We start from the raw sequence: 72,089 nt of genomic DNA, 5'->3' as shown, positions 1-72,089 counted from the left end.
TCTAAAATAGATATCAATATATTTACAAATATGTATTTTATATGTTCTGACAGAGAAAGGCAAAACTTTACATAAAGCCATTTTCTACCAACAAACAAACAAAAAAGTTGCCAAAGGAAAATACATACTCAGCTTCACAGAAACATATTAGCAATGAAATAATTTGCATAATTAAAAGGAGGAAGACAATGACACAACATCAGTTGTCTGGAAGAATCCAAATCCCTACAGATTTGTGTATGTTTGGGATTACTGACACACTCTGAAACATAGGCAGTTCTGGCCTGGCATTTGGAAGTAATTCTAACGATTCCAAGTACTGTGCTGATGGTGTTTTCTGGGAATTGTGGCTCTACCCATAGGAACTGATGTGAATCAGATTGTCCACTCAATGAATGGTCACAAAAACAATTTTGTGTAATCTCCATGGGGTGAACAAGGCTGTGGCAAAAGGATTCCCAGGGAGTCCTGGCTAAAAAGAAATAAGGTTTCATTCTGTTGAAGCAATCAGATTATTACCTAAACCCTTTCATGTCACTGTTACACTGGAAGGACCAAAAGAGTGGACAGTAAGAAGATAATGATAACTAGAAGCTGGAAGGCCAAATGACATCTCTCAGGCTAGAAGTGAAAGGAACAGTACTAAAAAAAGGCCAAAATAGGAGAATTCAGTTATACAAACAGGTGCAATTATAGAATAAAACATCGTATTTTTTTTCTCTTGGAATGTATTTTGGAAAACCAGGGCATAGCCTTCAAATTCAGAGACTGGAGAAAGATGACTGACCAGAAGGTTTTCATAACACTCTGCTCCCATCTTTTCATTTCAGTGGTATGCATGTCTCAGGAACCTATTTCATTTTCATATTGTACTTATTCTCCTCGTGCAGAGAGAAAAACAACAAAACACAAACCAAGGAGGGCACTGTATTCCTGTCAGAGGGATTTAGTCACTGCTAATGTAGAATTAAAAGAAAAAAAAGTCATTTACAGGATGCAAAAGCCATTATTTATAGATATTTAAACTGATTTCCAGTCCTAATGGAAAACTTCTCATTTCATAAAGTCTATAGTGCCTGCTTTACAAGAGACATTCTTGCAGAATATACAGTTATCATCCTCATTTATACTAATTTTGTACTAATATGGGGTAACAATAAGAGGGTCTTTGATTTTTTTTTCAGTCTTCTGTTGGAAAATTAAACCAAAAGCAAACTTTTACTCTGAAATCATAAGTTTCAGTGTTTTACAGGACACACTTGTAATAAACATTTTAAATTATATACTGAGGTCAGTGATGCTAAAAAAATGTAATAAAAATACATGCTGCTGAGTGTTTGAGAAATTCTGAAACAACTGTTTTCAAGTTTTCATAGTTGTAAAATCCCCCAACGGACTCGATACTTGAGAGGCATTTCTGTGCAGCACAAATCCATTTTTTAATCATTACTTTCAAAAAGAAAAACCTGTAAGTTTTGCCAACTGACCTCCTAGGTAGAGCCTTGCCCATAAATGCAGCGAGGCAGATTGGTGCTAACGATATGTAAAGTTCATCTTTGTACTCCATTCATTCTCACTTCATTACTGGCAAGATTAGTAATAGCCAATTTGCATTGATTTATACCAGCTATTTACAGTCCCCAGGGCACAGAAGTTATTCATCCATGAAAAAAACCCATCATACTCTCCTTTTTTCTAGTCATGCCTCTATCTATGTGGTAATAGAGGGATGGAATTTCTGTCTCTGGTGTGTCCTGCACAGAAATCAATGTCTCTAAAGCCAAATGTAGCAGAAAAAATATGGCTTTGCTAATGGGAGACCTGAAGATTACAATGACGAAAAGGCTGAAGTTCCTAAACCCTTTCTTACACTGATTTACATCTCTGATTTACACAGATTTTACATCTCTGTGTATCAAGCACAATTTGGCAAGGAAAAGGGCAGTGGTGGAGCAATGCAGGGACTCTTTGGTGAAACTGGGCATATTCCAATAGATGGGGCTGGTTCTGCTGTGCCCAGTTCTGGCTCCCCCAATTCAGGAGCAGTGTGGGGAATCAACAGGAGGTTCAGCAGAGGGGTACTGAGATGCTCTGGGTCAAGAACACAAGACCCAAAGGGAGAGACTGAAGGTGCTGGGCTTGCTTAGTCTGGCAAAAAAGAGGCCAGAGACTGATCTCTGCCTGAAGAGCAGTCACAGAGATGACAGCCAAGTTCTTCTGGGTAGGTAGTGTCATAACACAGAACAAGGAGCAATGGCCATAAATCACAGCGTGGGAGGTTCAGTTGAAAGTTAGGAAAAAATGTTACTCATTTTTCAGGCATTCTTTGAAAAACAAAAACAAGAAACCCTCAACAACTACAAAAACAACACCCAAGTAGGAGTACAGTTGAAAAACTTAATAGAAAATAAAAAATTGCCCTCCTCTGGTTTCTTACCGTTTCAGATATTTCCCACCTTCAATATTACACAAGTTACACATTTTATCACATAAGTATGTTACATACATATGCTACCTATTTTTGTTTAAGATCCTTTGCACGCAATTAGTATTTGACAGAATGCCATTTTTTGTGAGGAATGAATTCTTTTTGCACAAGCAAACCCCAGAAGCGTCTAATTTGCAATGGAATATTGACTATCATCTCCCTGAATCAAAAATTAGCTTTTTATAATGAATTTATTAAATTGCTTGAGCACCATTGCATCACTGTGTCCAATGAGATTAAAAAAAAAAAAAGTTGGTAAGACAATCTATTGAAAGGAAACTGCAACAATCCTTTGGCCCAAATGCCATGAGCATGCTAATTAACTAGCAGGAGTTACCTGAATAATCAAGACAGGTTTTTTCTTGTATTTATTACATGCCCTTTCAGGTATTTGTTACATCAGCTGTGGTATTTATCTAAGCATTGGTTTAGAACACCACATAGTTGCCTGCGTGCGAGAGGAAAGGGGTTAATTTTGATCACTTAAACCACAGATATTTAAGGCACTTTGTGATACCAACAAGTTTTCACCTTTCCCTCAGGATTTTAAATCCACTAGCACTTCTCAGATGGCTTACACCAATTTTAGGGCTTCCCAAACACGCTTCCAACCATTCAGCTGCTCAGTACCCACTGAGAAAATTAGTTTCCTTTCCTTTGCAACTTTTCAGTTTCCACAGACCAGTGGTTAATATTTTCAATACAGACTCTCTATTCAAGAAACAAAATGTTTACAACATGGGTGACATTATTATCTCTACAATGTTATAACCCAAGCAATGAACTCGCCTACAGGCAAGCTAAGGCTTTCTGACTACTTGATTGCTGTCTCTACAGAAAATTTGCAATGGTAAAGATAATGTCTGGAGATATATAAATATTGGTTTGTGCTTTATCAGATTTACTAGTGTTTGAAACCTTTTTTTTTTGAAAGCCAGTCCTGAGAGTTCACCCCTGCTGTACTGAATCCATCAGTTTGGATCATACTTAAATTGTCTCTGTGCTTCAACATACTGCTGCAAGGACTCATGAATCCCCACATCCCCACATAAATTTTCTTGATGGGAAAAGCTTTTGTATGAATTTTTTAGAGCAGTTGGCAACAAAATATAAGAAACATCTACCATCCTTCCCTGGATTGGATTAAGAGATGGAAAAGTAGAAGGAGAGCAAACACCACAACACTTTGTAGTCCTGTTTGACAACTAAGGGATAAATTGCATCCTGCCTTCCATTCTTAATAAAAAGCATAAGATGAATTATACTTGTTAATCCAAAGTCCACCTAGACTAATATTCTGCTTCTGACAGCGAGCAATATTGGACATCATGAGAAGAGTATTAAAATGTGTCTTGTGATGCTTTTCCAGCATCTTTATGGCTTAAAGACTTCTGGGATGAGTGGTGGGACTTTGCATTCAAGGATTCTGGTGGAGTCTTTGAATTCATTAAATTTTTCTTCAATGGACCTTCAGTGCACCCTTTTAACATACAACATGTCCTGTGAAAGGGAGTTCCACAGATTAATTACTCATTCTGAAAGACACATCTCCTTGAATCTGCCATCTCCTAATTAGTTATGATGCTCATTACTGTGTTGAACAAGACTGTGAACAATCAGCATTTTTCCACCTTTCCCATGACACTTGCCTGAGATTTTGTTTTTGTTTTTGTTTTTTTTTTTCCAATTTTTAACATATCCCCACACTGCTTCCCCTGACTCCTATTGTAAGGGAAAGAGGAAAAAAGAAAAAAAAAAAAAAAAGAAAAGGGGGAAAATGGGAAAAAAGACAGAAGCACTTAGGAACCTGAACAAAGATGGAGGGAACACAGTGCTCGGGTCGTTTGCAGGATACCTGGGGCAGAGAGTAAGAGCAGGAACATAGGCTGGGACCAAACAGAGAGGAAGGAAATCCCCAAATTACAGGAATAGTTGACAGTTCCAGGCAAGGCCTTCTGTCTTGTTTTGGATGATACAGGTATTGAGATTCAGAAGGAATTTTGGCCACCAGAACTTGGCTGGAAGCTACACACTCACTCTATTCCTTCCTTTCTCCCCTACACGTCAGGTCTGCAATCAAATGAAAAAATCCAATTTTAAATTCCTTAACATCTGGGCGTACACAGGCAGATTTTACCTCCTTTATACTCCCTGCAGTCCCACTGATATTTCAGCCCATGAGAATCTGAGATCATAGTTTGGCTTCAAGGAAATTGAATGTACTAAAGTACAGATATACCATCTTTTCTCACCACTGGAGGGAACATTTTTGCCCTAGCTTGAAAAAGAACTTGGGTGTCATTAAGATAAAATAGATTATGGAGAATTTGATATATGTGTAAATGTCTCCAGATATTTAATCAATGGGGAAGCAGTGGAACAGGTTTGGGCAGCCTACAGGTTGATGACCTGTTCTGATAAAACCTGGCTGGACTATGAAGTCATTCAATATCCATCTGTGCTGCAGTTTCTCATGGCCAGCTACCTACATGAAGTACAGATTCCTGATTTTATTAGACTTTAACTTGCCACCCTCATACAGGTTTTTGCTTTAGGATGTAAGAAAGTAATCTGAAAGGAACATTGAAGTTTTGCCTATCAAAAAACCAAACCAAAACCAAACCAAACCAAACCCAACCCCCCAAAAAACCCTTAAAAAACCTCTCAAGAACAAAACCAAACCATTATATACCCAGATTGGGATGGAGAGGGGAAACTGTGGGAAATATTGGCTATGAGTCCTACTATATGCATAGACATGAATTCTTGGCTGCCCACTGTATGAGCTAAAAGGTTGGATAGTAACAGTGCTCAAGAAAAGATTGAACCCTGGGGCTTACTGCGAGGCAATGATGGATTTAATGAGCTGGGTGTGTCTAGAGGGAATGGAGGAGATTCTTCTCAGGACATGCCCGCACTTGAAACTGTGTGGGGTTTGTGCATCTCTGTTAAATGATTTGAAAAAACTATTGTATGATCAAAGACACACACCTCCTCACAACACTGCCCTGCACTCGAGATAGTCTTGTTTCTGTCATTGCAGTTCCTCGTGCAATAACAACATACTCCTTATGGGCTTAGTTTAGTTTCTCATCCTGTTCAAACTCCTTTCGTGTTTTGTGCTATTTGCCACGTGGTCAGTTGTGAACCATTTCACACCTTTTCAGTTACAAATAGAATCAAACCTGGCAGATTAGTGTGAAACTGAAATAAAAGTGCTCAGTGAAAATGCTAATGCTATGGTTTTGCCTCTGATCAGCAGGCTGCATTAAATAGCACATTTCCATTTATGCAAGAGAAGGTTTTGTTAGTCAATAAATCCATGCAATCTCAGAGGAAAGAATTAATCTTACATAATTGGAGTTTTGTTTCAGGAAATGAATTTATACTAAGAGATTCAATCTCTTAATTAAAAAGATTTAGTGTGTTTGTGTTCCACTTAGCAGTTTTATTTGTTCTTTAATTTGCAGGAGTCCATACTGGGAAATAATTTAACAAAAACGCCAGGAGGAAAGGGATGTGCATACCAGGTTTGTGTGCAGACAAAAAACAGGCTCTCTTCAGCTATGCTACTAGTTTTGACTCCTAAAGACCTTTGAAAATCTCTGAACATGGTAGTTGCTGTGTCTGTAAAATGAAATTCAGCGGTGGGTTGTCCCACGTGGCTGTGAGTGCTGGAATGCATAGAAGGAGCAGTTGGTAAGTGCACTCCTGGTATTACAAATGTAACAAAATCAAAGAAAGCAGGATAAGATTTCATGGATGGGAAACACTGCCTTAACAAGAGCCTTTTTCAAATGTCTTTCTCTGCTGACAAAAGATGAGGAAATTACTCGTAAATGCATTAAATTGTATTACAGGAGGAGGGGGGGGAAAGAGAGCTGCCATCTTTATATTCTGCCAAGAGGAGAAAACCAGCAGTAAGCTGTTGGTACAAAAATGTTTGTATATTGAGAGTGATCCTATATCGAGCTTGTGTCCCAGTGTGGGAATTTTGTTTGCAAAAGAGTTGCCAGGATTGTTCTGCAAAGAGCATCCAACCCTCTGGACCCCCCTGCCTTTCCCAGGAACTCTTGCTGCTTGGCTTACTGCTTCTGACTGTGAAGTCTGAAAAGAGTTCACAGAGGAGCAACAGGATCAGAATTCCTTCTCACCTTTTGTTGCAGAAAAAGAAAAGGGTTTGATCCAGTCCTCTAAAAACTGAACTGGACCACAAACAAACTCATGTTACACTCACAAAACCATCACCTTCCAAACTCCTGGAATTAAAATTTTTAACTTGCTGTTTTCAACCAAATGTAGCCAAATATCTCTCAGACCTAATAAAAAATTATTCTGGAACCAGCATTTGCTATGACTTAGGTAAGTATTCCATAGGTCTGACTTTAGCTTCCATTGAAAACTGATGTAAGGAACCTGCACCAGTGGACACAGGCACATATTTCATCCAACCCACCACTGCCAGTTCCAGGTCATGCTGATTAACGCTTTTCACATAAACACACTTCTTATTTCGAATGTTAATGCCTGTTTAGTGCAAGGTGAAAGTCTATCCAACGATAGAATCCCTTAAGAGTGTTAATTAAACAGGACAATAATAATCCACTGGTGATTTATAGTGAGGTGGATTACTAGAGCATAGTGGTTGGTCTGATAGGCATTTACTGCCTACTTAACCATTTAAGTATAACAAAAAAAAATCATTGTGGGACAAAAGGTGATGAATGTTTCTGCTAAAACAGTCCATTAAGATGATTCATTAACATTACAAAGAGGTCTGCAGCCTGTGTGCCACTTGGAGCCTTTAAAAGTCTGGGAAAGTGAGAGGCATTACCATAGGAAATGCTTCATGCTAAATGCTCGCTGATAGAATCTAAAGTCCACTTTCTGCAGATAACATCACTTTTTACATTTTGCACTACAAGGTCTAAGGATGCTTTGTACTTCTCGGTTCCTAGAGAATGTATCTTCCTAACAGCGCAGTGCGGGAGGAGAGGAGCAATAAAAGTCCCAATGCTCTGGAATACATTCGCGTTCCTCACACTTCCCTTTGAACTGATGGGCCTGGAATGCTGAATCGCTGGTTACACCACTGCGGAATGACATGGGAGTCATGAGTTATAGTCACAACAGCTACAGCTTTATTAAATGCACACCAAATAAAGCTCCCATAATGATCTTTTCAGGTCAAATAACAGCAGATTCCTGCTGTGTAACAGCAAGGCAGTGTACCAGCTACAACTGCTACAGGAATTGTGGGAGGGTTAAATCAGCGTGTAAATGTATCCAAAATAGTAAAATTAAGTTCTCAGTATTTTCCTAACAAATTATTCCCTGAAAAGCGAAATTAATGAAGCTTGATTCTTTATGGGCTTACGCTGCAGCTCTCACACTTCCCTCTTGGAATAACCCCCGTTGTCCTCCACCATACCCCACTGCAATGCCTCCAGCCCCCCTCATCTCTCCAGGCTCTCACCTCCCCCCTGCAAGAACAGGCAGTCTCCCTTATTCCCTGAGGAGTACCACAGCATGCCTTGGCATCTTTCTCCTAGCCATTCCTTGGCTTCTTTTGGTTTGGCAGCCGAAGGAAGCAGTGTTGTCACCAAGGAATATCAGAGCAATGTGCAAATCACTCGAGTGTCTTGCTGCTGTCAAACACAATGAACAATTGCTGAATTCTCCCTTCTTCCTCAATGGGAGCATTAATAAGGATTCCTTTCTCTACTTAGGAGCTAATTCTTGCAAACTGGTAAGGACAACTGGACAGAGTCTCTGAAACATCTACATAACCTGTGACAATGTGTCAGCATATTGGAAACTGGGTCAGACAAATAATAAGATTGTGTAGGTGGTTTCCCTAGGGAACCAGACTAAGAGGTGTGACAGGATCTCCACTGACCAGAAGTCAGTAGAATCTTGTTTATAGTGTGTACAGCACCTGTCCAGACTACCTGGTCTCAAAACAAGCTGGACCAGGTTCTAGGAGCACAGCAAGACACTTGTACCAGAGGTAGCACATTCTGCTTCTCAGTAGGTTATTGCACTGGTTTATTTCCCAGTTGGTGAATTAGCACAATTACACCAAATCCTGGGCTGGAGATGACTTTCATGGCTTTCATTTTCACTTCTAGATACCTCGGTTGTTCAGGAATTAATGTTGGAAGTGAAAAATTACAGATACTGAATCTGTAGAAGGGAATGGAGCTGAGGAACACAAGTGACATCGAACACAACTACCCCAAATGTAACTCCCCCCAGTACTGTTCAATACTTCCCAACTACTCGAGGGATTGGGCAAGCAAGATTTAATGTGCAATGCAAAGTATATTTCCATTTTATTCTTCTAGGAAAACAAGGTACTGACTGCATACACGACCTGTGAGCTTTATTACAAGGCATGCTGGACTGGACTGACTCCATCTGCAGAAATGGCATAACTGTTTCCAAACAAGGCCATTAACCCAGTAATCATCTTTCCAATAACCAGTCTCAGACACGGTAAACATCTTTAAAATTCACTATGCTGATTAATGAATTGAGAGTGCTTAGGCGTGGTGGAGATGTGTGCTGTTGAAACACATGCTCTGCACCTCTACAAAACACCTTTAGATTCCCCTGGGGCACTTGCAAGTCTCAGTTCTTAGTCAATAATGCCCAAGGGTGCCCAGCACCAGGGAAGTGCCTTTGTGGCAGGATCAGGCCTGGTGTAAGGCAGACAGAGGAAGGAAGGAATACAAAATAGTGGGAGGTTGGCAGGAGCACAGGCTAAACCAGAAAGAGAAGCTGAACATGTGTGTCCACTGGGACGTGATGAGATTCAGAGTGGGAACAAGGATGAAAGGACTGGATTGAAAGATCCATGTTTGCAAAGCAAAGGAGAAAGGTTGAAATTTCAACCCAAAAAATTTTCTCATTTTTTTCCCTCTACATACTGAATTTAACCTAATTTCAGTATTAGCTAAGAGAGAGTCATAATATCTTTTTATATTTTACTCTAGATATTCCTTATGAACTTCCCACAAACCTACCCACCAGATTTCCTCATCCCAGACCACACTTCACTTGTGATCTCTTCTTAAACCTACAAAAATACTGAAGGTAAATGCCTTACATTTGTACAATCCAGAGGTAGGTCTCAGCTCAGAAAAGCTGGTTGAGAATCTTTGGACAAAGTGCTTTTTTCCATCAGAAAATGCTAACTTGCCAAAAATAATTTTTTAAAAAAGTAATATGCTGATTTCCATGGAAATACAGTTAGGCAGGTTCAGATATTTCCATGAGAAAAATCTGTTCTGAATGAGAATGAAGTACAAATGTGGATGGTACTTTATTGACTCCCAAAGTCAGAAAAATACCCAAATGTATGCTAGCACCCTACCAAACGCAACAGAGTGACTGTCTATTCTCCATACAGCTACTTAATTTTGTTCCAAAAAATAAAAATAAAATTCCCCAGGCCAAAGAGAGACTGAGTGATGAAACAGCTGGTGACTAAGTCTCACCTACGAAGCACAGGACTCCAAGCAAGCTCTTTTTCAACCCACTACAGAGCCCAAATTTCAGTCTGACAAAAATAATGTTGAAAACATTATGTCAAATGTCTGCTCCAAATCCCATAAAGCACTCCTTGGATAGGGCCCAAGTAAATACCCTAGCCACTGGATGTTGGCTATTCTGGGATGTCTCATTCTTTCTATTCATGTTTTGTTTTTTAAATCATTCTGTGACAAATCTAAAACAAATGTCAAAACCGTTAATTTTTTTACACACTAGATTTTTTCTGTTTCTGGACAACACTAATTCTCAGTGCACCACCCTTAACTCTTCAATTCATTTCTTCTCTTATAAGTTGGTCCAAGTTGCTGGCCTTTAGAAGAGTGAGAGACATTTAGCTCTTGCATAGGGAAAATTAATTTGATTTGTGCATTCTGTATTGTCCTACATCACTGATTTTTAAAATTGTTTCACAAGCATTTGGGGTCTATGAGCTACTTCTACAGGGATCCAAAAAGATAAATAAGACACATTGCTTTGGCATGACATAAAGAATTGGCGGCTGCCAAAGTCTGCAAATCAGAAAATGTTAAAGATCACTGATTTAATACCAATATACTGTGTCCTACTGCTGTTAGTATAGGTTGAAAGCTTGCAATAAGATTTAGTTGCACTGGAATAAATAACTACCGACATTATTAAAAACTAAGAGGATCACAGTATTGTTTGGAAGAGAGTAAGAAGAACACTCTGGCTCAGGAGATGCATGTATAGCCAGATCTATCACTTCCAAGAGAAAGCAATTTTGCACCAGCCAAAGTTAATATGAAGTTCATGTTGTTACTTTTTTCTCATCTTTATCCTAATGTAATCATATGAAAACCAGAGAAAAATATCATTTGACACACTCCTTTTTCACGATTAACTGTTATCACATTTCCAATATGACCTCTAAACATGAGAATTTCTAGTCAAAACATTAAATAAAATCTGCTTTACATGGCATTAAACACAGAAATCCATTTATTAATTTTTTTCTGTTTAATTAATTCCCATAAAGTTATCTAGATAGATTCAGAAAACAGCCTATCCACCTGGACTTCTCAACCAGAAAGTCTCTGAGGCAGCCAATTTTAGTCAGATACAGCTAACTTTTTTTCTAGAAATTTTCAGTAAAAACAATCTTCAAATGTGCATTTTTGAGGAAAGATTTGACAAAATGAACACTGTACCTTCAACACTGTACCACATTTAATTCTGAAAATTACAGCTACAGCACTCTGTATGATGCCTACGTGCATATAAAGTAGAAAAATAGAATTACATTCATTCAAAACATGGGCACGTGTTCATGGACCTTGGCTACACTGCTGTGAAAACATATTTCCACAAAAGGCTTGGTCAAGTCTCAGCTGCTCTTCCTCAGAACTGTCCTTTAACAGGAGCATTTTCTCTATCCCAAGCCCAACACAGTTTACAGTAGAGAGGAATCAGGCCCTACAGTTTATTTCCCTTGATGTCCGAACTGCTCTTCCACACACACCAAATATAGCAAACACTAAATGCTCAGCTTTTGGTCTTGCCTCAAGGCTTAGAAGCAACTTGCAAATCCTCTCAATTCACTTTGTGTCCCCATTCCTTCCATGAGGCTTGCTAACAGTATCTTTCACAAAGATTCTTTTGTTTCCACTGGAAAGGTTTCTTTGACGATTCTCTGTTTCTCTTTCTCTCAGTATCCTGCCACAGGGCGCTGGACCTTCATCCTGGGACTTGCCCAAATCCTTCCTTTTTCCAAGACTGGAGTGAAACCCTTCATCCTACTCTCCTACAAAAGACGAGTGTGGACACTGTTCACAATCAAACCACAAAAGCTTAAAGCTGTGAACTGCTGGGCACTTCCCAGAAATATGAGACTGCCCTCAGACTCCATCACATCATGGAGACTTGAAGGTGTTCTGAATCTTATTTTCTCTCCATGCTTTATCCTTTTACTCAGAATTCTTGTCTTAATGGATGTTCTCTCTTCCCCTTCCACAGTCTCTTCCTATCTGAGTCCAAATAAAGCAGAAGCCCATGCTTTAAGTTAGAAATATCCCTATAAATCCAATAATAGGACACAAACTCCAACTTCTTTCAAAAGAAACTGGCATTTCCATCTGCAAATGTAGCCAGTGTAATTCCCAAATCATCCAAATGATGGTCTTTTGCTGCCCAACTTGTCATCACTTCCCAATTACAGACAGTGAGATGCTCCGTAAACAGGTTTCTGTTGAAGTGGAAGGTCTCCTGTGCTATTTTCCTGGTGTATTCAGGACATGGAAATAGCGACAGGAATAATCAGGAAGTGATTCAAAACCTCCATAGCCCTCAACTGCGTGAGGAGACAGTCTATGCTGCACGTATCCTGCAGTTACTCAGCTGGAAGAACAGGAGTTTGGTCCTTAATGGTCTCAGTTTGCCACTGTGCCTTCAGTTTCTCTAAAAGCTGAACAACTGAAACCTTTCCCCTGCTCGTGTTAAACACATTATTCACAATGATGATATTTACCCCCCAAACAAATGTCAGGATCCTCCCGGAATGTAAAAACCTTAACTTCTCTGGACTTCATATTTTTGTTTTCATGAGTTTAACAGATAACAATGTCGAGAAAAAAATTTAAGCTCTTATATGGAACTCTGTAAGAGTCTGTTTTACAGCTCCTTGATTCAAATAAACAAACAAACAAACATACAAACTGCTTCCTTCTGCTCTTTTCCCGACCATCCAAATACTTAGTACTCTTTATAGGATGCTAACTGTGGAATTCCATGCTTTTAAATTATGCTTTTTGGGTGCCTTGAACAACAAAAACAACAGATTCTCTCTTGCGGTCAGACCACCAAAGCGGAGTAAAGTGCAGTAACTCTGAGAGTTTCTGCCCCATGTTCTGCTCTGCTTGTCCTTTTGAAAGGGGGCTCAATGAAGAGCCTTGTTGAGACCTCCGCTGGTGCCACTGTTTATAGAGGGGGTCATTAGGAACAGTTTAGTCAGAACAAAAGGGGTTTTGTTTCTATTGTCCCGCTTGCAGTTTGACGATGTCTTAACTGAAAAATTATCTTAATAGTCTAACAGTATATATTCGCCTATGGGGCTCAGACAACTGCAGAAAAGGCTTTGGATGAATGCTGAAAAGATGCACTTTACAAAGCAAACTCAGTGCACGCTGAGCACGATTTAGGAAGCACGTTTTTTTCTGACTGAAAACTTAGAAGTCCCAGTCTCGGGAAGATAAACTCCTATAGCATTGCACTTACAACCAAAGCAGCCTCCACAAAAGGATCGGCAGTGACACCAACCACTCCACACACATCCCGGGCAGCCCGGGCTGGCTTCTGGGCAGGTGTAAATACACACACCTCCACCCGCTCACACGGGGCTCCACCAACCCACGCCAGCACAGGAAAGAATCCCTCCAATATTATTTTAAAATCCTCCAGCATAAACGTCTGAATAATGATTTTCTGCTGCTAAAGCTCTGGGAGATTGCTTCATGCAGCCACTTGTAATGTGGCAAACCTCCTCCCTCGGTCAGACCCGGAGCTGGAACGTCCCTCAAACCGTGGAGAACTGGGGCCAAACTGTGCTACTCTGAGAGACTTGGGAAGGGATTTTTGTGGCCAGGGCTTTAGAGAATCAAAGGAATCTCCAACTTCCATCTTGTTTCAGACCGGTTCAGAAACACAGCTATAAATCATGGCAGATATGAAGTTATTTTAGAGGCAGAACCAGAGACCAAAAAATGCACATTGTGTCTCTGCAGCCCCATGCAGCTCAGAATTGGCAGCACAGAACTTCCAATTTGAGTGGCTCTAATATGTATTCAAAATAAACCGTGAAAATAATTGTTCCTATGGAAATGAAATATAAATAAAAATAGAAGCTGAGACCGTATAAGATAATGTTGGACCAAATTCTGATTCCTGCTTATTTAAATGCACAAGATAAGCCTCAACAGGAGAGAGACTGCAGGGTGCAGCTGTTGTATATAATCCTGCTTCCTACAGACCTGTAAAACCAGCAGTCTCCAAAGATCTCTCTGCTCCAGCAACACAAGTTTTATGATTCAGGGGCATGGTACATATGGTTTAGCATACACACCCCAATTTTCCATGCAACCTCCCCTGTTAGGATTACTAATACTTGTGGCATGAGTAGTTTGTACAGCAGCTGTGCAAGGGTTATGCAAGCATTTATGTACACATTGGAATAAAGGCACAAAATAATGGTTCTTTTGAGGTATTACTCTACACCTGCCTGGAGAGAAAAAGTAAAGCCATCCAAATTCATCCCATTGCACTTTACAGGTCAGAATCAGTTATTGCTGTTCCCTTTGACAAAAATGCACAGGTTTTATATGCTTTTTGTACAGCATAAAAATGTCAAACTTCTCCACCTTCAGTGAATGCAAACAGCAGAAAACTAAAAAAGTCATAAAGCATACGTTAATAAGAAGAATCCTGAATGTCTGATGGTGAACTGCAGAAGCAAAGATCACCATTTATTGTAAGCAAATGTAACAACTAAGCAGAATTTCAGAGGCACATTTCCAAGGTGCTGCAGCCTGGCTTAAGTCCGCTCTGAGCAGTGACGTTCGAGCGCGTGCCCAGCATAGCTTTTCACAAATATAAGCCTGAGATTTCAGATGTTCAGATTACAATGTCACCAATGAAGGAAATGCTTGGGTTTGTGCCAAAAAACGTCAACCAAATCGAGTGTGCACGCAATAATTTAATAGTACAAAATTAAATTCAGTTTTGTTTGGGCTGCTTTGGCAATATTCGATTCCACGTTAAACAATACTCATATGGCTGTATCTGTGCTGTAGGAATATATTACTTACATAAAGTTTGAAGACATTACTGAAGTATGCTGGTGTATGCACATTTACAAATGCTCATACCAACATACAAATAAAAATACAAAATACAGCATAGGCCTATATTCAAGCTGTAAACAGATGTACGATAAATGTAATACTACAAATGTTTCAATGACACAAACTCATTTCTAATGTTCTCTGGAGTAAATAGTAATAAAAGAATCCCTGTGGAGATCCAGTTTTGTGGAGATCCAGTTTTATGAAGTCCTTTGAAATGCTGAACTGTGAAGGACTGAACTTTGTCCACCTTACTCAGTTGACAACCATTAAATTCAGTGCTACAGTCCCACTTCATAAATCCAAAGATCATTTTCTATTTTAGCTATTGCTAGTATCTCCAGAAGAAATAATGCCTTTTTCAAACCCTAACCCACAGATTTAATTTCTGACTCTCCTCTGATCAACAGCAATGAGAATCAATACTTAATTTTTATAACATAGTCAGTATTGTCCAACCCAGTACTGTTCAATCCAGATCTGTTCAGATTCCTGGATTAGAGCTAATATAATGGCTTACCCATAATGAGATTAATTTCTTGTTGGTGAATACGTTCTCAGTAATAATGCTGAAGGGATGAATAGAAACTTTTGATAAGAAGGATCCCATATAGCATAATTAAACATGCAAGCTAATTATCCATTCTTATACAAATAATAATGGTATTATTTTTGCTATGTAAGTGTTTTTCATGCTCAGGGCACAGTGAAACAGTTCAAAATTCCCCAAACACATGCTATTTTAGTGGGACTATTTGGAAGGAGAAAAAAAGTTTGCTATAATTTAGGACTTGCACTTTGTTCAAGACAAATGAGAGAAGATGCAAAACAGAATGGAAAAGAAACATGGTTAAAGTTAAAAAGAGGACATCAAAGTAGGAAGACAAGGAACCCGACACTGATTCCGCAGAAAAGAGGAAAAAATGCTTTGTGTCTGATTTTTGAAAAGTCATTAAATGAGTCTGTGAGCAGAACCCACACTTTTTACTGCCCATTTGGTAAAACTGAATGCAAATGCCCAAATTCTGCCACTGGCACACGCCTTGTATGGGGACAGGATGATGACAGCAGCATGTATAAATTCATCTGACACAGACCTGCACAGTTTTGTCCATTTCATGGTTTTAATTTAGACCCTTTATTTATCTCCTAAATAAGTGCCCGCAAATACACCGACTTCCACAAAAATGGCAGTAGTTGGTACAAAAATCAGATAAGACCTTACACACAAAGCTCAAAGAGATCAAAAAGCTACTCAATTGGTAATGTGGCTTGTGCAGAACCTCAGGAACATTGGGAGTTTGTTTTTACAGAAATTATCTGGAGCAGCAAGTGCCAAAAAACAGGGATTACTTCATCACCAGCATTTCGTTTTCCTTCTTAAGAAGAGGAGGATAGACAAAAGAAACAGAGAAGAGTAAGAGGAAAAACTGGTTTCTTAATTGATCCAGGAAGGAGGAGGAAAAAGACAGTGACATGAAGGTGCCAATATTTCAGCACCCTGTGTGGAACTGATCCTACAGGAAGCAGGATGGGGTTTACACAGCAGGTAAGAAAGGAGGGAAGAGAGAGACGTTGTCCATGAGAAAAGGTACAAACTGGATTGCCTTTCTGTTTGAAAGGTATTTGAAATTCAAGCTCAGATCTGAGGGCTGAACCTCTGCAGTTTGAGCAGCATCATCCTTTGTTGTATGCAGCAGAATAAATGCTGCCCTTTGTTGTATCCCAAATGAAGCTGAAGCCAAGAGCTGAGGACTTCACATCAAAAACTTATTCTTTAACAAATTCAGTTTCTCATCACACACTGCTAGAGTGATTTTGTTCTGCTGTTTTAAGAATACTTGCAAGCAGTATCCCCATTTCAAACTATCAAACTATCAAGGATTTATTTAATGCAATACCAGTGCAATACAATCAGCAAAAATACTGTATAAAAGAGAAAACTTTCCCAGTTATTCCTATGAAAGCACAGGATACAGTTGCAGCACTGCCCCTCTTTAAAGAGCACATCCTGCATTAAATCAGGATATAGCTAAATGTGGCCAAACCCAGACCACTTAAACAGACGGAACAAGAAAGAAACAGATTCAAACATCACTTTTTCAAGAAATTTGTCAAATCAAGAGGTTTCAAGGTTTACTTTTTATCCTCTGCTGTTTCTTTAATGACACCTACAGCTCCAACAGCAGCTACCTAAAGTGTTAGCAAGTCAGGAGCCAAAGCTCCCATACTGTCTTTTTCTTTTCTTTCTCTCCAAGCATGTTGCCATTCCAAAGCATAACACTGACCTGAAGTTTAGCCAGTTTCTGAAAGGGAGCTACAAGTAATTCAGGTGTAAGTAATTTAGGCAGCAGAGACACCTGCTCTCCACTCCACTGTTCCAGCCTCACAGATCTTTTCATCTCAAAGTCCATGCCAAAGGCAAGGTTCCTTGTCCTACTGCTGCTTGATGAAAGGCCAACACTCACAGTTCTGGAAAAACAGTCTACAAGGAACAAAAAAGGAAGAGAAATCAAGTTGTCTGCAGCTGAAAGGGAGAGCAGAGTGACACCAAATCATCTGTCAGCCCTTCCTACTGCAGCCTGACCCACACACCCTCTCCTTGCCCCCAGCTGTGCATTCCTGTGGCCTCCTTAGTTCCACCACAATATGTAGTCAGTCAGAACAAGGAGCTGATCCAGCAGAAAATTAATTCAGCAAAAACAAATACATAAATGGTTAAAAAAATACTTTAAAAACAAAATAAGTTTCCTGACTTGTGTGTAAGTATTGGTACCAGCATTGGAGAGAGGTGGGGTTGCACAGCTGAAGGTCCAGGCTAGGGTGGGATGAGAAAAATAAGTTTTTCTCAGGGGGAGCCTGGCTTTAAATCAGCTTAAATTGATCTAGAAACCACACCCTCGGCAAGAAAGAAATTTAGGCAAATACTTGCCTAGTTAAGAGCAGGTTAGTGCTGCTCCTCAGGAAGTACAAAAGATGCTGGAGAGTTTGATCTTAACTGGGCAGCCAAGATGCAGCTGCTCAGGTACTGGTGTTTTCATTAGTGGGGAGCACTGGGACAGCAGCTATAGGGGTGATATTTTGAGCAGCCCCACTGGCACCAGTAAGTTGAGCAAGTGCTCCCATGTTACCTAAGGTGGATATGGCTTCACAACCTCTCTCCCCCCACCATTCTCCCAGAGCTTAAGGCATTCCTAAACATGTGTTAGGATTGAGCCAGGACTTCAATGCTGGTTCCACCACTATTTCAATAGTGCCATGAGTCATTTTGATGTGATGTTTCAGTTTCCCTGTTATTATGAGGTGCACATGCATGTATACAAACACATGAAATCATTCATCATGTTTCCCATGCAGCTTTTTGACTAGCTATCTGCTGTTCACGCAAGGATTTTAAACATAAAGAGCTAAAAGAAGTGCTGAACACTAGTCTCCAGAACAGTTGCAGGATCTGGTGCTGGATACTACTGAATATTGCTCTTCTGAAAATATCCGACAAATTATCTATAAAAAGAAAGCCAAAAAACTGCTGAACTCTTTTATTCCTTGCCCCTCTTCTTTGTCTAAGGAATGAATCTTAATGCCAGCATAAACTTAGTGTGTATGAATATATACATATATTTCTGAAATTACCTCGGGGGGGATTCAGTGACCCAAATAAACTATCCTCCTGCCTTTCCCTTGTTTTCCAAGTAAGATCTGGGAAGCAATAGTCTACATTTGTTATCTGATATTGTTGTTGTTATTATTATTATTTACTGTTGTAGCAGACATGTGGCTGGACTAATCAAGACTGAGGCTCCATTAATGTAGATGTTGCACCCACTGAGTTAAAAAAGCCACTGCTTTAATAAGGTGACAATCCACCTCAGGATTGTCAATCCACAAAGGTGTGTACCAGGGAGCAGGAGGAAAAAGGGAAGGCAAGAGTGGAGGGTACTCTAGTGTCATAAACCACCCGCATGCACAGGTTGATGGTTCCAATTCATCTCACCCCTCGGATTTCTAACGCTTCTCCATAAACTCTCCCCGCTGCCAGCTGGAAAAAGTGACCCGGGGCTCTGTGCACACAGACATACATACGTGTCTACGTGCGTGAATGTATAATCACCACGTTTTAAATAATTTAGTGCTCTTGGTTTTGTCCCGGACAGTCTCTCATCATCTGTACTTCTTAAAAAAAAAAAAAAAAAGAGAGTAGAAGAGGAAAAAGAATGTGTATGCATGTTTGTGCAGACAGACGATGTACTTGCATCTATAAACTCTGTGGGAGTTTGGGCCCCTCCTTATGCATAAACCGCCCTCCCTCCTGGGGAGTCTTCTCCTTAATGACGTTCACGCTAATTTAGACGCTCGGGACCGGCTCAGCCTCTCCCGGAGCCCGCAGCCTCCACAAACATCCTGAAAAGCAACCTGAGCAGACGTCCCTCCTCGAGGCAGATCCAGGGATTTTTCTCTCCCGGGCGGTTTAGGAGCTGGCGAGCGAGCGCTCGCGCTCGGGTTTTCCAGCGCCTGCTCCTCCACCAGAGACACCCTCCCGCCGCTCCCCGCCGGGCGCGCCGCTCACACGGCTCCGCCGCGCCGTGCGGGACGCGGGCACAGCGCGGCCGCTCCCGCCGCCAGAGAAGAGCTCCCGGGGAAGGGTCCATGGGCCGGGGCCGATAGGAGCCCCCCGCCGCCGCCTCGGGCCATGAGCGGGCAGCGGCGCCTCCGCGGGGGCTGAGCGGGGGCCGTGCCGTGCCGGGCCGTGCCGTGCATGCCGGCGGGGCGCGTCCCGCGGCGGGGCCCCGCGCCCCCCGCGCCGCCCCGCAGCCCCCGCCGAGCCGCGATGCCGGCGGCGGGGCGCGGGCAGCCCAGCCCCTGGCTGCTGGTGCTGGGCGCCGCCGCCCCCGCGCTCTGGCTGCGCTGCGTCCTCGCCGACTTCACGGTGGACAACGAGGTGCCACTCCAGCTTCATCCACCGGCGGCTGCGCGGCCCCGAGCGCCGCGAGATGCAGCGGGAGATCCTCTCCATCCTCGGCCTGCCGCACCGCCCGCGGCCCCACCTCCACGGCAAGCACAACTCGGCCCCCATGTTCATGCTGGACCTCTACAATGCCATGTCCGTGGAGGAGGGGGCGGCGGGGGCCGCCGCCGAGGACGGCGAGGGCTTCTCCTACCCCTACAAGCCCATCTTCAGCACCCAGGGGCCGCCCCTGGCCAGCCTGCAGGACAGCAACTTCCTCACCGAGGCTGACATGGTCATGAGCTTCGTCAACTTGGGTGAGTGCCGGGCTCGGCGGAGCCGGGTCCGGGGCAACCGGGCAGGGAACCGCGCCGGGGGGAGGCTGGAGCGGTGCCCTGGCCACCAGCGGGAGGACAAGGGCTGGTGGTGCAGGTGGCCGCGCTTGGGAGCTGTTTCCCAACGGGTCAGGTGGGTGGCAGCCCACCTGGGCAAAGGACAGGTAGCGGCCCTCGGAAAAGCGCCTCCTTTGCCAGGTAGTGGTTAAATGGCACCAGCGTGGAGAGGGCACTGACTCCCCATCACAGCATTTGGACAGCCACAAGCTTTCTCCACGCTCCACCCTGCGCGCCGACACACTGAGGTCTCCCTTTGATAGTTGCTGCACTTCAGAAATTGGATTTGCAGGTAGGAGTTACACAGGACGATTAGCAGGTCTGTTCCACACCCCACACTGCCAAGGAATACACGAAACCCAGACAGGACCACGGGTCCCGGCACAGCTCCCGGTGCCGGGCTGGCTCTCGTGCTGGATGCAGAGCCACCAGGGCTGCCTGGACGGATAGTTCCCTGCGGCATCCCAGCGCCGCGCTCCCGCGGCCGGAGGGGCTGAGCCGCTCGCACATGTTTTCCTAATGGCTTGGGAGGGATTCCACAGTAAATCCTTATTTACTCCTGCAGCTTTTCCTGTTGACCCCAGTTTATGCCGCTAACTCGCCTCTTTTCACAAGCACATGTGGATGGGTTTATGCAAACGATAGAGAGTTGGCACGCTTTGTATGCGCCTCGCTAGGCCTCTCTAATTGGATGCCACGGCCCAATCTGATTTCCATTTGCTCGCTGCAGATTGCACACCCGTGTGGACTGACTTGGCCGGATTTGAGTAAAACATTGTCAGGGTGCGCGTTCTATTTTAAATATGTAATTATAGACCTGGTTCACTCTATCCATTTTTAGACCTCATCATGTGTGGCTCTTAAACCACACATGTACAGACTGGGTGCCTGCAAGTTCAAGGCAGAACCTGAATTGTATTTCCAAAACAAGATCCACTCAGACTTTGTCCCAAACAAAGGGAGACACAAAGCACAAAAGGAGACCACCTCTGTCAGGTAACCTGCTAGGGATTACAGACCCCCATCTCCCATAAATCCATTAACACCCTTATGGATGTCACTGTTCTGGACACTTCCACTGTCTGGAACTTCAGAGGGAACAAAGATTAAATCACCATCTAAATCACCACCTCCGTAATCCCAGCACTTTAACCAACTTGAAAAGATCAGCAGCTGTAAAGGCTCTGTGACACACGTTAATAATTATTAGACACGGTAGCCATCCCGGCACAATTCGTGCATGATAAGGAGACACAGGACGCTGTGGGAGATCTCTAGTTTGCATGAGCTGCACCTCCTTATTAACTGCCATAAGCTTCACAGTGGGAAGCTTGGAATTACATCTGGCCCGGGGGCTGTGCTCTATGAGAGCTGGTGCTTTCCATTTGGAATTACAATGTTTGTCTAATCAGTGCTGGATCCTTAAGCCGATGAGCAATGATACATTTAAAATCAAATATTTGAGCAGTCAAAAGTACCAATGACAGTCAAATATTTGACTTTAGAGATAAGAGAGATCTTGCTAACACTATGCTCTGTGATTCTTGGGTCCTACACCGTGTACAGCCGAGTGCAAGGAGAGTCTCAAACAGAAGACAAAGGATGTTGAAATAACAATAGCAAAATTCACACTTCTCTTTCCATATCGGTAGAGAGGAGAGAACATTTATGAAACATGTAAGTACCTAATGGGAGGGAGTTTAGCCCTGGGGAAGCAGCTCTGCTCCTCAGGTGTAGTTATCTGCTGCATAACCTTCATCAGTGAAATTATCTGCTGCATAACCTTCATCAGTGAAACTGCAACGCTCCTGTCCCATGCTTCCAATGTAAGGAAAAGTCTCCCTGTCAGCCCATGGAAGAGGTTCACTCCTAATGTTCAGGTCACTTATTATTTTGAATTCAAAGGAGTGGAATCGATCCATAAACTGTGAAATAAAACTTAACATTTTGGATATGTCTGTGTCTATGTGAGAACTCTATACAGAGCAGGTTTAACCTGTATAAGCCATAAGAAACCAATAGTCAACAGCCCGATGTGATGGGACGGCTACAGAGGATATTTCATTTGTTTTGACCTGCCAGGTTTTATGGTCAGCTTAGAAACCCAAGAGTGTTCTTGATGCAAAATACTAAACGATCATTTTATTTAGATGCTGTCAGCGTGGTCAGTGAGTAGTAAGAGTGCTGGCAAAATCCAACAGTTTTAAGGACAGGTGGAATTACTACCAGCAAGGCACATTTTGGAGGTTTATCTGTGCTGTTTTGTTCCCTTGTCAACAGTGCATGCCAGGACGAGTTTAAAAAGGACATAGATCTATAATAGCTTTCTTCATCCCTGTGCACACCTTTCATCCCATTATAGTCATCGCTCTTTCATCTTTATAGGACAAAGACAGGCCTGTTTATGGACGTTTTAATGAATTAGACCAGCCAGTCGCTCCGTATATAGTCAAACACAACACCTGCTTTGAGACGTACAGTTTTCTATGACATTCAGGGAAAATTAGAACATCTATTGTAGGACTGAATTTTTTTGGAGACTTTCTACAATGATCCCTTTTAAAGCAGAGCTGAATTCCTAAATGCAGACTGTAGTAAACTGTGTCCTACTTTTGTAAGAGATACTCTGTGAGCATTGCATTTCGCAGGTAGGCTTTTATTACTATACTAGAGCCATCACAATGAGGAAGTGTCACAGTATAATAAAGTTTCATTTCAGAATGGAGGAAGTAAAAGTGAGTAAAGAAATAATACTTTTAAATTTCATTCAATAAAACATGTTAATTCCAGGCTTCCAAGTGCGAATTTATAAAAGCACTTTTTTGCCTTATTCATATTCTTCATTTACCCAGTTTTACAATTTCAGAAGGAAAAATATTAAAAAAAAATTACATTGCAAGATTTACTGGGATATATAGTAAAAAAGCCAACAACAAACCCCACACACATTGATTTCTATGGAGATACTGTGTATATTTATTCTAGAGAATTTATACTGGGTATTGGTAGGGAGGAACCAAAATACAGGTGCTCCGTTTCAGGGAGCTTTTTACTAAGCATGTAATGTTACTGTAAAATCTTGACAATTAATTAGATTTAGATTTATAACCAGTTAATTCACAGGCTACATTTTGTCTTAGCTTACACCTGTGGTAAGATGGATGGGGAATGGATTTTTGTCAAGAATGAAGTTACATGTAAATTAAAAGAGAATTTAGCCACAGTGGTCTGACTAAGTTAGTTAATTACTGGCTAATTTTGTAAAATTTATTACTGTAATTTCAGTATTTAGAATTTCGTTTCTGTCCAAGTACAGTTTACAAACTGAACCATTTTAGGAACTGAAAAAATGCAAAGCATTTTTTGCACAAGTTTAATTTCAAGTTTATAAACAGCAACTAAGGAGTAAACATCCTCTAGATGACTTAGACCTTCTCTTCTAAAAATAATTGAGTTGTCCTTATGCCGGTAATCTTGCCTTGGTAAACAGAGTTGCTTAGAATATTTTTAAAAGAGTCGGCACAAGTGATATGCAATTTGTTAATTTGTCTCGTGGTTGATTATAAAATGAACAACATTGTTTAATCCTGGCAAAAAAGAAGTGGGGGGGGAATTAGTCATTCTTGGAAGGAGCACTTGAAAGTGGCTTTTGTTAATATAAATCAAGAAGCTGAAGAGCCCCCAAGTTTCCTTTTATTTCATACCATCTGGCTATCCTTTTTGTTGACAAGTGTTTGGCATAGAGAACCATCTCTTTGCCCTTTAATAACAGGCTTTAACACTGTAGGGTATTAGAAAAAGATTCTATAACAGTTAAAAAATTTCCTTCGGGGAATACTTTATAAAGTGAGCACGGGCTGCAGGCATTTGCAGCTGTAACCTGGCTTGTGTTAAAATTTGGAAGGGGCTGCCTTGCATTCCAGCTCACTACAGGCCTTCATTGGTGTACAGCCAAAGGTTAATATAGATGTCACACAGTTTTTCTTTGGAGAGCCTCAGATATAAGAGTATGCGTACAGCTGTGTTTTTAGTAACCCTTTCATAATCACTTCTTTTAAACCTCATTTTCCTGCTTATATAAATCAAAGATTTTCAAGGATATTTGACCTGGATTTGAACTTATTTGATCTTCACATATTTCCCACTTGAAACAAAGCAGATTAAAAGTTAGCCCTGGATGCCTGGTCCCGATCACATGGCTTGTCCATACATTAGTCCCAAGCCCTTGGTGTTTTTTTTTCCTCCTCCACCTAACGCTGCTAGAAGCTCTGAAGCCTGAACAGGTACATCCCATAATTGTTTTGGGCAGTGTGGATATGTGCAACACTTGGTGGCAGAACATTAGCTAAGGAAGGCAGAAAGCTTACAGCAAAGTGAAGGTATGCAGGACACTGATGTGCAGCAGGTATTCTTTGAATGTACAGGCATGTTCTAGAGAGAATTCAATTAATTTCTAGTGGCAGAACAGAACAGGAACTATTTACCTCTGCTGTGCTGGTGCACTGGTAGCAGAGAAAGGAGCAGCTGAGGACAGATGTCCTTATGCAAGAAAAAAGGACATGGAAGTTGTCACCGCCCCCCACCCCGCTTGCACACAGTGGATTTGTCCCAGAGCAGGATCTTTCCTCCTTTCCCACCCAGGCTGTTCTGGGGGGGGGGGAAGCCCCCTCTGTGAGCTATAGTTTAAAAGACAAAACACAGCGGCTTGTAAAGTGCTTTTGAAGGAGACAAGCCTTGATGGCCAGGTCTTGTGATGCTGGTAACGGGAGCTGGGCACCAGTGGAGCGTGCGGGACCTGCTCCCACCCGCACGCTCGTGCCCCCGGTTGTGCTGTGCGTGTGCTGTGTGTGTGTGTGGGTGTTGTGGGTGTTTGTGGTGCGTGTTGTGGGTTTTGTGTCTGTGTGTTGTGGGGGGGGGGTTGTGGTGTGTGTGTGTGTGCTGTGTGTGTGTGTTGTGGGGCGTGTGTGTGTTATGTGTATGTGGGGGGGTGTTTGGGGTGTGTGTGTGTGTGTTGTGTGTGGTTGTGTGTGTGCTGTGTGTGTTGTGTTGTGTGGGATGTGTGTGTGGTGGGGGTGTTGAGTGTGTGTGTGTATGTGTGTTATGTGTATGTGGGGGGGTGTTTGGTGTGTGTGTGTGTGTTATGAGTGTGTGTATGTGTGTGTATATGTGTTATATGTGTGTATGTGTGCTGTGTGTGTGGGGGGGGAGGTGTGTGTGTGTGTATGTGTGCTGTGTGTGAGAGGGGTGTGTGTGTGGTGTGTGTATATGGGTTATGTGTGTGCATGTGTGTTGTGTGTGTGAGGGGTGTGTGTGTGTGGTGTGTGTATATGTGTTGTGTGTGTGTCCCTGCAAAGGGGGTTTAATGGCCTCTGGGCAGGCAGCACGAAACCAGGCTCTACGTTCTCTTCTGGAAATAAGCCCGACACACATTTTCGGGTCGTGGGGGGAGAGATGTGTGAGAGAAGGTTACACAAGTGGTTGGAAACATTAATTAAAAAAAAGATTATAACTATTAAAGCCCGGTCAGAGCTGTTGACAGGCTCCTTTTAAATAGGACACTGCGATGTTTTAGTTTAATACATTCTGGCAGTGTCACCGGGGTTAAGGCTAATACTGGGATGTGTGGATTCTGTCATGTTATTGTCAGGAGGAATGCAGGGATTAGGTTTAAAAGTGGCGGTGGGTGAGTGGTGCAGCTGTGTACACTTATTATAAAAGATTTAAGTCCCACTGGTAAAATCAATATATTAAATTGCAAGAGCCCCTGTTTTTAATTAGTTTAAATCAAATATACTGTTAGTGCCATTATGGCTGCTATCCCTTGAATCAAGTGAGGAAATGCTAATATTTATATGGAAACTGTTAATTTGTGGTTAAAATGATAACACATTTAGTTTTATGCTTCTAAATTGTTCTAACTGGACGAATACCAGTGAGAAGTTGCAATGGTGGATGAAGTAATCTGAGCAAGAACACAAGTAAGCAAATTTTGATAATATGCCAGATAAACAGACTACCTGTTGATATATAGCATTAAGAGACCATGGTATTTTAAGCCCTTTCCAATTTTCCTCTCTGGGGCCTGCATCAAAGTACTTATGTGAATTAACCACCCATATATAAAAATGCATATATTATTGTATATAAATAAACTATGCTATTATATATATTTCTTCTCTAAATGGAAGGAACTTATAAAGAAATGAGAGAGCTGTTTAAATTAGTTTCAGGATGAATATTTTCCTTCTGCAACTGTTTGAAGTAAATGGGACTGCTCACGAGGACTAATCATGGATAAAGTTCTGCACACGCTTATGTTTGGAAAAATGGAAACCCAAGAGAAAATTCTTGGCTAGGTCTTCATTGGTGTAAATTGTCAAATTTCTACTGGAGCTGGCCCTGTGGTCTCATTTATACAACTCTACGTCCAAAGTAATTCCCATAAACTCCCTCTTGATTTACACTAGCACCACTGAGAGCAGAATTGGGCCAAAGAAATGCCCCTGTGTTGAAATAATGAGCATGCAGTAGTTTCTGCTAGAGCTTCACACAGTCTTCTCTCCTAATCTTGAAATTGTTTCTGAGGGAAGTTTCCTTTGCTGCAAATAATCAAAACATGAACTAGCTCCTATTAGTCACTGCTTATCATTATTAGCCCAATCCATGTTGTTGAACTACAGCTGAATTCCCATCTTTGCAACAAACAGAATTTAACAAATAATGTTTGACAAAAATGTGAAACTGATATTTCTTAATACAAGACATATTTCATATGGAGAAACTTCAGTGCTGAAAGATTCCTGGTATCAAAATATCTGAATCATAGTACAAATAAACAGCGCCTTGTAAAGACTGCAGGGCCGAATTCCGTGCTGGAGTAAGTCCACTGAAGCCAGTGGAATTGTGCCAGCAGATAAACTGCCATCTAGATTTTCTCGGTGTTGAAGATTTTGTCAGTAAAAATCTTTGCTACGAGAAAGGTTGCAGGTGGCAAAGTTTGGACTGATTCTAATTCAAACAGTCCTTCTGGAAATCCTTATTTTGCTGATAAAAGCTACAAAGATTCCCGAGCCCCCCCCTTTATTTGGGTATGTGTTCTACAATTCCATTATTTATACATAAATACACCTGATTTACAGCAGGTAAAATAAAAGCCACCTTGGGTGTAATCCCTACAACACTGTGCTTTACCCATTTTTTTTAAACATTTGTATCATCTACCTCTCAGAGTCAGTGAAAATCCTTTAGTGATCCAGGCTGAGTGGATTGAATTAATGGCAACTTTGAGACTACAAGTTTTAGTGTAATTGCTTTATTGTCTTGGAACCAAGATGCTTACAATCCAGTTCCTGTGCAAACATGTTTAACGTGTGTTAATGTGTTTCAAAACCAGACCCTCTCCGCAAAATTCTGCTTTTCATTAATTGACATCAGTAGCATGGTACAGTATTTCAAAGCACTGGCCAAATATAAACTGTGTTTCTAATTTCCTTACTTTCCTATGTTTGGAATGCCAATGTTAATTTGTTCCCATGGAAGAGTGAGAGCTGCCAACCACAGTTTTATGTAAATGGCTTTACAGTGCAGGGCTGCCAACATTAAACGATACTTAGGAATTTTCATGACATTTTGTATTTAATGCTTGTGTGTGTGTGAGAGAGAGAGAAATAGAGGGAGATGTATGGATGTTGAACAGCACAAGCACTGATGATCAAGACAAATGTTTGAAGAAGTGTATCCTTTGAGTAACTATTACTTAATGTTTCTTCTCATTTAACATTTTTTAATAATCTATCAGATATTACATAGCATATTCCCTGTGCCTAGAAAAAAGCTGTTTTGCAGGGAACTTTGTTGCTAACTATCCAAACAATTCCCCCCACCTAATAATTTTAGTTATTTATTAATAGATGAGCAGATGGACTTTAGTTTGTGTTGTTCCTCTGATCATTCTGAACTAGACTGTAAGAATGTGATATTACTCAGCATGAGAAAATGTAACAGCAAAAAAAGCTGCCACAACTAAGGAACAGGGGAATTAACTGATTTTGATTAAACTGCCAACAGATAATTTTTCTTTAGAAGAAAGGAGTAGCTAGATAAAATCATTTGCTTTCTTAAAGAAAATCAAGCATAATAGTTTCTTTAGTGGTATGTCTGCCTTTGTACATGAAACAAACGTGAAGTTCCCTTTAAACAAGTTTATTTTAAACTGATGTTGGTAAAAACAAGGTCTGTTTATGTATTTCTCCTTTTATTCCTGGAAGATGTTCAAAATACAAATTGTTCATGTTTCAGTAGATTCCTCTTAATGAGTGCTATGGTTTATCTCTCCATTTCCCTGGTTTATTGGAACAGGTGCAGTGTCTGCCATCTGTGCCAGCCCTGTGCTATACCAACAAACAAAGTGTTGTTTTGGTTCACTGGATTTAAAAGTCTCCTGAGAGTAAAGAAATGAAAGAGAAAGAATTTAGAAAGTGCCTAGTGAGGGAAAGGCACTTCAAGTAATGTGCTTTGTCACTCAAGTCTTCCCGTAAATTACCTTAAGCTATTTCTAAACTGTTTGAAAAATTTTATCCGTCGAGGATTAAGTTTCTGTTGCATCTTGGAGGTCCCACACTATTCTTTATCATCTTTATCCTACTGCAGTAGCTTCCAAGTTAGAGTCTTCTGTTATCAGGTTGAATTAAATTTTACAGGAGTAAAAACTCTTTTTTTTCCTTTTCCTAAAGTGGAAGAAGCACGAATTTTCATTTTTTCAGTGTTTCTGCTTCCACCTCATTTGAGGGATCCTGCAAATAGCCATCCAAGTTTAAACAAGATTATGTTGTAATTAGACAGACAAACTCATAATTATTTAAGGGCTAAACCAACAACAACAACCCTTTCAGGTTCATTTTGACAGTGTTTATCCAGTGTATCTGGAAAGGCTTACAATTAAAGTGCCTGAAGGGTGGGGATGAGATTTTTCAGCATGCAGTCAGTGCTATCGGGTCCACCTGGCCTGGGAAACTATGCAGGCTTTGTAGCAGAGAAAATCCTTTAACTTAGATCTTCATGGCACGCTCTTAAAAGCTGCCTTCCTTTAAAAATAAAAAAAAAAAAACCAAGGAAAAGGAGGGGAGAGGGAAGGCGCTGCTTCCCTCTAAGCAATAATTAAAACGACCAAGTGCCCCTCAGGCTCTGTGTGATGAGGGAGCCCCATCGCTCTGATAATCTCCCGGCGCATCGTTTTTCAAGGTTTTCCCTGTTGTACACAACTGCCTTTGGAATGAGCACAAAGTTTCCCCTCGTCAGGCTGCAGCCTCCCAGCGTGGTGCTGGGCTGAATCACACCTCCACGGACCCCACTGATGTCACCAGGCAATATCCTCAGCTGGAGCAGCCTGGCCCTGGGCCACCCCGGCGGTGAAGTCACCACCCCTGACACCATCCGAGGAGCTGGCACAGTGTCCTGTGCCCAGTCTGGGGGGCTGTAAATCAGGGTGAGATCTGACTCTCTTACTGGAGCCACTGGGCCAAACTCTGCCTTCAGCCACCACGTTTCCCTGGCGTTGGTTGTCAGGGCCGTCTCGTTTTTACCAATTGTTCTTCCCACAGCACAGTGGCAGTAAAACTTTTTAAAAGAGATCAGAAAGAACTCTGGGAGAACTACTAAAAAATGCTCATAAAATAATACAGCGTCAGTAGTTGGGAGTTATAATTCCGATGGAGAGACAAGTTTCTTCCTGAGGATTGGGAATAGGGCTGGTCATATTTCCCTCCCTGTCTACCTGGAACACCCATTGACTTTAATGAGTCTTTTGGCACCCCAAGGGAAAGCAAGTTCTGGTCTACCATTGAAATGGAAGATTAAAAATTACTGTAATTTAGCAATTCCAAATTCTAGTGCTTACAGTTGAGTAGTGTTCAAATTGTTGTGTATCAATATTTCAACAATTTACTTTCATCAGCCAAATATCTATAATGCCATCAGTGATAACCAGTCATCACTAACAGGAATCATTTCCCAATTGTATTTGTTCTGCTCACATGCTCAATGCTAGCTGCTCCTCCCCTGGTTCTCAAGGTTAAAACTTATTGCTTCCATCACTAAAAATATTCTGAACAATTTAATCTTGCTACTTTTATTTGTTTATTACTCTGCAGTCGTTATAATCCCACAGGGACTTTTTAGATGTTAATAAAGAGTACTGCACATCACTTTTCCTGGAGCTTGTGTGGCACTATAAACATCATGCTGAGTTTAAGTTCCCCTTTCTGACCATATCCTTAAAAAAATCCAGCATTTGTTAAGAGAAAGGAGGGGATTTTTTCCTTTCTTTTTAACAAAAAGAAATAAAAGGGAGAAAAAAAAAGAAGTAACTTTAGCCTCACAATCTGCTAGCTACATAAAGCAGTAAATGTTCAGCTGAGGCAGGGAAAAACCAGAACTGCTAGAGACTGGTTGTTTCCTTTTGGAGGAAACAATAAATGTGCCCACTTGTATTTTAACAGCATTACTACTGGGCCCCCTAATTACACAAATATACTTGTAATAAACTGCAGAAAAGAAGAACTGAAAAAGAATCATTCAGCACAGATCTTTCTCCTCAGGTCAAAGAGAAGCTCTTGGGTAACCAATCTAAAATCCTGGCCCAAATCAGAAGATGAAGATATTTCAGCACTATGTGATGAATCATTTGTCTCCTGAGACAGGTGAAAAGGAGAAGCAAATCAGACATGCGGTGTAAAACTTCTCTCACTGGTGTGGACACAACTTTGACCTCTGAATACAACAGTTCCTGCAATCCATGGCATGCATTATAATCAAATTACCAGAATATTAGAGTCCATATCCACGGAAATCTCTGACTGTTACACTACATTAAAACCTAACACAGGGAATACAGAAATACACGAAAGAATCCAGAAAGACGCAGAAACGCATTCGAGCAAATCCCAAATATTTTTTTAGAAAACAGTAACTGTCATTTTGCTCATTAGTCCACAACTGTGAGATGGGAGCTGTTTCACTGAAAATATACAGAGTAGGGGGAAAATCTAAGTCAGTGTGTCTAATACACTGAAAGTCTTTCCTGCCTGTGTTGGCAGTTGTAGTCCAACAAACGAGTAGTGACTGGTAGGCAAGGGACCGAGCTGGAGAAGGATGATCTGTGCTCCTGCTCCTTCAGAGACGCTTTCATAAACCCCATACACTCATTTCTGTGCTATTTTTACCAGTTGCACGCAACAGGACGTGAACTGCGTTCCCTTCATTCATACCAAACCCATGCGAGGACACGAGGGTGTTATTACAACAGCTGATCTTTTACCCCAGAACTGCAGTTGCAAAATTGCTTTTGAAGATACACAAAAACCCAAAACAAAACAGAAAATGCTGTTGTTAGGGGCTGACTCAGGAGGCTGGGATGGCCCAGCCCTAGTGAGAGGCTCAGTGTCAGGAATCCAGCCCTGATCCACAGTGTGGTATGCAGGGCTAGGTGCTGCTGATGTCACTGATGGGCTTATCTCGTACCAAAAAAAAAAAAAATTCCTCTTGTATAATAGGGATCGTGGGTGGCTATTAAACCAAAAATAAATCTTTGCCTCACCATCAGATGCTGTTTTGCCTCAGGCATTGGCCACCAACGTTTACAGTGCAAAGGGGACAGACATGTGCACACACTCTGTACACGTATATGTTTGCCTTCCTGAGGACATCTCTGAAATAATAGTTTAAACCTGCCATCACTGTAAGACACTGGTGTTTTACATCTGCCAACGGAAATATATGTGGATGTCATCAACTCCCAGATCTTTACTATTCATAGTTCTCAGGCCTGTACAGAGTTATTAAAAGAATAAACAGCCTCCTGCCTGTTTCTCAGTGAAACTAAATGTGTAGCACAGCAAACATTCCTAGAAAGCAAAACCATCTCACACATAAGCTACGAGTCCCATCGCAGGCAAAAGGACAGTGGGAGATGTGCAGGGAGGTCCCAGCAGGGAGGATCATTCCAGGCAGTGACCTCCTCTCCTGTGTCCCAAACTCAGTGCCCCACCTGAGCTCGGCTGTCTTGGCAGCACAGAGGAAACATGATGATCTCAGAGAAAAATGTGAACTAGGTCATGAAGTCACACTTGCACAAGCGAGGGCACTCTGCAGTATCTTTTTAAGCAGTAACTGAAGTATGTAATGATTATTCTCCAAAATGTTTCCTCCCATCCCTCCAAATATTGTGTTTCTGTTGAATAATCCTGGTTTATAAACGGTGTTAATATCACTGGACCTCCCACAGAGAGAACACCTGAGAAATGTGCAATAGCTGTAACAGCCCGGGTGCAGGGCAAGCGCTGCTCCAGCAGGGATTTCCCCTCTGGGGCAGCCAGACCTTTCCCCTGAATAGTTTGTTGCCCCCTAATCTCCCAGCACTTGCCTGGCCGAGAGCTGCAGATGTTTGTTAGTGCATAGGAAGCTCGAAAAGCCTGGCTGATCATGGTCTTAGGGCACAGCTCAGTGTATACATTCCAAGTTGAAATAGTGCTGATTACAATCAAAGGCTGAGATTCTTATCTGATGGCTTCGTGCCTGATATCGACTGGTTATTTTGTAATATCCCACAAGCTGCTTTCTCAACAAATCCAGAATCTGGGATTTCAGCTGAGAAATCCAGCAAGTCGTATGGGTTCAAACCTGGGAAACTGGTTCTTGAATTATTTTCCTTTTATCACAGCAAGCCACAAGAAAGGCTGGATTCCCTGTGACTCCTGCCGTGTTCCTCCCAGGGAGCCTGTGCAGGTGTAGACCCACACTCTGCAGTATTTGGGGGGATGCTGGTATTGTTGTGGCAATCCACTATTAAAGGAGGATTAATTAGATTTAGGCTATTTATTTGGGCAGCTGTTCAGTAGATGAAAGGAAGCCTGATGCAATTGAAATGAATAAACCTTAAGAGGCCAATGTCCAGTCACTTCTCACTCGTGTCCCTTAGTACAGTCAGTGCAGAAATGGGCACATTCCTTTGGCAAAAATGAGGCATTTGAAGATTCCATCAGCTGAACTTTCTCTTTCAAGTGTTGCCAGTAGATGCACAATATATACATGTGCTTTTAAAAGACTTTTATTTTGAACTCAAGATGTGAATCTATGGTATTAAGGAAAGCAGAACAATCCTTTATTTTGCTGCACCTGCACCTTAATGCCTAATGAGTTTAGTCTGATGGAATCCAGACCTCAGGAAGGATTATAAATTCTCATTTGATTTCATTTACTTCTAAAATACCTTAAACCAGCTGTACCAGTCCAGAATTCAGTCCTTCTTTCTCTATCAGTTTTGCAAGTGTTGTTGAATCTTTTGCTGTACTAAGTAACTTTATGCTATATAATGATACAGCATTAGTAATAAGAAACAGAGGGCAGCTTGAAAAAAATCATGTAGTGGAAGATAATTAGCATCTTATAAGCTTGGAAAGCATCAGATTATGAGCACAACTTTCCTAAAGTTCTTTTTGCCCTAGAAAAACAAGATTTGGAAAAGCTGAAAGTAGGTTGGTAGGCAATATCCTCTGTGACCTGGCAGTGGGAGGCAGAGGAGCCCGGCCATGTGGGTGAACTCACTCTCCAGGCACCACTGGTACATTTACCCATTTCTGTCTGTTTTGTATAAACACATCAGAGACACTCAGGCAGTGACCTCCCCGGGATTACTGACTCAGGCTGTTTGTTATGAATAGTATCTAATTTATCAAATACATTTGAAGACTTCTTACTTTTCCCCAGTGCAGTTACAGGAACGCAAGAGCATAATTTGATGCTGTTGCATCTCTGCATGGGAGAGTTACTGTGTGATGATTTGTTTTTAATTTGCATGTCCCCTGCACGTGCCTCTTGCAGATCAAGGTGCCTGTGCTGCAGGCTCCCAGCTTCCTGCAGAGATGTTTAGTCCTTCCCTTGGGCAGACACTGGGCAGGGAAGCCCTCCAGGGATGAGCTCCCTTCCAGACTGCCACTCACTGGGGGCTGTCTTCCTTTACCTGAGCTTAGGTTAGAGCTGGCTAAAAACACTTCAGGGAAACTTTCTTGCCTTCTCCCTGCTCTGAAATTTGGTCCAAAGTGAAGAACTGTTTCACACTTGGAGGCTTTCAAGAATGACCCAAATCTTCTTATTCAAAAATTTGCATTTCATGCCAAATAACCCATTTTAGGTTTCCCTTGTAGCAGTCTCTCACTCTGCCTCTTATCTCCCCTGGCTGAATACACTTTGTTTCTGACCAGATTTGTTCAGCTGCTTGTCTCTCCTTGCTTGGGCCTGGGAATGTGTTTCCATTTGCTGAACACTGTGTGTACAAGCAGACAGGCAGGCTGCTGTTTTTTGCATCAGTGATTTTTTGAGAGGCCTCCAGCCTCAGAGCAGGTTGCAGGAAGCACCTTGGGCCCCATTTGTCTGCTGGTTGGACTAGGGGATTATTTTTCTCAGTGAACCATATTGTCACTAACTTTTCTCCCTCTTTGTGCTCTCCAGCCTCCTCACCCTTGAGACACCTACCACCCTGCTTTCTCCTCTAGACCAGTACTGCCCTTCTCTGTGCAGTGGATGCCATCTCAGTCTCCACTGTCCTGATCCTCATCGTGATTCCTCCCCCTCCTCCCCAGGCTGCCACTATCTCCCTGACCCTTGGATGCACTGGCTAAATGTGTGACTTGGAGTTCACACCTAATGCTGGCACAGCTTCCCTGGGAAACTGGGCTCACCAGACACAACTCCCTGATTTCATAGCACCAGGAAAGCAGCCTTGCTGCTCCCTGCATTACAAAAAGAGAGCAAGCAGTGTAATGTAGGAGTCATCTCTGTTCAAATGAAAAAAAGAAAAATGTATTCCTGCATCTTTACATGCCTCCCACAGCTGCATCCAGAGGATTCAGTGTTGAGGGGATGTATTAGACAGCACCATGTCTCTGCTCTCAGGCTGTGTTATTCCACACTGTGCAATACAGTACAGACAGAGAAAAGAAAGCAGGAGCAATGATGAGCTTTTGCCTGTCATTTTGCTCACTGCACAGTTTGGCTACAGGGACATTACTAGAGGGGGTGTAGAGAAGAGCTGAGGTTGCCCTTGATGGGCAGGAGATGCACAGCAGTCCTGATCTGTCCATGCAGTCTGTCGAGGGTAAATGCCAGCACTCTCCCAGTGCCAGCACAAGAGCTTGAGACATTTGTGGTGGCCACAATGCTGGCCAGTTGGGAGGACACAGTAGGAGACACATTTTGCAGCATCACCACAGTCCCCAGCTTGCCTCTAGGTCCCTCTGGAAAAATGCCACCCCCAAGGTGCTGGGAATGGGAGAGCTGCTGGGGCAAATCCCCAAGTCAGTACTGTCCTTCCCCATGAAAGGAGGAAGAGAAACAAGATTTGAGATGCTGGTGTGGGAGGCCCTGCAGGACATTTTCTTACAGTGGATTCCTGGAAGATGAAGGTAGAAATACAGGGAGTCTGTCGAAAGGAACAACTTCATGAACTCCCATTTATTTCTTTCCCCTGTCACCCGCCCATATTCTCCATCCCCTCACACCCCCCAAATCCCACAGCAATCCTCAGTGCATTACAACAGCTGAAGATGGATTGCAGCTCCATATGCTGCTGTGTTTCAAGTGATGAGTCTGTGAATAAGGTATTCTGAAGAAACACAACTCTTCCCTGCTTATTTAACTTTGCTTTCCCCAGATACACATACAGACACAGCAAACAGCATCAGGATTCGCACCACGATCAGTCTGTTTACTATTAGGAGACTTTCGTGTTCACAGAGCAGTCCCACGTGTAAATTTTTCACAATACCTTTCATCTAGTCTGGCTCTGCTTTCAGCAGAGAAACCACAGAGTAAACGGGTACCAATCAGGGCACACTCAGAAAAGAAAATAGATTACCTGTGCATAGCCTGCCCAGATATTTTTTAAAGAACATCCGTTCTTTAAGAAGAAATAGTTTTACCATCCAGCATTGCCCTAAAGTGTCTGCAGAGAAATCCCAGCAGGGAATGTCTCCAAATGCAGAAGGCAGCATGCATGCTTCTCTCTGTCCCTTTTCCTCCCAGTGAGTATATTTCCCCTTTACCGTCGACCACACTAAGGAATTTTAACTTAAAAGGCTCCTGGTTGACACATGGGGCGAGAGGATGTGGTGATTCCAGCATCCTTTCATCCCCACTCCGTGTTCATGGCTCCCAGGGAAGCAGGTGGCTCCACATCGTGCTCCAGAGCCCTGCCTGATGTGGGTACGACACTAACCCCAACACTGGGAGAACATCAGGAAGGGAGAAACACCAATTTCTGCCCTGAGCAGTCCTTGCTAGCTGAAGTTTGACTTAGTCAGGAAGAACTTGCTGCTGCTTCGGAGATAATTAAACCCATCTTCCCTCGCCCTGCTGTTTGTACACGCACAATGATACCATTGTTCAGAGTCATGCAACACATATGCTGACATTAAAGTGTTTAATCTTGTAGTACAGTATTCCATTATTTTTTGGACATCTGTACATGATAGAAAGGGTACGTATTAAGGGATTTGTTGACAAAGAAATGGCTAATGCTGATACATGTGTGGACTGAAAGGATCTTTCCAAGTTGTGTTCGGCAGCAGGGAGGCTGCTGCTTCCCAGGCCCGGCCTGGCACAGATGTGATATGCACTGTTGCTATTACCACTTTTCAATTTATAACAAGGAGTCAGTGTTTAGAAGAATTTTGGAAGCTCCCTGCTGGGTTTGTGGCTAGGTGGTCTTGCTGGCAACACCACCTTCATGGTGAAAGCTGAAAAAATGAAGTGATGGCTAAAGGAAGAATATTAACTCCAGAGGGTTTTTTTTTTCCCCCTTTTTGAGGCAAATATGCTTACCCCAGATCACTTTGCAGAATGAGCACTAAAGAATTTCTAACCTCTGGGTTTGGGGATCAGGATTTATAGAGCCTGTTTTTCATCTTGTTTGAAATTAGTATGTTAGTCCTGCTTTCCACCCATGGATGGGGCAGGACTTGCCCTGCCACACACTGAATTTACCATGCAAGAAATAGTTTATCACCTTCACCTCCCTCTACCTGGCTATAAAATGGGTCCATGAGTGCCTGGGTGCAGGTTCTCTTCTGCTGAGCATTGCCTTGACTCAGAGCAGTCCCTTCTGCACAGGGCAGATGGGAACAAGCCCATCAGGACAGGGCTTTGGCAGATGAGCCCAGAGTCCCCAAGTGCCTGGGGGTGCTGGGCCTGTGTCTGAAGGACAGACTGTGTTTTTAGAAGTGTCAGGATGGCAGCAATCCCCAGCGATGGGATGCATTAATGAGTTATAGAAAAAAACCACAGGCTATTTTTCTAGTAAGCTTATCTCACAGACCAAAATCAAGGCTTGTTTTGCCTTAGGCTTCTCCAAAAACCTGCGGTAGCTTTTAGATGACTTGGAGAGCTGCAACTATTCATTGTAAAAAGCCTTCCAAATACTGTTTTTATCACTCTTAAAAAAAAAAAAATCTCATCACGCAACCCAGGACATTTGTTCTACTCCATTTATAGAACTTCCAATTTATAATCTCCAACTATTTCTTCAAATATTTCTTTAACTGCTGCTTTAGCTGCCTAATGTCAGCATGTAAATCTTGTAGCCGAGAGAATGAAACAAATGAAAACCAATCACAGAACTTCACATTCCCAAATTCTTGCCATTATAAATTTCCTGCCACTGCCCCTGTAACTCTTGCTGTCAAGCACAATGAGGAGGGAAACATGTGCCTTCGCAGACTGTGGCCTGGCATGACATTATTGCAGTCTTTTTTATAGTCCTCCTTTTACTCAGAAAAATATAAGGACTGACCTCGCACTTCTTGCTCAGTCAGGAATCCTGCTGAGCCCAGTAGGTTCTTTCAGCTGCAGAGACCACTGGATCCTTCCCTTAATTGGTTTCCTCCTTCTTCAACCTCAGTAACATAAGGAGAAAAGGCCTATATTTCATAAATACCATGGTTTTATCCACCAATTTAGAGACAAAGAAGTGCAATTTATAGAGGGAACATTTAATGCCTGTTAATTAGAATCCCATCAAGAGGTCTCGAATTTGGCATCCTGAAAATTTACAGCCCAGTTTCACAACCACCACAGGCCCAGAGTCCAAGGGGTGGCCCTGGCCTCCCTCCCACCATGCTGGGAGGTCCCCAGTCCTCCTGCCACCACTCCTGGGTGCTGTGGTGAGCTGGGAGATGACAGGATCCACCCGAAATCTCATCTGGGGAAGGGAAAATTATTTTCCAGTTGAATACACTTCCCAAGGGAAACAGGAGGGTGAGGCAGCAGATAGGAGCAGACCTTCCCTCTGAAAGCAGGGGCTGAAAGGACTTGTGGACCCCAGGTGGAGCTGGTCCCAGGGCAGCTGGTTTCTGAGAATCTCGTGCTCTGCACTGAAACAATACAACAGAGTTTCTGAAGTTTTGGCTTCAATCGCAAGGGGTGGTGATGATGGAAATAAAGGTAAATTTTCCCAGAAAATTCAAACAAGATTTTGCACTGGTGGATGCAAACAGTGTAATGCAGAGTGTAGTTTGCCCTTTCATGGAAATGCTAAGGGTAGGATCAATCCACTGGCTCTCAGGACAAGCCAGGCAGCCCCCAGCCACCTCTGAACAAACAGTGTCCATTTTCTGTAGCTCTGCAGCTATCGGAGGGAAGGCAGATAAAGACCTTCCTACCTGCTAAATTCATCGACATGACTTCGTCCTTGGGGCAAGGCAGGTACAGGTAGACTTCAAAAACCTGTTAGACCTTGATGCCAGAATGTGGCAGATTTTTTTTGCCATCCAAATCTCTTGAGGGGTTGCTTAGGTAACTGCTGATGGCTCAGCAGCTGCCTGGTTGAGAGGCTGAGGCAAGGGGGTGTTGTCTTTTGGAATCTATTTTCCTTTGACTTATCTTTTAGTCTCAGGAATTCAGGACCTTTAATCTATTTGAGATTAAAGTCCTTTACAAATCCCTTCTGGCCTTTTTTGGGAGTAAAGAAGTTGCAGACACCCTACTGCACATTCCTCCCGGTGCTTTTTTTCATTGTAAATGAGAAACAAGTAGCTCAGATTGTAAGCACTACAATAAATGAGACAACTACTCTTAAAGGGCCTTATAAAAACAATTAACATATTATCAGGCAAAAGCGTTAACAAGAAAATGTATGTTTTTACTTGTTTATATATTCAAAATATATTCCAAGTGCATCACTCAAATGTGGAGGGAGGAGGAAGTATGGAATTACCAAAGCTTTCCCAGTTTGGCAGCCTGAGCACAGAATCTATTCATCTGGTGTTGGCCTTCTTTGTGAAAAAGAAGTTTTGCATCTTCAGAAAACAAGAGCGTAAAAAATACCTGGGTAGGTAATTGGCCTCCCACGTAATCCATTGAAATTAGTAGAAATTATTTTTTTGACTCCCCTGGAGTTTGGATTAGCTCTTAAATGCTTCCATAATAATTGTTTTTTAACACAGTTAATTCTTGGAAAAATACTGCTGTGATTCACTGGTTCTTTGCTGGACACACGGAGCTGGTGCTACTGTGCTGGGTACGAGGGCTGAACCAGGATGTGTTGAGAGGAATAATAATACTGCAAGCTATGTCTCAGTATAATCTCTGCTGTCACGTGTCATGCCTTGCCTGCCATCAATCCATATTAGAAACCCAGAGGTCCAACCAGTGTTTACAGAATTAGCTCAGGTCAGCTTTTCACTTACCAGCAGTGATTTACAAAGAAGCTGAAAACAGTTGGGGTGCTTATTTCTAGTCTCAACATATTTTGCTGTGAAAATAGCCAAACATGGGATCAGCCTAAGTTTCAGTTTTATGCTGGTGTGTCATTTGCTTTAGAAGTTTGGGTACCCTGGGGTGTTCAATCAGGACCACAAGCTTTTCTATACAACATTACTTTTTTAGTACTTGTCTCAACCATATTGCTCCGAGTTCTTGACACCAACAGCTACACCTTTTCATCCCTGCATCTTGATGTTTCCAAGTTCTATATCTGAAAAGTACACTTCAGGACACGTCAAAACAAGTACCCGGTATTTGTTGACATTTTATCTCCATCTTTCCCATATTTTTTGATCTGATACCCGGCTACTTCACACCTGAGCACATGTATCCATCCTGTTTTCTTTTGACCATCCCTGTCGTTACAAAACTATGCCAGTCTCCTCTTGCGTCACCATCAGGCCACAACAGAGTCAGTTTGGAGAGACAAAAGACTTCAGAGAGCTCAGAGCCCTATCTCTATCAGATAGTGCAGCCTGTGCAGCATTCAGATCCTGCACAGATAAGCAAGGCCAAGCTTTCAAAGATGCTGATCTTACTTGCATATTTGAGACAGGTGTGGTGAAGTTGCTGATAACCACTAACTTGAGATATTGCTTGTTTTGGCTGGATCACCTTAATTGTCCTGTACATTTTGGTGTCTTGCTTATTTTCTTGTGAATCTGTTGTCCGTCTCCATCCCACAGCTCACAGCTCCATCCCAACCTTTCCTTTCCCAAAGAACTCTGCCAGAGGGAGTGTCTGATGATCCTCATCCATTGTAGCTCCAATTAACTGCCACACTCACCATGCCCAGAGTTATTCTGCAAATTTTGAGCCATGTGTTAAATTAGGGAAGAATTTTTTAATAGTGTTTGTGCCTCCAAAATGTGATACTACTTCCAAGAATGAGGAGAGGCACACATTTACACATGCACCACCTGTGAGTGACTTTGGATTGTTTTTTAAGGAGAGGAAGTCCGCTGTTTTCCCACAGCTAAGGCACACAGCCTGACAGCAAAATTATTTTTCAAGGGTGTTCTTCCTTTTCCTATTTTACAACCTTTGATTGCACATCCAGAGCTTTGGCTTCCTCTCCAAGCAGCTGCCTTGCCAAGGCATTTGAATTGTGAGCTGGAATTTCCAATGTTTGCAATTAGGATCTGGGCTAAAACCATTCACCAAAGCCTTTGGGTAGTAGTGATTTGTAAGAACTGTGGACCTGGAACAAACATGAGTTCAGGTTCTGTGGGCAAAAGGGCTCTGAATCGAATCCAGCAAATATTCATATTGCTTGGTGACTTTTAAGGGAGCATATAAACATGTAATGGCTGACAAACAGCTGGGACTAAGTCCTTCAAGAATGATCAAAACATTCTTATGGTATGTTGTGTCAATGGGGATCATGGATTTTATAGATCTACTGGAGAAACTACAGTCACATTCAAAGAGCTGCTGCAATTCTCTCAACTGTTTCACTGAACACTTAAAATACCACTTCCCCCATCCCTTTTTTTTCCTTAACACTACCCTTCACTCTCCCCCTTCAAACTCCTCAGGTAATTAACTGGAAATGACCCAGTTGCAGTATTGTCAAAGGTCTAACACCCATCAAACCCAGGAAACTCAGGCTCCTTGAGTGCTCCTCTGCTTACCCCGTTGTGCTGAAGGTATTACTGGGGTCTACAAAAAGTGCTCGATCCTATATACTGTACCATATGTTCCCAAATACCAACACACAGCAGTATGACTTAGGGATAGGATTTCAGCCTTCATAATGAAGAGTCTTGCTTTTATGAGTTCGAGTCAGACCCTTAACGTTATTTTAACATAGATTTTGGTGTTTAATTATGTAATAAGATTTACTGCAGTCATCTAACAGATGTTGATTCAGGGTCAGTGTTTCTCATAAATTAGTTCTGAAAGGATTTGTTACTTCTGGGTCAGCAGATAGGTCCAAAGTGCAAAGAAAAAGGGGAAAAACAATAAACACTGAGTTGAAGGGTTTCTTGGGATTCTTTCTTCAGTTACATATCCACATATTTTCATGATCTTAATGACTATAGCCACAGGAATGTTTGCTTTAACACTAAAGATGGCTCAGGCCAAAACCCTATATCCCAACATCTGCAAAGCATGGGAAAGTTCAAACTTCGAGGCTCTTTATTTTATGACCCTGGCTGTTAATTTTTCATACTAATGACACATTTTTTCTAGGGCTCTGCAGAGGAAATCACTGTGAACTCTAGCAGCACCCCAAAAAGTTTCATCTTCATGTGCTTGTTGTCAGACCTTGTGTAGAAAGTGCAGCTAAAGACCAGTGTTGGCTGATGTAGTTGTCATCACACATATACACTGAAAAGGTGCACCCACCTGCCTTTGGGAATTTAGCCTTCCCATGTCTTTGGAAGCAAATCATATTGGTACATCCTACTGCTAACACCCTGCCTGTGGTGTTATCTGTAATACAACTAAAACCACACAGCATTATAGTCATTCTTCTGTAGCTGTGGTTAAAGGAGCTATTTTATATTAGAGTGTTTTTCCCTCCCCCCTATAATTTAGGTGCAGACAAATTCCTTTGAGACTGAAATCACACTCTTAGTATCTTATTCTATTAGGAGTAGTTTGGAGGAAAGGGATTGAGGTAAATTTAATAGTTTTGCTAGCACTTCCAGGGCAGTTTTAGCCTGCCAAATGTTTTACAGACAGTGGTGAATATTCACAATATTCTCCCACGTCAGGGTATGAGACACTGAACGATCTCCGTGAGGCTTACGAGATGTTTTAGCTAGAGGTATAACTGCCCAACCTACTAAACCATTTGTTGAACTTAATCACCTTTGTCTTGGAAAGTGTAGAGGTTTCGTACCTAAAAAACTCTCTAAGATGAATCCCAGCTATGAGTAAGAGCTCTGAAGTATTTCCCTGAACAGCAATCACACAGTGGCAAACTGTGAGCCCTGGACTCCTCACAGAAGGGATGTGAGAGAGGAGGAAGAGTCCATGGCCAGCAGCTGAATCTTGGCTAGCAAAGCAGTGCTGAACCTGCTCCATGCTTGGACACAGTCTGGTTCCCAGAGCCTCCCCACACTCTGTCCCTGACACAGGGGAGAACCCCACGAGGTGCTGATGTACATTTGTACCGTGCAGCGCTGTAAATTTAAATAACACTTTCCAGACTCTTGCTTGAAACTCCTTTTTTTCAGGAGTAATTCCCTTTAAGTCAATGGATTTACACAATGGATTTACTGCTGCCAGAAGAGAATCAGGCCTGTAGAAAGACAAGCATTCTTTGCCAAGGAAATCTCAGAGCTAACTACTTGAATTGTGCAGTCAAGCTGCAGAGAGGTCAAGTGGACAGACGACAGGACTGGGACATATAGGAAGTCTCTGGTTCAAACCTCAGCTCTTAAAATGTCATGCAGTGTGACCTTGGGCGAGTCAGTTCATTCCCTTATACCTCCGTTTCCCCCTTTTCCTTTGTCCGACTTGTCTGTTTAATTTGGAATTTGTCCCAAGAAGGGTGATTTGCGTCATGTGTCGGGCTGGGGCACTGACACCTCGCCTCCCCCTTGCTGGAGGACTGTCTTGAAGTCTTTGTTTCCTCCCAGCACTGACCCCCCGCTTCCGTATCCACAAGCACGAGACCATCAGCTGTCCGTCAGGGGACAGGCAGGCCTGTCACTCGGAGGGATAACACACCATCCCCACACTGTCCTGGGAGGATTCTGGCACTCCTTGTTATTTCACAGTCAGGGTTGGGAGGTGAAAGAAGGTCCTTACTTTGAACATTTGCCTCACAACCCTAAGCACTAAAGATCCTTTAACATGAAAGCTTTGACCCTTCAGAGCGGAGCCGTGAGCTTGTGATGAATTCAGCTGGCACCAAATGTGGGTCGCTGGCATGAAAAGCCTCAAGGACTGGAATCTGTGTATATATGTGTGTGGGTATGTGTGTATGCCTGTGTAATTTTCAGAAGCAGAGCCAGGCCAAGAACCTGCACTCCTGAAAAGCCCCATCTGTTTCTTTCAGCTCCTTCCCACAGCAGCTTGGTTGTTATTGGTGGCAAATGTCCAGAGTCACTTGTCAAGCACAAAGCTGCCAAAAATCATTAAAACACAACAGTCCCCCACACCCTGTACCAGCCAGCTGTAAAACTGTTTCAAAGGGATTCTGATAAACACATATATGCTTATAATAGCCCAGATAAAGTCATGTATTTCCTACGTGCTTTAATGAACCGAGTGACAGCGTGAGATGCTGCAATCAGATATTCTTGCCCTTTTCTGTTGTGGCAACTCTCAAGCGTGTTTGATGGCGAGGGGAAAGGGAACAAAGCAGGTGGCTAATGGGCTGTTTTCTGTTTCAGTGGAGCATGACAGAGAGTTTCACCATCAGCGCTGCCACTACCGAGAGTTCAGGTTTGATCTCTCCAGAATCCCAGAGGGGGAAGCGGTGACGGCTGCCGAGTTCCGGATATACAAGGATTACATCCGCGAACGCTTCGACAACGAAACCTTCCAGATCAGCGTCTACCAGGTCCTCCAGGAGCACCCGGGAAGGTGAGTGACCCACAGGGAAAACCTGAGGAGAGCACAAGCACAGTGTGTTCCTTCGGGGAGTTGTGTCTTATATTGTTGGAAATACTGGTGCCATCAGCAAAAGCGCCTGGGTTTGGCATCAGGTTCGTACAGTGAAATCTCAGCACGCAGCTGCCACGTGGAGTGACATGGGGAGAGGTCCCTGTGAGCCTCCACATGCCCCAGGGAGCATCCCCAGCACTCTCACCCCTGTGAGCACTCAGTAGCTGAGGAGCCAACAAGCCTGGCCATGTGCTAGTGCAGGAAAACATCATAAACTCAAAGTATTTCAAGATTCCTGGAAGTCCTCCCCGCTTCCTCCTGCTGCTTATGGATCCTGAAGTGACAAAACCAAATGCTTCCTCTGGAATTGTAGCTTAATTGCTAGCCTTTATTATCAAAGGCATTCGAGATCCCTAATTAACTAAGACAGATGACACCATGCTTTTTATACTGACTGATTGTTTTGCATGTGCAAAACTACAAGATGAGCTATTAAATCCATTCCAAGCAATTATTAATGTATGCCAAGCTCCCTGACAAATCCTCCCGGGAACTTGAATAAGAACATATGTTCAATTTTCTCATCTGTTTTTAGTTCCAATTAATCAGCAATCCCAAACCATCTATCCAAGGCACTTAGTTTCATTTGCACATATTTCTTTTACATACAAATTCTACCAAAACTGAGATTGCATTTATTTACATGAAAAGTATTTACAGTCACATTCTAGTCAGAAGTTATTCTTTAGGACTACTAAATATGGGCTAATAATACTACAGTCCTAATTTAGGTTTATGAAAAGGGGAAAGCCCAAAAGGGTAAGAAAAAAGTGGGATCAGGACTCTGGCTTTATGGTTTTATAAGCACTAATAAAAATGCGGGAAAAAAATGAACTATGGCAGGAAACTTTATCAATGTTTTTTTAAATGGTGAGGATTTCTGCTGGCTTTGCTGTATGGTAAAAATATTTAACCACTGGTGTGTTTTCTTCCACATCTGAAATTCTAATTTTATAGCTTAAAACTCACAGTTCTCCTGGCATTTCTAACGACACAATAATTCACGGGGTTTGGGGTCTGTGCTAAAATGATTCTGTTTTTATCAAACAGCCATAATTCAAACTATATATTTTAACCAGGTTTTCCTTAAAGGAGGAGGCAACAAGCCACAACTGTGCACAGGACCCATTAGATGTCCTGCTTACCATAAGCATTTCAGTTTATTCTCTTTTTCTTTTAAGCCCTTCCAGCAGTAGAAGCCTCCCTAAGCTCTATTTCTTAAATAGGTTATTTAGGTACAAGCCTGCAGGAATAACTTTTCATTCTTGGGAACAGCAGAAACAAAACATGTGTTGGCAGAGGAGGAGGCACTAACCAGTGTGTCAGGGTATTAGGGAATGCCAGAAACCTGTTGTTGGAGTAAATGACCTTCCTCATCAGATGCCCAGGAAGTTCTCCCTCAGATTCTGATGAGTGAGGTAGGTGCCCACTAGGAATCTTACTGACAGAGTCAGAATGATATTTAGTGCCTTCATTTTACAATGGTACATCCACAGGTTGGTTACAACTCTGTTAGAGAGAGTGACAAGGTACCACTGAGGATAGCTGTGTGGAGCAGAAAGTGTTTCTGCAAACTGTCTCCTCCACGTCCTAAGGGACAAAAAAAATGTATGCAAAGTGCAGGCATATACATGAACCACTGGCTGGAAGAGGTGAGGAATCTTGCTAATTATACAGATGTTCCAGCCACAAGATGAGATGCAATTTTACTGCATCATATTCACCACAGGAACACTATTTTTAATGAGCGTTCGTGCATATTCCCCTTTTTGCATACATTTTGGCACAGGCTATGGCGAGTTTTGAACAGTATGTCCTGAAAAAAATATTCCTGTTGGTTTGGATTGACCAAAGGTAAAAATATTGTCACTAACATTTGTAAAAATATTTGCTCCTTTTCTGCATTTTTCCACTGACATTTTCCACCCGGCTCTGTCACAGACCAGTCATCCAAGTCAGTGTGTCATTGGGCAAGTGGAGAAAGAAAACAAACTCTCTCCAATGTTGATCAAAAAACACCCATTCACTTTGATGCTTCCTTGGCTGTTTGTCTCATCCCGAGCCTGGAAAGTCAGACCCATCTGACGTTGTTAGCAACAAGAGCAAAACAAAGCCAAACCCTCTCCCCCACGCAGGCAGGGAAATGTTTGCTCGCCTTTGGCTTTGTGGATCCCTCTCCCTGGAGCTCCACAGGTACAATGGCCAGCAGGAAACCAAAAAGGTTCCCCTCTCTCTCTGCGCTTATGATAACACAAGAGCAGTGGGATTCCCCCAGGAGATTGCTGGAAATGCCCTTTGAGATTTGAAACAGGATTCTCCAAGCCTGTGCTGCTCCTGTTGCAGTGGTCCAAGGCACAGCAGCTCCTGCCAGGCTCCCCAGGGGCAGCTCAGCATCGTGTCACACACAGCTGAGAGCAGGACACCTAGAGCCACAGAACAGCACAGGGTGCAGGTGGAAAGCCCAGGCTGAGGCTGACTAGGGATAGTTTCCTTTGAGTGTGAAGAGACCAAGGGACATGCTGAAGGCTGGATTTTCAGTTAAACCACAGATGAGCCTCTAGTTTGAGGTGTGATGGTGCCCTTGGTTCAAATAAACCATTGGTATGAGCAGTTCAATAGTTAATGACTTTACGAGTTCAGACAGGTTGGTATCTGACCATCAACATCTCTTGCCTGCACTTTGTTGTCAGGGTAAAATACAGGCATAGGTCTTTCCAGACTAACAGCTGCACTCCCAGCTGACTGTTTCTGAAATCCTTTCCCTCAACAGTACCAACATTTGGACAGAGGGCAGAAGCTCTCCCTCATCCACCTCAGTTGTGGGCAGACAGACACATAACAACCCTGGCAGGAAAAATGAGAGCCCAGCCCTGCCCTTTGTAGCAGATGAGATGCAACTCAGACTTAGACTAATAGAAATTGTATCTCTGTCAGACTGAAGATATTATGACAGGTGTTTGTAGGAAACCAGGCTAAATGATCAAATATTCTTTTTGGCCTTTCCAAATCTATGAATTCATTGCAAGGCAAGCTCTTCAAACTGGCAACATTTCCTTCATAAAAAGGCATGTACAGCATTCTTTAGGAACACAGCATCAGTTATTCACTTTAGGCAAACAAGTACATTCATGAACAAAAATGTTCACAATATCACAAACACTGTAAAAACAGTTGACGTTTTGACTAATATAACATTTCTCAAAGCTTTCGTGTGCATAGCTCAAAATCCAGTGACTCAGGTCCAACTTCTGTTTGGTATTTATGGCTCACTCACCCAAAAGCCTGGGAAAGTGCTTTGCAAAGCCAGGACTGGCTTTAGAAGGGTGCTGAGCAACAGGACATCAAGTCACTGTTGTGGTCACAAACCCTTCTAAGGGGAGCTGAAGGTGGCCATCGGGCAGCCGGGTGCTGCTCAAGCCTCCATCTCCTTCCTCCTGGAAAAGGAGGGCAAGCAAACAGATCCCAGTGCTAGGAAGCACACACCACAGGGCACAAGGCTTGCTACAAGGTATTGAAGGTAATTTATCCTGAGCATCTATGCAGGGAACATGGCAAAATAAAGCTTATGGATGTGAGCCTGAGAGAAATGAACTTTGGTACTTTTACACTGGAATCATGAAATAGTTTGTGAGGCACTTTGCAAAAGAAATATCCGTTACCCTCGGAGCCTCCACCTCTGTAAGCAATGGCCAAAGCAAGAATTTCAAAGGGATTTAAGTGCAGAAGAGACACACAGGTATGCAGTGGGATTTCTAACAGCAGCTAAGCAGGCTGGATATGTAACTCCTACTATAGTTGGTAGGAACCTGCATATTTTCCAAAAGTAACCATGAAGCTTTGGGGCAGATTGTTAATCAAGGCATCACCCTCAATTTATTAACCTGAAGCTGCAGAAAACCTGCAGACTGTATAGCTGCCCTCAACATCAGAGCTCGATTCTGCCCTTCTGTCTGCACCTTCAGAAGCTGAAATACCTCATCCCAGAGTCGCATCTCCTATTTCATTGGACCCAGCACTCGCACTGCAGAGTGAATCCCAACCCCTTTGAAGTCTATGGGAGTTTTGTTACTGGAGAGAATAAAACCAGGTACTTGACCAGCCTTTAGTAATTGAAGTGTAGTTGTTACATGTTCACTTTGTGGCCATTATGGATTTCACAGGCTTCAAAGGCAGTGAATGATTTGAATGCTCATGTTACCAGCCCTGCAGAAAAATCAGATCTCCCATGATGCATTCCTGGTTTTGACTTGCAGCTGGAATGCTTTAGCTTGTGCTTCAAACTACACCACTGCTGCACCCAGATCAAACCTAAGCCCCTCTCCAGACCCCTTTTCCCATTCATTGGAGTCTGTTTGCATGTTGTGGGTTGAAATGTGTAATTCTAGTAACTAAAAAAGGCTTAGGCCCACCCAAACCGTGAAGCAGATGTGCCTCTTTTTTGGAGTTGTTACAAGTACCAGCATGATTGTTCTAGGGATGGTGCAGTACAGAAGGGAAGAGTTTGTTTTAATGATGTGCCCCAGCAGCATGACAGTACCTGCAACAGCATCTAAGAAGGTACTGACGATAGCTTTGATTATTTTTTTTGGTAACTTATAGCTAAGTCAGTTGATAACTGTATTCATTTATCAGCAAGTAGCAAGGGAACTTCAGCATGGAAACCCTGTAGCTCTCCAAGAGCAGAGCTGGATCTAGTTATCTCCTTCAGACCATTCCTAAAAGCCACTGCAGCCTGCAAAACTTCTGACAAATCTTGAACTTGCTAAGCAAGGCACAGCTCTTCACAGGCACTTGAGTAGCTGCAGGAGGCATTTTGCATACCCCAGTGGGTTCTTGCTCAGCTAAGTGATGCACTAATGAACAGTGACTCAATGCTGAACAGAAACAGCTTTATAGGAAGCGTCAGAGATATGTGTGTAACCTCAGTTCTCTCAGCACTGTTTTTACAAGAGGCTTCATGTTTAGGAAACGTGTTGCTTCTCAGTAACAAACTCCCATTGCCACTCTTAATCAGCCTTTGAGACGTAGATCCTACCCTTCTCAAACACTGCGTAGGAAAGGCAACACAGCTACCAGAAACACACAGACTTAAGAATCTGCTGAAATTTTAAAGTGAATTTATTTTTTCCCTAGATTCAACAGAATTTATACAGATCTGTTTCACTGCCAGTACAGTCAGCTTTCAGACCAGTCCTTGGAAACCACCTCCAGCAAACTATTCCTGCTGTGGACATCCCTTTACCCCACAGAGCCCCTGTGGGCACGGAGAGGGCTTTTATCAGTGGGGAAGGAGCAGGAAGGATAAGCAGGGGATCCCAGGCTTGGGGAAGGGAAGGTGTGGGAGGAGGGCTTGCATCAGGTCTGTGTACAGAGGGTGTTGCAAACGTGCCAGGGAGAGGCCCAGGGAGATCCTGGGGCCCTCTCAAAGTAGGAAAGTCTGAAAAATATTTTCCTAAGCTTGTCTTTGTACAGCTGCAGCTGACTTTAAGCAATGACACCGAGCAAACTGAAATCTGGACACTGCAGGTTTTTAATCCAAACAGATGTCTTCTAACCCTCCCAGGATGCCCTCTCTGCCTTCTCCTCCCTCCACCTGCTCAAACCTGGTCATGAATTGCCTAACTCCCCATGCCTAACTCTGTCCTTGGGCTGCCTGTTGGAAAACTTGCACCATGCCTGTGACCTAAACAGCCTCTCTATGGTTAGAATACCCAGCAAGAGGACAGGATTATGCTCCTGGTTTAGAGGATGTGGTTTGCATGCTGAATCAATAAGACATTCAACATATCCATGCCTCAAGTGTTTCCCACTTTAAAACAGAAGCAGGAGGGTTGACTGTCTATTCGTAAAGCTGTTCAAAATCTATTGCAAGGTGTCACTGTGTGGTTATTGTTTAAAAAACTGTTATATCTATAATTCCTCAAACTATTGGGTAGGGATTCAAGCAGCACAGCTACTGGATAGCCTCAGTGTGCTCTTTGGGCTGGTGGATTACCTGACACAGGCAGGGGACTGCAGGACCTGCTGGCAGTGGCCCTGGCCTGGCTGCTGCCAGGACCTGGCCAGGTGAGCCAGGACTCCAAAGCTTCTCCCAACCCAGAGTGCTGGCATGTCACAGAAATCACCTTGTCTTGCAGTGCAGTGAAAATTGCTGAGTCGCCTTTGCTGCTGCTGCCTGTCCTTCTTCTCATTTATTTTTATCCCACTTGGAAGTGCTCATTAGTATTTACTACCACTTGTCAACCAGCAGCTTAAAATAACAGGGCTGATGAGGGGGATGGGGAAAGCCAGTGAAGAAAACAGACGCTAAAGCAGGGACTGTTTGGCAAGAGAACTGTCCTAAAGCAGTGTAGACTTCACAGCACTATAGCCTATAAATACAGTTTCATCTCCTGTTCTCTTGCTATTACATAATTGCCAACTTTCATGTTTTCACTGAATCTCTCTTCCTAGCCCGTGTTCTCCTCGTGCCTCAAATCATCAAGGCAGGTGATTAAGGGAGATACTGCACTTCTCACCTCTGGATGTGTTTCTAGTGTTTATGGCTTCAAACCAAACAGCATCCGAGAGATTGAAAAAGTACCCCAACAAAAAGGCAAAGAGCCCATACATACTATTTTCATGAAGCTTCATGGTTGTTAATCTCTTATTTTACCATGTTGCAACATGGTAACTCTTCCTTACTATTTCCTTCCAGGATACTCTACTCGTCTTTTCTGTATTTTGTCTTCCCTTATTTCTCCCCTCATCCCCACTTCTTCCAGTCCTTTTCCCTTCCACTAAACACCTGTGATCTCTTTTCTTAACTGCATTCCTGCCACCAGCCCTCTACAGCCCTTTGGCAGCTCCAGCCCTTCCACCTCTATAACTCCAGCTGCTTTCCAGACACGATCTCACATGCATCCTGCCCAGCCACCCTCACTTTGCAATGCTTGTTACTCACCCTTGAGTCCAGAAAACAAGTTCACTAAGGAAGTTTCACAGACCACACAGCAGTTATATGACCTGTAGACAAATTTTTGGGAGTGCTTTCCAACGGGAGATGACTCTCTTTTCTGGCATCTGCTGCCAGACACTACCAAAGCCATCAGTAGACAAGTGCCAACCTCCTGTCCTCATCTCAGACTCCACTGACAGCCTGATGCTTGAGAAAACTGAGCTGAAAGCCCCGTGTTTTATCATTGCTAAAAGCTCTGACACTCCCGCTGATGTCACTACTTTGAACGCTGAGCCATTTTGATGTGGTCTCAACAAAACATACTTGTGGTCTGGATCCAGATTTCATAATTTGTGTAACTCTAATCTAGGCATTAACATTTCCATGTCCCAGCTTAATTTTCTGTAAAAGGAGTATCATGTGCCTTTCCTATCCCTCACTCTGGTAAAAGGCTTGGTACAGTTTCTTACGTGCACTGAAGTTCTTAAACGAAAGGACTGAATGCAGGGCCAAGGAATCAAAGGGCTTTTCTGCCTCCTTGTTGCAGAGCCATTATTCACATTGCTCCAAGAACACTCTATGAGTACAGTTGGTAGGTAGGGTACCACAGTGAGATGTGCGCCAGAAACTTTTTCTCTTTGTGCTTAGATCTTTATCTCAAAGCTAAAACCCAAACCAGCCACATCAGTTAGACTTAACTAGCACTATCTCCTATGGCAAGTCATTAGATGTGAGCCCTCAGAGCACATATTGTTTAAGTCTAAGCAGAATAACATTTCTTTGCTTTGTTTACCATGTCTTGTCCAACAATGGTATCTCAAGGGCTTGCTGTCTATGAGCTGGTGATTTAACACTGTTTGCCCTCTTTGGAGAGCAGGGCTTTCTGCTTAAAGGGAGGCTGTTCTTTTTAAAAGAACAAGAGGTTTCTTTTCATTGGAACAGGAGTCAATCTCAGGAGCCTCTGCTTGCAACACCAGTCAGGTTTTGCGTCCCATCCCTGGCCACTGCTGGTGGGCCAGAGTGGAAAGTGCTAATCCAGGAGTGCTTGAACTTTTCCAAAGAGCATCTGACCTGGGGCTTTTTTGGGGTCCAAATGTTCCAAGTGTGTGTGTGTGAAGGACACTTCCCTTTAGTGGGTCCCTTTGATCTCTCTCACTTCAGGCTTCCCCTCCAGGCCTATTGTTTGCACATTGCTGTAACTACAGGAAAACAAATGCATTATACAATTTCCCAGACTGACTCACCCTGGTACTTGATGCCTCATGTTGTCTGGTTACCCCGATTGCATCATGTCAGCATGGGAAGCTTAAAGGCTGGGTTTTCTGAGTAATAATACTGCAGTTGAGCAGTAGCTAAAAACAAAAAAACTATCATTATTGCTAGTATCATCAACCTGCAGACTACAAGGGGGAAAACCAAGCAAGCCAAGTCCCTATGAACCAAACCTTGTGTGAATCATGACTTCCATTTGGGGGCCATGCTTAAATAGTGCAGTACGTGAATATAAAAACTCTTTACTTCTGGAAACTTGGCCTCAGCCATTGGAACGGGCCAATCCATACTACTCCCTCATCCCTGGCTCCTCTGGGATGTGTGTTGTTCAGTGTGTTGTAAACAGGGAAGGGTGGGAGATGTCCACACTGCTGTGTCATGCGCTGTGGGAACAGGGCCATTGCTCCTGGGTGGGGATGAAACCCCAGGAAGTTTGTCACCCCGTTGGAGTTCAAGCATCTTGTACTCCTGTAACTAATGTGTCTATGGAGAGAGGGGGTTATCAGTATTATTTAACTTCAGTTTTCCTAAGGGCACCCAGTAAAGCTGATTGAACTCTGAAGAGCAGCTGCATTGAGCCTCTCCATCACTGCACCACAGCCCCTTCCTGAGCCATCCACCTGGGCTGCCCAAACACTCCCCACAGGATCCCCTTTCGGTAGCAAGGAAGTGTTGCAGCAAGTTCAATTCTGATGAAGGGCTTCTCCCACAACCCAAAACTTTGCTTAAAAGAAAGCACTAATTGCACCCTGAGCAGCACTGGCTGGATCTGCACATTCAGCCGTGTGGTATCCAAAGGGATCCTGCTTTAGGGAGGAAACTCAGAGTCCTCTTACACACCACAGGCCATATGCTCAGGTGCTCTGCAGGAACCAATTTCAGAAATTTAACTTCATTTAAGCCATCACAGAGTCAGAGGCAGTGACACCCATTAGCTCACGGATGAAATGCATCATCTCTCATATTCTCTGGCTCACAAAGGTTGAAAGCAAAGCTAGACAGTAAAAGCATTACAAAACCCCCTCCATTTCTGTTTTGTGTGGGACAAAAGCCTCTAATTTCTTGGTATCTCACAGGGAAAAGAATCACTAAAAGCTATACCTCAAATACTTCTCAGATTCATTTCTGATCACTTGATATTCTGTGCAAAGAAGAGGCACTGTGTAAACTAAGCTAAATATATATATTTGCACTGACAAATCTGTAGTGACAAAATTCATAAGGCTTTCTTTAAGCTTTGAGGACATGATTAAAGGGTTTTCCAAAGATAGTTCTTCATTCAAAAGGATATAATTACACTTTAACAAGTTACCATGTTTTTGCACCGTAGGTACAAAAGCAGCTCTTACAGGGCTTGTCTAGACATTTCCACCATGTGCCTTTGTTCTTCTTGTAAAGTCTTTTTTATGAAGGAACTGCACCACTATCCATTTTTTTCATCCAAGTTTTATCTCTTTCTTGATTTCTGATAACACATTCTTTCCCTTACAGAACCTGTCTTCTTCTAGTTCTTATTTTTCAAAAATTTGCCAGGAAACATTTTGTAAATCCAGATTGATTTCACCCTTCAAATGCACAGAATCCTCTCTATTGCAGATCTTTCTTATTTTCTGGTATTAATTCTTTACCTGAAGTAACTGAACAGTGATCTTTAAAAAAAACAAGCCATGAATTGAAAGAAAGTTGTGACCCACAGCAGTGCAGCAAAGTCTCAATCAGTTATCTGTAACCTCAGACAAACAAATTTAAAAAACCATTACCTATGTTAATATATGCACACCAGTGTTCCAGCTGGCTTGCACCAGTGCTACAATTATGCATAAAAGTCAGGAAATTATGTGTGGAAAGGCTAATGAGCAGCATTGTCTGCCCAATTACCTTGTTTACATATGCAAACAGTAATTTTGCAGATCTGTGCCTGGCAAGCCTTTTTTCTGAAGCTGCATCAGGAGCTCTAAGGGTAACTGTAACAGCAAAGTAACCCAAAACCACCTCAAATCTGCTTCAAGCCATTCTCCCTTTTTTGAAGAGAAGAGAAGAGAAGCTTCATCTGAAGGGAAGATATCACTGAAAGGCTGACCCAGGACACTGCCTAAAGAGACTCCAGTGGAAAGCCTGGGTAAATGGGAATTATGCTTCTTTTTTTTCAGGGATTCAGATTTGTTCCTGCTCGACTCTCGAACGATCTGGGCTGCAGAGGAAGGGTGGCTGGTGTTTGACATTACTGCAACCAGCAATCACTGGGTGGTGAATCCCCAACACAACCTTGGCCTACAGCTCTCCGTGGAAGGCACTGATGGTGAGTGTCAGACATCAGACACCAACTGCAATCAGTGAGCCTCTGTCTCAGGTACCTGAGTCCCAGCCAGGGGAAGCCCTAAGCATTCATCACTCTTTCCTCTGAACAGGATTTCTTAAGCATGTTTTTCCTGAATTTGCCTAAGGTGGAAATAATAGTAGTATTATAAAAATAGCCCCTAGACATATTTGAGGTTAAGGATGTACTCAGATGCTGTAACAGATTGGTGACCTGCCTGCAGTAATTCCAGTATTAGCTGTGTACACATCCCCATCAAGGTAAGAATATGCTGCTTGGCTAATTTGCAGGTAGTGCAATCCAGTCAAGGAGAGAGGAATAAATTTTGCTATGTGCAAGAAGACACAACTGAGTGATGTAGAAGGCTGCTGTCAGTTGGCACAGAAGGCCTTTCAAATTCAGAAGACAGCTAGGAACCATTTTAATTTCCTTTGTGGCAGCAGAACTTACTGGTAAAGTCACACATGGTCTGGATTCCAAGGTCTGCAGTGTATGGTACAAATCTGTGAGGTTTGGGAATGAGTGGGAAGACCTGGCTCTGAAACATCTCCAGAAAGGATGTGTTTAGAATCAGCTGGGTAGTTTTCCTAATCAGGTCTTAACTAAAAAGTCACGCTACTTTGTCTTAACATTAAGATCCCTCATGCTCACTTGGAGACTTGTGCAAGGAAACCAAAGTATCCTGGATCTTCTTGGGGGTTCCCAGGACCTGGGACCACGTGGAACTGCCTGGCTGCCCCACAGGAATGGTTGAGCAAAAACCAGCTCAAAATTATAAATACTCCAGATGTAGTTATCTAAGGACATAATTTCATTCTCCGCCAACTGTGTCTATGATATCACTTGCTCTTGGCTTTTATGCAACACTCTCCATGTTTCCAGTAAGTAGCATTTTGCATAAAGACTGTGCAAAGTAGTTTTGAAACAGGCAACCTACAAAGAGTCATTTACATGACAGGGTGATTTAACTCATGTGAGACCTGCACAGAGAAGTGCACAGGGTTTGTTCTAACCTGCCCTTTCTGAGTGATCGGTGAACGCAGAAACCCAAACACAAAGAAGGAGCCTCACACCATGGAAGTTAGTGGTCCCCACCCTAAAGACATCTTTGTATAAAGAGTCAAATTCAACCTGATATACGAGTTAATCTTAACTCTTAAAGTTAGAACAGTAAAGCAAAATGACAGCCAAGTTTAACCCCTTTTCAAACACTTTGCAAAGTAACTTGGTGCTTTCTCCAAACAGATTAACAAAATACTTTAATCAGCCTGTCATTAAAAATTAGAAAATCCAACTGCAGTGTTTAGTAAGTAAATACAGAGATACAGGACCCGATTGTCTGCTTGTCTTCTGTAACTAATTTCCTTGGCAGCACACCTTTGCACTCACATTTCTCCTCCATACACATGAATTTTTCTTTCTATTTTGAATGGCAAGGACATGTCCTTCCTTGCTCCCCAAGTTTCATTTTGGATTTAGACCAATTGTGTGCACTAACAAAAAAGCTGCTTTTAACACCTGGACTTCATACGAAAATCATATGCTGCAAACACAGCAGGATTTTGATGCAACACTATATGCTTGGGCAATCCCCAAGGCTTTAAGTGAATTAGAAAAACAAAACACAACCAAACCCAACTTTTCTTTGTATCTGTTGTTACAGATAGAGTTCTGTAATCACGAAGCAAATACAGTTATTTTAAAAAAAATCTGACATCACAAGCACTGTCCAGATGAACTGATACAAAATAAGCAAATTTAACTGATCTTTGTATTTCTTTATAATCTTGCCAAATAAGTCTATCAACGTGTATAAGGGTAGAATCAAAGAGGTTTTGTTTATTCCTGAGACCAGGGAACAGCTACAGCAGAAGAAATGCTTGAGTGACTCAGTAGCCTTCAGCCCAGCACCCACAGGGCCCCTCTCAGCAGCAGCACATGGATTGGGTTTACTTGGTTTGGTACTTAGGATCCCATTTTTGACAGTATTAAAAAATCACCTTCAGAAGAGCAGATGAAGCTGTGCCCTCTGGTTCATGAGCACAGCTACTGCTTTTGTGGGACAAGTTTTTCATTGTCTAATGGTGATTACACACATGTCCTTGTGTTTAACCTTGCTTTCTGGGTGGGTAGGAAAGGTAGAAAGAGCATTTTCCCCAACTCAATTAAAAAGAAATATACTACTTCACAAACAGAGCATTACCTTGTTTTCCCCCTAAGGCAACACTGCCACCATACTGGCCTTGAATGTGATGTGTTGCTGTTACACTGGTATTTTACTGGTCAAATGACACTTATTGCTGCTCTAGTGCAAATCCATTAAACATCAGGATGAAGCTGGGTCCCCTCATGCATACTGCTGCTCTATTCAGAGACATGGGAAAGGTAAAATAATTTACACTGGAAAAGCCACAGCTGTGGGCTAGTTTAAACAGCTTTGGGAAGCAGAAAGGCTCATTTGAAGGGGCAGCATTCAGTGAGCTCTAATGCCTGCAGGTGAGCTTGTTTTCAGGAAATAAGGCTCAGATCTGGCAAAGCCTGAGCACAAGTGGAACTACTTATATATTTAACATTGGCTGCTTGCTTAAGCACTTTGTGGGCTCAGCCACAAATGTTTAAAATGAAAACTATTTGGACAAGTTTCCAGAAAGAAGCTTAAGCAGAAGGTGAAGGAGTTGCTGATGAGTGTCCACATATAATTCTACGGCCAGGAGTTTCTGTATTTCCTCTTTTCACCGAAGCTCTCCTGCTGCCCTGCCCTCAGATTAGTTTTGCCATATCTTGCTTGTGAGGCCTGGCCATGCCAGGCAGTTTTCCTGCTGCCAGGGTCCTGTTAAACACCTCTTGATCCAGCCCTCCTCACAAATCCCATCTACTGATCTTGGAACTTCCTCATGGTTTTAGAAAAACATAAAATAGGCTGCAGTCAAGGCTGGTCCATTCTTGGCCTTGAGCTTTGACTAGAGCCCCCTTTTCTGGGTCTGTCATATTTACCAATCTTTTGGACAGATCCAAGAGGAAAAACAAAAACAGTGCCATAAAGACAATAATTTATAAGCCTTGACATTTACTTTACTCATCTTAAAAAGAGCAGCTATAGAATATCACCGAGAAATATTTTAGGTTACCAGCTTCTTTTCACACATTAGTCAGAAACTAGTAGAGTAAGGATATTTCTGTCAGTGGACTGAGAGCCCATTTCCTGCTCTCCCCAGCCAGGCTGCCTTGCAGGGCTTCTCCAGGAAAGTGTCAGCTGTCCTTTGGCACATTTGATTTGTGGCTGACAAGGCCCAGCTCTGTCCTCAGCAAAGGATCACAAAAGCCATTAACATAACTTGGATTTAGCAGCAGCACTCAGTAGCTTGGAACAGAATAATCCTGGATATCATTCCTGCATTTCACAGCAGCACCCAGACATCCTTTGGAGGCAACAGGGGGAAATATTAAATTTCCCACTGCCACCACCTCCTTGCCTTTTTTGTAAATAATTAATTCTACAGAGAAACCACCTAATTGTCTTTTACCAAAAATCAAATTATTTTAAAGCCCAAGATGAAGGACACGTGGATGGTAACCAGCAGTTTTGCAACAAAGCAATCAGATATGGTAGTGCCAAGATGCAGCAATAAGCAAAATGTCTCTAAACATTTGATTTTTTTCAACTAAGGTATATCTGGAACTCTGTCAGCATTCCATACAAGGCATTTTTATTTTAAGTTAATAACCTTCCAGTGGGAATTTAGTGTTCCTATGGGCTGAGTTTTATGGTTCCTTTTATAGGATCACTTCAAATTATAGGTTGGTGAACTTAAAGAAACCCCTCTAAAGAATGCAGGAAAAGTTAATGCTAAGCGGATTTAGGGTAAAATAATTATATATAGGGCTATTTTATGTAACTTTTACACACAGATATAAAATGAAGTTTAGCTGTGCAGAGCTGCTCTTGTCAGAAGCAGCTTTGCCATTTAAGTCCAGGTCCTTGGTGGATCGATGCCTACAGGAATCACCCTTAGCAGCCAGCAGCTCTCCTCCTTGTTATCCTGACCGTGCTGGAAAAGCTGCTGCAGCCCCTCTTATCAGTCTGTTCTGCTTCAAGGGCAAAGCATCAACCCCAAGCTGGCGGGTCTCATCGGAAGGCACGGCCCTCAGAACAAGCAGCCCTTCACTGTCGCCTTCTTCAAAGCCACCGAGGTCCATCTCCGCAGTATTCGCTCCACGGGAGGGAAGCAGAGGAGCCAGAATCGATCCAAAACGCCAAAGAACCAGGAAGCTTTCCGGGTGTCAAACATTGCAGGTACGCTGGGGGTTGCTGGGTCCGTGTTTCTGGGTTTGGGATAACGTGGGAACGGTTTCTCCCACGACATCTGCTTGTTGCCCCTTTGGTCCACCAGTAGTGTTCAAGTGTTGGTTTGAAAGTACGTGGGATTAGGGATTATTTCAAAAAAGTTAGAAAAAGAATGTTTCGTTGGTGCAACGTTAAACTGTGGGATTTCTTAATCCAAATGAAAAAAAACCCACCTAACCAGAAGAACTCTGTTGCTCCCACATGAAATAAATTCTCATTTTGAAATAGAAGATAATTACATTAAAGAAATGAGTAAGTCATGAAAACAATATTTCAGAGGGTCTGAATCCAAAGGCTGTCCATATTCAGAGTTTATGATTTTAAGTTTAGCCCCCAAAGAGTGTAGTAGTCCCAAAAGTCTTGCATGGAAGAGGAAAACCTATTCTTTCTTAGGATAACCACAGCTATTCTGGGGGGAGCTCTGCTTCCTAATATGGAAGAAAACTCCATCAGGCATTTGAAATAGAAATGTGGCTTAATTATGTGATACCTCAGAGTAACAGGCCCTTGGTGATGGTCCCAGCAGGAGCCACAGCACAGGGCTCACTCTGCAGAGGCAGCAGCAAATTCCAGCTCTGTTTCTGTGAGAGCCTCACTGAATGGAAGGAGAGCTTGTGGGAGGCAGGAGAAAAAGGAAAACACAGCTTCCAACAACAAGAGTTGAAGTCATATTTTTATAGAATCACAGAATCATTAAGGCTGGAAAGGACCTCCAAGATCATCGAGTCCAACCTTTGAGCAATCACCACCTCACAACTAGACCATGGCACTAAGTGCCAAATTCCTCCAGGGGTGGTGACTCCACCACATTCCTGGGCATCCTGTTCCAACGCCTGACAAGCCTTTCCATGAAAAAACTCTGCTCAAGCCATTCTTTGTGGTACTTCTACTTGGATCTCCAGCTCAGGCTACATGTCCAGGATGGGCACACGGTTTCAAAACTGCATGAAGAGTTATGGTTGTTCAGTTCCATGATTGAGATTTTATTCATTGGTTCATCATTATCAGCCATTGCAAGGAGTCTGTAGTCTGGATCCAGCTGCACTGGACAGAAAAGCAGATTCTACACTACTTTAATATCCCATGTTGCTTTTTTAGACCTGAAGGTGCAACTATCAGCAGTGATTCAAAGACAGGAATTTAGAAAATAGGTAAAGGGTGCCTTTCCCTATCACTCTTTTCATAGGTTGTCCTTCTGTGTCGTAGACTATAATCAGAGAGATCTGTGTGTTGCTACTAGGAGGTCAGGGGAAAAAAATAAAAAGGAAAAAGAAAATAGCTATTTTCCCAGACCTTTTCTGGCTTTACACAAGAAGCCAGAAGGGCATTTCATATGAGTTAAATGCTGCCATTATTTTATGACTAAAATTGAAATGGTTAAAAAGGCGCCCCATGTGCAAGAGATGAGCAGCAATGCCTCACTCCCTGCTGGGGGCTGTGGGTGCTGGGGCAGCCCAAGCTCATGGCCACCCATTCTCCCCATGCAGAGAACAGCAGCAGTGACCAGAGACAGGCCTGCAAGAAGCACGAGCTCTACGTCAGCTTCAGGGACCTGGGGTGGCAGGTAAGGGCTGTGTGTCACTGGGGTGCCTCTGCACATCACTTATCCAGCTGAGTAGTGAGATCAAGCCAATAACTGGATTTTTTTTATAATTCTCAGGGTGAAAAAATTGTATATTGCCTTTAGCACGCTTCAGTGCTTCTGCTAAGTTGTGTATACAAATATTTAGCATGAGGTTGGCTGGAAACTCAAAGACCCTTAGGTCTTTCTGAGGAACTGTGGCCCTGGCATTGCTGAAGGCTCTCTTTTTTCAGCTACCTGTTCTTTTAGACCTAGATAAACACATATTCCTTTCTGAAAGCTTGTATCTGTGTTGTAGTGCTGGGTGAAGTGATCCTTGTGGACAGCCAGGAGGACACTGCTGAATGGATAAACAACTAAACCCAGATGTTCAGCTACAATATGGGCACATTTGCAAAGTAGAATGTGTCCCTCCAGGAAAAGCAGCTGCTTTAGAGGGCTATAAGAGAGCATTAAAAAAGCCAGTGTGCCAGATATTTATTTTGCAGGCCACTGCAACTGTACATGGATGTATGAATGGATAGGTTTATGTGCTGGTTGGCTTTTTGTTTCACTGCACAGTATTTCTGTCTTTCTCCACAATCTAATGGCTTCAATTTACTCAAGGACTGGATCATCGCTCCGGAGGGCTACGCTGCCTATTACTGTGAAGGAGAATGTGCTTTCCCGTTGAACTCATACATGAATGCTACAAACCATGCCATTGTACAGACACTGGTAGGTGCACTGTAGCTCCTGGTACAGGGTTATATCTGATAGGTGCTGCTCAGAAAGAAGTTTGTACACAAAAGAGGCTCTAAGACCTAAGAAGGAAGGTGTGCGTTAGCTCATACGATGCCTGCAGAATCTGCTCAACATGTCTGGCCAAGTGGCCTGAATTAATAGTTGGCTAAAAATTACCCTGTCTTTGCTGCAAGCATTGACATGCTCTCTCTACTTTGAAAGGGCCCTATGATAGACATCATGATGGGGGTTTAGTCCCACTGCATGCAAATGAAAGAGCAAGGTGTGAGACCCACTATCAGCATCCCTTGGAAGAGCTCTGTAAGGATCCACTGAATGTGGATTTGGGGGCAGACTGAGGAAGGGGTCAATGAATCCCAGAGTTACATGCACAGAGCAGCTGGGCTGTGTATTTACTTTATGAAGTTGTGCAAAGTTGTCCAGATGGGAGCCCTGAGCTCGTGACACAGCACCTGTGTTTGGGGGGACTGTTGGCTGGGGCTACCCAGCCCAGCTGTGTCACCAAAGCCACTGCACCCCCAGCTGACTTGCCTGCCTGGACACCTTCCCCTACCCAGCTGGGCTCCAGGACTCCTGCACACATCTGCAGGGCACAAAGAGGCTCACTGTACCTTCTCACCGATATCCCATGTCCTGTGCATATCTAAAGACAACATTGCAAAAAAATATTAGGAAAACTAGAAGCAACTGTTTCCAAGGGATGAAATATCTACATGTTTTTCTCCTGGTAGATTGTCTTTATTTGCCTTTTACCCCCTTCACCTTGGAGGTCCCACATCTTGGAGCACAGGGGACCTGGATCCCTTGGCCCCCACTGGGTGTTGGTGCTGCTGGGCACGGGGACAGGGTCCCCTGTCCAGGGCTGAAAGGATTTTTAACAAAACCTCACCCACACATCCCACAGAGTTTATCGTGACTGGTACCCACTGCAGAACACACTGACTGCTCTGACAAATGGGAGTTTTCTAATGAAAACCTGCCTCACTGAAAGATTTCCAACTAGATCGGCCTTGGGCGCGTGCGTCAGCCCCCGCACACGCAGGGGACATCTCAAGATGTTTGTACACAAAGCCAGGTGCTCCAAACATGTCCGAGTGAGGGGGTGGGACAGACAGAAGGTTTTCTGGGAAAGAAAAACTTGAGGGAGGAGAGGGGAGAAGTAAATCCTAACATGCCTCTACTTTCATTCCCCAGGTTCACTTTATAAACCCAGAGACTGTGCCGAAACCCTGCTGTGCTCCTACACAACTCAATGCCATCTCAGTGCTCTACTTTGATGACAGCTCCAATGTTATCTTAAAAAAATACAGGAACATGGTGGTACGGGCATGTGGCTGTCATTAGACTTGTAGGAAAGAAAAAGAAGGAAGAAAAAAGTTATTTGTAAAGAGTGGGTTTGTATGGCTATGTGGGGGAGGGGAACATTTTAGCGCTCCAGCCATGGGTTTAAAAAAAATCCCAAACAGTTTTTAGGACCAGGCCTCTGAAAGATCAGACAATGGAACAGTTTCTGGATCTAAAGTGGCATTTGAACACATTTTGTTTTAGTTTATTGCAGACAATGAGCTTGTAAACTGAAACAAGCCAGAGAAACTGTTTAAAACCTAATCTGCCTACAAAATTGGCTCCTACAATACATACTTTTGCAGATGAGTCTTTCTGAAGATTGCAAACTCACCAGTGTTGATTGTGAGTTAAACAGTAATAATCTATCTGAGGTGAGACTGTGCTGTGACTAATAAGTGTGTGTAGTTCCTGTAACACAGTTTGCAATAAAATAACTGAACAAAATATACCTGGAGTGAACAGGTATTTTGTTAGAGAATTATTACTTCCATCCCTCTGCTTCAATTTCATGAGCAAAACCAAAGATAATTACGTGCAACTTCCAGTTTTAAAATACAGTAGCAAAAGCTGGATGTGGATTTACACAAATTCAAAGCATGGACCAGGCTAAGAAAATAATAATTAATTGGCAAGCAAAAGAACTGAAGGAAATAATTCCAAAGAGCAAGACTTCCGGGGCATACTTTTACTATCAACAGGGAAGGAAATTTCCTCTTGCAACCAGAAAGTATTTGAATTTGCTATAAATTTGTAACACGAAGCAGCAAAATGCTGAGAAACAGAGATTAACCTAACTTTTAGCTGGGGTATCCTAAGCAGTTATGGAGCTGTGTACTCCAGCTAAAGATCCCACTGCTGTTTGGAAAATGTCCATTGACTTCACTGGGGGAACAAGTTCCAGCACTTTTTGGAGAACATGAAGGCTCAAGTGCAGAAGGTGCTGTAAGCTGGGGCATACACCCAGTACCATACAGACTAGAAACAAGCTGGGAAGCCTTCCTTCCCAGGGGCAGTGCTTCTGATAAACCCTCTGCTCTGTTGGCTTCTCCTCAAAAAAAACCCACCAAAAAAATCCCTTTCAAGAGCCCCCAAAAAGCTGAAACCAGAAGCAAGAAAATGTCCCCTCAAGGCTCTTGTTTTTCCTTCTTTAAAAGTCACAGGTTACACAAACATCACACTTAAGTAATTAAAACTCTATTAAAGTTATTGCAAAGAAGAATACAAAGTTGCAGCAACCAATCACAAACCAATTCCCCACTTTGGCATGTGCTGGTTACCAAAGGAGGACTGGCATAAATTTCACCATGAGGATAAAAAGAAAATTCTGCCCAATAAAACAACAGGTCCACAGCACACCCAGCTCTAAATCTCCAAACTTCAAAAACCTAAACCTCCAACAGATGGGTCCAGGACATAATAAATCCCTGGAGATGGGTCTCTGCTCAGCAATGTAGCTGCAGTGGGAACTTGGCTCCATATTTTGCCTTAGAGGAGAGTTAGAGAAAGAAGATAAATGAACACAACCACCCCATTCGGGACATCACTCACTGCTCTTCTCCCTTTAAAGTCACAGATCAAATCCAGACCAGATGCCTCACTTTAAAAAGAATAAGCAAAGGAACTAAAAAAACTCCTACTGTCTATGAAATAAATTGGAAACTTGTTTATGATGGTCTAATTCTAATCTCATCCAAGTCAATTGGTGTTTTCCCAGCAGTTTTCTCAGTAGCAGGGTTAGGCTGATGGGAACGTGGAAGTCCCCCCATGACGTCGGTAGGTTTTGGAGAGGGGCCTTGGTGAGCAGTTGCTACGTTGACAGATGTGCCTGGCATCCAACCCGGGCAACTCCAGCCTCTGCAGGACCAACCTGGCTGCAGCAGGCACGTTCCACTGGCAGGACTCCTGTAAACTACCCAAGGTGAGACCTTGGCCAAAGAGTTACAGGCAGCCCCACAGCAGGACAACAGCTGAAGCCAAAAGACCATCTCTCCTGGAGCCTGCAGACATGACCATGTCCTGATAAACAGCCAAAACTGCCCTCAGTGCATCACTTATTTAGGCTGGGGAATTGAAATCACATTGATGGGAAGCATCTTTTGACATTGCATACGTATATACACCAGTGCTTCTGTAAACCTCCTAAAGGAAGTGAAGGTGCTGCCTAGAAAATTAAAAGCTGATCATGCCTAAACTTCCACTATTTAGTAGTCAAGGAGTAGTTGTTTCTTTTGGGTGTTTCAGTGTTGGTGGTCACTGTGTTGGTGTATTGCATTTTTAACTTGGACCACAGTATCTTGCTGTATAGGATTCATATATTAAATATTATGTGGGGATTGTTTCTGTTTTGGTTTTTTTGTTGTTGTTTTTACACATAATAACAAGATTTCTGTTGCTAGGCTCAACATCAGCTTCACTGTTTGTACATTTTTATGTAAATAGTTGTCACAGGCGGAAGAAGAATTATTTATTTCCATCTCTGAATTCCTTTTCAATCACATCCAGGAAAGATGATTCTCAGTTCCTAAACACATTTGTTTCCTTATTTAAGAAGATATTTATTAACAGTTGGCAAAAATGCATACACATTTCTGGTTCTTTTCTTAGAGCAGTTGTCAGAAGCCTTTTTGTACAAACTAGTAAAATAAATCATTGCAACTTTACAAAAGATATCCCGACGACATTGTGTATCTGTGTGGTTATTCTCCTGATATTCAAAGAACCTTTTTGGCTGGACAGTATTTCATCTTGAGCCTCTGTTTTCATGTAGCTCAATCTCTATGTACGGGCAAACCCAGCACATGTTGCTATTTGGTGCAACTCCTTTGGTCCAAATACAACAGGGAGGGAAGAATACAAAAAATATGAATGTGTTTTGCAGTCTGCACTGCAAAGATCCATGATTGAATTATAGTGCAGCTGTCAGCAGCTGTTTCAAAGAAGCAGGGGGTAAATTAGTTCTGTTTACTGCTAACATAGTTCAGAGATTTAGTCATCCCAATAAAATTATAGAGGCACAAGAAAGGAAGAAAGAAACTCCAAAGAAACATCAGCCAAGAAGCTGACATTTTCTAATTTAGATTGTTTTAGCATATTTCAGAGATGCTGCTGGCATGAGGTTTCCTACTGTGGATACCACACTGCATTGCTATGGAGGCAGCTGAAAAAAATAACGGGCTAAATCCCTCTTATTAACTAAACTTTATATCTTCGGGGCATAACAGCAATTTTGGGGTTCTTGTTTACTTTGAGCTGCGAGCAGAGTAGTGCCAGTTTATGTAGATGTATTTGCTGAACCAGAAGATTAAATCATCAGCATTTTGGAGTTAATTTGCCATCTTCCACAAGCAATTACAAATTCATAAATAAATTTGCTTTGTGCACTGCTTGGAAGTCCAGCAAAGCATCAGTGGAAAGACCTTTACTGAGCTAAACCAATACCTCCTCGGCTTCTGTAGGCCTGGACTAATTTTAGAAAAAGGATCCTCTGGTATTTCTCATTATGGTCCCAATTCTCTGCATTTAGATCCAGTGTAAGTCAAGGGGAGTGCCAGAAAGGGGAGGAAAAATAAAAGAAATCAATCATGCTGCTTTGCAGGGCCAGTCTTGCAGCCAACAGCAGCTTTACCACTAACTTCAACACGTCCAGCCTTATATCATGAAATATCAGTTGGTTTCCAGCTCTGCCACAAATACACACAACTTGCTGGATGTGCTTTGGAGCAGCTTTCCCAGCCTGGGAGCCAAAACTCTGTTCCCAAGCCGGCTGCAGCCTCCCCTTGGTCTGCAGCACTCCCGTGGCTTTGTCTCCTCATCTACTGTTCTGGAAGAGGAATTCTTGACATCAATACGTGCGCTGCCATAAACTGGCAGGGCCATAAAACTCTAGTGAACGAGCTTCAAAACAGCTAAATTTATCTGAGTAATGACATTTTAAAGCACATTTAAAACATTTTATAGATCAGTTATTTTAACTTCCTTTCAGGCCAGACTTTGAGGATGTTATGTTTGCTTAATTGAGCTGTTTCAGATCTGTTCCAGTAGTGACAATAGGACCCTTTTGTCCCCACGCAGGGAACTGCCTCCATTGCTGCCAATGGTCGTATAATAAAAAATAATGATTTAAATAAGGCTTAGTGTAATTTTAAGATTTCTGATTGTTATGGAAGTGTCAGCTGTAACGCCTAAAACCAGAGAGGGAGGGCAGAACTCGGGCAAGCACAGCTCAGCAGCAAGGCCAAGGGCTGGGGGATTTCCTTTGCTGCTGGATTCAGTCCTTGCAGCTCTGCCTGCAATGGGAACAGATAAAAACCCCCAAAGACTCCCCTTTTGAGTTCAGAATTTGCATCTTCTCTATGCTTCCATCCAAATACCCTGCTTGCTGACTTCCATTGCTGCCACAAACACATTATTCTCTGTATTCAGCCTTTCCTTCAGAGAGAAATTTTGCCCAATTAAGTTAAAAGGAGCCTGTTTGAAGTTTTTATTTATCAGGTAATGATTGACAAGACCTCGAGGCAAAAACTAGGAGCACTTTATACTACAGTCATTCATTACCCAAGTACAAAAGCAACACAAATGGTTTATTATGGCCACTTTTAGTTACTCTGTTTTAAATAAAAATATCTATTCCTTTTTCCTGCTTAAAGTTGTGGAATTTGTATTCCTTAACCAGCATCTAAGAAAGCCCAGGAGTTTTGGATAACATGTTTAATGCACTGATTTGTTTCCTAGTGTGCACATGGGTTTTCCAAGGGTTTGTTGCTCCTGTCCAGGCAACAGGAGCACACTTTTAAATTTTAATATTTTGAAATTTATTTATTGTAAGGTTTGCCACTTTAGGAAAAATCTGCTGTTTCCTCCAATTAATAGAATCTTGATGTGTGAATTAATTCTGTAAATGAAGACAGCACAATCTTAAACAGCTTGAGTTTGGCTTTATATTTAAAAGGAAAACAGGACTAGCCATTGTCAGGTTCATCACCTTTACATTTTTTTTCCACCATGGAAAAATACTGGAGAAACTAGGGGAGAAAAGGGGGCTCACAAACCCTTAGGAAGGCAGCTTTGCACTTGACTACTTTTTGCAGACATGGTTAAGCATTTAACCATTTGCAGGATAAAGCTCTACATGGGGCTGCTTGAATTAACCTCACCCTCAAAGAATTGGCTTGCTTGTCTGCAATAAAACCCAATCCAGGCCAGTCAGCAGTAATTTGGGGAATGGAGCTTTTGTGCCTGGAATTGGGAGGGATCAAGTGCCTCTATCCACTGCAACGTCCATGGGCTTGCCCGTAATTAAAAACATGCTCTTACCCTTCCCTGGGAGCTGAAGTGACTCCTGAGTTAGCAGCTCTGTGCTGCTGATAACTTTGGGCTAATGGGCTTATTTTAAGCAGCTCTTAAGAAAAAGGAGGAGATGCCAAGACTTCAGTGGATCTGTTGTGCTTTAGCATGTCAGCACCTGGGGCTCAAGCCCAGGGCTTCAGGGTTGTGCTAAATTTCCAAAGCAGCACATACAGGTTTAGAATATCACTGTGACCGTGGGGTGCAAAAAGCCCCACAGAGGCCCTGGGAGCCCTTCAGCCTGGCTCCCCACCTTCCCTTTCTTTACATGATCTCTTCACTAAGATCCAGAGTGGGCAATGGCCCCGGTAGTGGCCAGACACTGCTGGTGACACCAGCAAGGTGACCTTTGGCTTGGCTAATGAAGGCGAACTGTTGCAGGCAGCTGGATTTATTCCCATGTTATTTGTTGCTGCTGTGTCAGGTGCTTCATATAAAATATGTGGAAGCAGAGACATTCAGTGTCTGGATTCGGTTATGAAGGGTCAGAGCTCAAAGATATCATTTCTCAGGTCCCAACAATTTAAGCCATTTTGTTCAGCGTCTGTAACAAGCTGTAGACAACAGCAGAGCGGTCGGTGGCTCTATATCTGCCTGCCTTGGGCAGAAGCACTACTCAGCCTCTTTAAAAAGAGATGTTTGGGCAACTTCCTAATGAGAATAGATGTAATAAATTCCTCATCTTAGCTCTATATTTGACTACATACTAAGCACACAAGAAAGGAGCACAAACCAACGTGATCAGCTGATCCAAAACTGACATGTGAGTTTTGCTTCCCATTTCTTTATACATTTCCCACAGTGACCTACTGCCACTACTGATCTATATTTGGCTCCTGGTTAGAATCTAGCTCTTAAATCCACTGAATTGAGTTGTTCTTCCTTAACAAGGAATGGCCTGGCTGGACTGCAGTTTTAGGACTTGGTTCATTACTCCAAAGACATATTTCATGACACCTCAGGGCTAAGTTTTGGAGCAGATAGCAAGTAGAAGCAGGGCCAGGTGTTAGCAAGAAGAGAGTGTGCAGCGACTCGCTTTGGAATGGTACAACCAGGTTCTGAAATCCATCTTGCAGGGTTCTCTTGGAGACCCAGCCAGTGGCTTTGGGGAGTAGGACTATGACACTCAGAGAGGCTGGGCCACATTGGAGCAACTTTAATCAAGAGATCTTTTTCCTAACACCAAGGTAAGACTTTATTTTTTTTTTTCTTTTTGAAATCAGAGAAATGCACAAGTGATTCCAAGTTCAGCTCAGCCCATGAGTTGTTTTGGTTTCACATGACTACTGAGAAATCAACTGTAAAAGCTGGTGCAGTTATATACACACATACCATGCACAGAACATGAACTGTAAATACTGGCAGGGAGTCTGGTTTAAGAAGCTGCAGTTAATGTTGTGTCAGAAAAGTCCTTGGAACCCCCATTTCCAGAGACTTATAGTGCAGGGGGTGGGAAGGGAATAAATCCAATTTTGCTGGAGTTTTGCCTACAACTCCTCAGCCATAAAGCCTTTATTTATGGCTGTTACACAGCATGAAGGATTCAATTTGTCCTTTGTTATGAATTTCAGTGGATCATGTAACTGTTTATTTCCAGATATTTAAAAAAGAAGTTGGTATTTTTGGTTTGCAGGGAAAAAAACCAAAAGCTCCTCATAGTCCAGACTAGTGGGGGTGTGCTTAGACTACACTTAGTAGAGGCAGGGGGTCCCTGGGTCCTGCAATTTCTTTTACTGGGTCTGCAGAAAAGGATGAGACAAGGTAGGAAAGTGCTTGCATGAGGTTGGTGTGCTTGGGGAAGGAGTCTAGGCTGTAGGTTGAGGTGTCCTCCAGCCCAGCCTCCACTACCTCTGTTGCTCAGTGACAATCTTGCAACCCTTTCAGTCTTTATTCAGGAATGGCCCCCTACAAGAGCTGCTGGAGGCATTTCTTCACAGGAGTAGTTGGAAAAGCATAAATAATTCAAGACACAAACTGTATCAGCTCTTCACAGCTTTGAGAGATTTCCTGCTTCTAGTAGCAGCTGAGAACAAGATGCTCAATAAAAAAAATATCACAGCCAGAGAGAGACGTGTGTCCTCAGTGACTCACTGCACTTTGCAGCCTGACTCCTCTGCAGTGGCAATGTGGAGTCACAATGACAATCCTATTAATTAACACTTGCAAAGCATTCCCTCTTCAAAGTGTTTTTTGTTGGTGTTAGTCAAAAAGGAAGAAGATTGTATTTTGCATTCGCTTATTTCATGTTTCTCGTCTGGTTCGAGAACAAGCCTTGGGAAACCTGTTATTTGGACAAGAGGTAACAGCCTCAAGTTAAAAGGAATGGAGGCTCCTTCCTGGGAGTTGTTGGAGACCGACAGCAAATTAAGCCCACAGGTCAAATATTATGTTCTCCAGATGGGAATGACAGTCTTTGAGGAGGCAGATCTGGTTTTCTGCTGCAGCACCTCTCAGAAAATGAAAAGAAAAACGTCTCTGTGACACTGCAGGATACTGGAGTGGCTGTTGCTTCATTTCCAGACCGTGTGTCAGACACAGTCTGGTGTCCCCTCAAGTGTCCTCCTTCCCTTTGTGAACAGAGGTAGAAGACCAGGGACTCATCAAGTCAGGGACGCTTGATGGTAAAGACCAGGGACACTCGCAAATGAGTTTGCTCCAACCCTTCTGATGGTTATTTTCCAGCACTAATTTCAAGCCATCTTCCTGAACTGCCCTATTTTCCCAGCTCTTAGCCTGCCTTGGCAAGTCCTCACCACTGCTGTGCTTTGGACATCCTTGCAGCCACATATGTGTTTTTGTTTACATGTTCTAATATATCATGTGTGTACATGCAATAAAAAAAAGCAAGGTAACTTGATTATTGCCCCAAGAATGGGGGAGTTGAACCCCTACCTAGGCTTGGAAAAGGGCTTCAAAACCAACAGTAGCTTCATCTAAAAATTAGCAGAGAAGGGGTGAAGAGATAAAAAAAATAATAAGCATACTGTGCTCTTGCCAGACAACAGGTTTCTATGGATCACATTGATTATTTCTGCTGACTTAAGTTACACACTTATGGAGAAAGGTGGAGCATGCACAACATCCCTTTTGTTATGTCTCCAAAACACCTTCCACAGCATTTCCTTGCCTATGTCTACAGGTACCAAGCAAAGAAGCAATTTAGCCCTCACTGGTCCTGCTGCCACCTGGGCTTTGATGCATCTTTTGAGGCTCCCCAGTTCTAGAGCCAGGTGACAACAATATTTAATTTGATTCAGCTTTAGCTTTCACATCTCTGCAAAGTGGCAGAAAACCCCTATGCACAGGTTACCATGAAAAAAACCACTGATCTCCAAATCTCCATTTACACAGAGATCCTGAATCCAGCCAGATTTCAATGAGGTTTTATTGCTTTACAGGAAACACACAGCTTCCCATATACACTATGGACACAAATACATCCTGGCTGGGACGTGCTGCATGTTCACCAGCTCTTTCCTGAAATCTTCAAGGTTCTACATAGTCACAGAATATCAGAGAGAGTGCACTTACT

At 42.7% G+C, this 72,089-nt stretch overlaps 1 protein-coding gene across 1 annotated transcript; it reads left to right on the top strand.

Annotated features, from left to right (window-relative positions):
• Positions 1 to 19,654: 19,654 nt before the first annotated feature.
• Positions 19,655 to 63,660, top strand: BMP7 (bone morphogenetic protein 7). Its single transcript, XM_018074036.2, is given in 8 exon segments — positions 19,655 to 19,840; positions 19,842 to 20,160; positions 44,397 to 44,589; positions 55,030 to 55,178; positions 59,293 to 59,490; positions 61,029 to 61,105; positions 61,730 to 61,840; positions 63,062 to 63,660. Coding segments are annotated over 8 exon segments (1,383 nt in total). The 3' UTR covers positions 63,212 to 63,660.
• Positions 63,661 to 72,089: the final 8,429 nt, after the last annotated feature.

This window comes from Manacus vitellinus, unplaced genomic scaffold (assembly GCF_001715985.3).
Source record: "Manacus vitellinus isolate BGI_N305 unplaced genomic scaffold, ASM171598v3 scaffold_26_pilon, whole genome shotgun sequence".
Lineage (NCBI taxonomy): Eukaryota > Metazoa > Chordata > Aves > Passeriformes > Pipridae > Manacus > Manacus vitellinus.
This window is presented reverse-complemented; position numbering and strand designations above follow the sequence as displayed.